Here is a 72,089-nt window from a genome sequence, read left to right on the forward strand (position 1 = left end):
GAGAAAGATGAAGGAAAGCATTGCTCCTCTACTTAGTGGGGAAGGTGAACTAAAAACAGACAACATATGTGGCCTTACATCAACACAGGGCACTGTACTAGATGAGCTCTTGGGGTCTCTTCCAGCCTTACATTTCTGTGATTTAAAGACAGTGAGAGATGGATAATCCACCACTTCCCTTGGCAGTTTGTTCCAGTGGTTAATCACCATCACAGTTACTGAGCTGTATACATTTCCTTGTCAACAGCTGTCCACATCAAGAAAAGTATCACCACAGTTGGATTTTTTTTTATTAGCCATCTCCATAGAAAGGCCAAAGATTAGTTGGGCGTCAGTATTTAATTACCCTCTCACCTCTTTATGGTCATAAACTTTGGCAGGCTAAGGTGGAGAATCTTGAAAGCTTCACAAAGAGAATGTGTTCTACCTGTGGAGGAATCTGCCTATTCTGAGAAGACAGAATTTCACACTTACAGCTCTATCAATCTTGCACCTTGCAAAATATTAAATTCCCTAAAATATATAGATAGAAATTTTAATGGGACTACACATACACACACACTCTCTCTCTTACATTAAATTGCACGTTAATTAGCATTTCTTAAAGAAACAGGAATAGCCATACTAGATCCTATGGTGCATCTAGCCCAGTAGCCAGCACCAGACACTTTAGAGGACACCCCATACTAGGCAGATGTGTATAATCTGCCCTCAATCAAATTCTCCTTCCTAATATTTAGAGATTGATTTAAATCACTGAAGCATGAGTTTTTATAAACACTTCCAGAGCACTTTTTAGCATCTACTGTTATAACTGGATATTTCTGTTATCCATATAAATGACCAATCCTTTGCTGACTCAATGTCGATTTAGCAGCAACAAATAATTTTTGGAATAAATATAAACTTAACTTCCATACTTAACATGCATTAATATGCATTTTAAGTGTCAGGTTTTGATTCCTTTAACTGATCTCTTAGTATCTATCTAGGTATATTATAAAATATAGTTACATAGCACAGGTCAAATTGATCCTTCTTGCAAAAAAGAGAAGGCCAGTAAAGCCTGTGGCATTATCCTTGTTACTCTATCTTATCTAATCTAGCGAAAAGTTTTCCTGCAGAGCTCTCCTGTTTTTCTGCAGGGCCCTCCTCAGGTCGGAGGCGGTTGGGGGTCTGAAAAATTTGAATGGAATCTCCCAACCTCATGGTTCCTGAGGATCTGAGAAGGCATGCTGTAGGTCTGTGAAGTCTGAAGTCGTCCTGCCTGGCTCCATTGACCTAACTTCTGCATTTATTGACATTGTCACAACATGCTAATTTTAAGGTCTTTTTAGTATTCCTTTTCTTGGTTTTCATATGAAGAATCCTGTCATTAGGAGTCAACTTGGTCTAGAAGTGAACAGGCTGGCAGAGGAAAAGTCACTAATATGTTATTCCATGTGGTTTAACACTCAGGTTCACAGGAAACAGAAGTATTTAATTCCCTTATCCCACAAGGCACGTCTTACTGGTTAGGATTCTTTTAGTCTGGATGAAGCTGCTGACATCTAGGGAAAAAGAAATAATTTGATTGTTCTTGGCATTTCTCAGCTGACTAGGTCACATATAGGATAAACGTACGGTTTAGTGACAAGATTTCTATGGAGTACAATAAGCAATGATTAATGTAATGTATGACTCATATTTGAATTCTCTGTGCCAAATTCATACCTGGCATAACTGCACTGAAGCCAGTACGTAGATGCTGTATTTATTGGACTATAAATACCACAGATAGGAATGAGTCATTGCAGGGATGAATTTGGTCTCTTCTCTGTTCCGTATACGCACAGAACAGAAGACCCTTTCAGGAGCATAAGTGACTAAGGCCTTGTTTATATTTTACAGCCTTGTTCAAGGAAGACTAAGTGAAGGGGAACAGATATAATACCTGGAATGCTGCATAAGGTAGGTGTGGTCCTGACTTTATCTAGCTGAAGCCAAATATTGTATGCTATGATTGTTCTTACCTGTAAACTATGATTCACAGAAGCAAAGGATTTGCCATACAGGATTAGATCACTGAGCCATCAAGTCCATTATCTTATCTCCCCATCTCAAAAAAGATACAGAAAAGTGCAACTAAAATGATTAGGGGTATGGAAAAGCTTCCATATGAGGCGAGATTAATAAGACTGGGACTTTTCAGCTTGGAAAAGAGATGACTAAAGGGGGATATGATAGAGGTCTATAAAATCATGACTGGTGTGGAGAAAGTAAATAAGGAAGTGTTATTTACTCCATCTCATAACACAAAAACTAGGGTTCACCAAATTAAATGAATAGGCGGGTTTAATAGGTTTTAAATTAACAAAAGGAAGCATTTCTTCACACAACGCACAGTCAAGCTGTGGAACTCCTTGCCAGAGGATGTTGTGAAGGCAAAGACTATAATAGGGTCAAAAAAGAAATAGATAAGTTCATGAAGTTTAGGTCCATCAATGGCTATTAGCAATCCCTGCCTATACTGGCTGTTTGCCAAAGGCTGAGAATGGCCAACGGGATGGATTACTTGATAGATTACCTATTCTATTAATTCCTTCTGAAGCACCTGGCATTGGCCACTGTCAGAAGACAGGATACTGGGCTAGATGGATCATTGATCTGACCCAGTATGGCCGTTCTTATGTCTCTGGCAGTAGCCAAAACCCAATGCCTTACGGGATGGCAACCATTAGCCACTTGAGTAATGTTGAACATGATAGAAAAATATCTCCCTGTATTGATAAACATGTGCCCTGAAGCCTGAGCTTTGAATAGCCCTGCCCACCTTAATACGCAGAACTATAAATTGTTATTGTTTGTCACATAATTTACTGTAATCTTTTCTGTTGAAAAGTAACAGATTTCATGTAAACCAATTCTACTCTCTACCGACGTGCTGATAAAAAAAAGCATAGAATTAAGAGCTAAATTGGAGTTTAAGACATGTATTGTGTGATGGTGTACCCCAAACAGGCAACAAAAGGGATAAGGTGGCCTCAGAGGCCAATTATGCTACCTGGTTGCACCTGGAGGATCAGCCAGACTTAATTAAAGATATAGCCCAGCTGGGAAAGGAGCTGCGGAAGGACTATTGTGACACTTTCTGATTTAGGGGTGACCATTTACAATATTGTGGATATCAGTATTGCAAAATTACAATAATTTGTATGAGATATGCCACGTCAGGTACCATTGGAAAGATTATAATTTGCTAAATAGGATAATATTGTTTGTGTGTACATATCATCTTAGTACTGCAAGTTATAGATATGTGAGATATATGTCTATATCCTAACACTTGTGCTGTGCTACTGGGTTACGCCCCCCCCCCCCCCGGGGGCAGATTAGCATCAGCATTGACGATTTATCGAGGGCCATTACCTTTACAATAAGCCCAGGGAGAGAAGCCAGGGTAGCACCTATAAATCATCAGGACATGTAGGGACAGTCTTGTGGTCAGCAGGGGGACTGCAAGTGCCTTTCCCTGCCCATGTGCTGTGGGGCTTGTGTTTGAAACAGGCCACATGGCAAACTAGAGACTATAAAATGCAGCTTCACCATCTCCATCTTGTCTTCATTCCTGCTTCCTACCTCTGGATTAACTCATCCACAACTGAAGCTGTGAAATAAAGGACCAAGACCCATCCAGATACTGGATGTACACCAGAGAATTGGTACAAGCCCGCAAACTCCACAATTCTGCTGAGAACCTGATATATACGGACTTTGAAGTTGTTCGTATGTATCTGATTGAATTGCTCATTTAACATCTCACATCTTGTTTGTTTCTTTCCTATTATAATACACCTTTCATTTTAGTTACTAAAGGATTGACTGGCAGCGTGGTATTTTGGGTAAGATCCAAACTTATATAGATCTGGCAATGTGGTTGAACCTTTGGGGATCAGGAGAACATTTTGGTAAAAGGAAAAGAGTTTAAATAACTTACCTCTTTACTGGACCCAGTTGCTGATTGGGAGCCGGAGATTGAAATGCAATAAAGGGGGCTGTGTATTTCTTGTAGCTTCTTGATAACCATTATGGGAAATCAGGAGCACTCTTTGTGACTGATCAGGGAATCTAACTTCAGTGTTACCCACCAGTTTGGAAGAATCTGCTTTCCTTTTGCAGCCTGCCCTGAATTTGGTATTTTCAGGTGGGCTACCCTAGGCACGGACAGGTCACAACTATAAAGAAAGGAAGCACAAGTAAGGATGCTGCAGAAAGAGAGGGAAGGAACTCTGAAGTCCCTCTCTAAGTAGTAGGGTGGAACCTGGGGAGAAACAGAGAATCACTGGAGTGGAGCATGCTCTGGTAATGAGCCCTGACAGAAGGGCAGGACCTGAATGGATTAAAAATGTAAGCCCAAGGGAGGAGGAGGGAGAAGTTGTTTTCATCTTTGGTTTTGTTTCTTTTCTGAGTTTAGGGAAAAGATTCCAGGGAAAGGCCCTGGGGCTACTACTTCGACAGAGTGGAACGAAAGAGGAGCCCTCGAGGAGAGGAAGATGTCAGCTTGTCCACACAGCTCTATTTGTCACTCTCCATTTGGGACACATACCACAGAAGGGGAAAGACTTCAAAGTGACCTGACTGGAGATCTGACTCGGGAAAAGAGGCAGACCACCGCAGAGCCAGAGCAGCAGTTGGCATGTGGTGCTAGATGAGGAGAGCCTGCCCAGCCATGAGGGGGGAGTGCTAGCAGTGAGTCCACTCTTCTGTGCTGTGCTATATGCTGGTCCGAAGGCATGATGCCCCGGTGGAAGATTCTGGAGGCATTGTGCAGCAGAAGAGTGGCCACCTCTAGAACATTTAGAAAGGTGCAAGCTGCGCTGGTTGGTTCAGAGTGAGGACAGGGCCCTTGCCCCATCCCTTTCCCTCCCGCTACAGGTAGGCTAGTCTGTGGATAGTACCTCCATGAGCACCAGTTTCACACAGTCCTTATACTCCTGGTGTGCAGGAATAGCAATAGTGCCCAACCTCACAATTCTGCACCAACTTCTGCATGCAGGTTCTTTGTGCCCACTTACCTGTTTAGTGCCCAGCCCAACATGGGGATGCTATTTGGCCCTAGGATCAGAATTACAGATGCAAGAATGCTCATAATTTTAATGATATACATCCTTGTTGGATGATTTTTTTAAAAAATCCTACCCACCGACTAATTTGTAAAACACTGATTCTCTCCTGTTAGAAATAAGTCCATTTTCTCCCATTCCCCCATTTTCTTCTTGGGTACAAACCTAAACTCTAGATTAAAATGAAGCTATATTTAACTTTTCCTACTTTTCTACTAATTAATTAAAAAAAAACCCCAACACCTGAAAACCTATTATCTCAGTGCAACAGACGATGCTAAAGGAGGAGAGAAAAACATTGAATCAAAAGCAGGTATATCCTATGGTTGTTCATGAGCTTGGTCTGTAGAAAAATATCCCTAGCTTTGATATACCTCAGAATCACAGGCTCTGGGAGGGAATATCTAGCAAACTTGTGAGCCTTACTGCCATATAACAAACATTGTTTTAGAACTATTATTTATACAGGCTACAGTGTGCTTAGCACCATGCAGACATGGAGGAAGACACATAGCTAAATTCACTGCCACTGTAAAGTAGGATTCACTGTCTATGCCTGGACTCATGTCACAAGGAGAATTGTGTACAAGTACAGGGAAACCTGCCCACTGGTAGTGTGGCTTCTGCAAGACATTTTAACAGAGTGAGGAATATGTCCATGAAAAACAGGGTGACACTCAAAGTCTTGATGTGACATCATGGTAAGAACACTATCGTTTTATTTTTTTTTAACTACACCCACACACCATATACATACAGCGATAGATTGTGCCTAGCTTGGTGCAGATGTGTTGGTGAGGATGGAGTTGTACGGATGTGTGCTATCTGCACATATTAAGACCAGGCAGAATCTTGGTTTTTGCACTCCCATATATTGAGGATACTTGCCTGTAACTGGAGAGAAATACTAGAAACTCCATTCAGCATGGCAAGAATAAGGAAATGGTTTTGCTGTCCTTCAGCTTCAGCTAAAGGATCTGGGTTAGGGATGAGGAAGCACATACCTCACTTTATTGTAGGGTATGAAGTGTTCTCTATAACACTGTCTGGAGGACACAAATGCTGTAATTTCCCATTTATTATTCTCCATATTATCTCCCTTCAGTAAGAGGCAGTAGCTACTTAGTGTCATGAATATAGTTGGCTACATATCCCTAAAGAATTTATCATAGTAGCCAAAATGTACTTTCGAGGGCTTAATGAGAACTAAAATATAAGAGAAGTTAGGGATGTGATTCTAGTAATAGTTACTTTATTTCAGACAAACGAGATTAATAACTTAACAATAGAATTCTTCTTTCCTGAGGTCTCAGCAGTGAACATCAGAATACAGCTCTCCATGAGAGTTTTGAGGTTTAATGTCTCTCATATAGCTACCTGATGAATTAGTATCTTTGTTTAGACAAGGGTGAAATGAATTGGAATCTGGATTCCAAACAGCTGTTTCTCAAATCATGCCAAAGTTAAAATTAAATCATTCTCAATTCTGAGATGAATTCATTCAGGTTGCAAGGACTTAAGGAAAGCATGATTTCACTACAAATGATCACTCCTGACTTTGTGAACTTTTTACAAACCACACACAAGTTCCTACATATGAAAGAAATTAATGCTTCTTAAGGGAAGGCAATAAGATGAAATGTTAAATCTCAAATGAATCTGTACATCAGTGCTATCCCTTTTGACACTGAACTCTATTGCCATTTCATGAATACAATACTTTTTTGTTGGTGGCAGGGGTGGTGTTTTTTTGGTTTTGTTTTGTGGGGGGAGGTTACTGCACAGTAGTCAGATGCTAAGAGAGAGAACATGAGCAGTTACTCAGGAGAAGAAAGCTAGCAAACTCCATCTGGCCCTGTCAATGGGACAGGTGTTGAGGTCATAAAGTTGCCTCTAGATCCAATTGCTTGTTTCACTGATACTGGAACGAGAGCTGTTCAAAGAAGTTGATGAAAGAAAACACATTTTCCATGTAGATAAAGAATATTTATCTGTGAGCAAAATTAAAGTAGGACCAAAGTAGCTAAAGTATGACAATACTTGCAATACTGGCACTGTTTAACTATGCATATGAAAATTAATTTATGAATGAATCAGAGTCCTGACATCTGCCAATATTTCAACTATAGACCTCAAATAATGAGGGAGATATACTTTTGATACAACAAGCTGTTTAATGGATAATATGAGTGGGACACTGAAAATATACACTCTGAAAATTCCATCCTGCAACATAAAATGATGCATACACAACGTTACACAATCTTCATGTTTTCTCTCTATTATAACCAGCGTTCTCCCATTTTCCTCCCTTACACTTTGTTTACTAATGTCTTTTGCTGCATTAAGTCTAATTTAGATTCAATGTTTCTCAGGGCAGGGACCTTCCATTTTGTTTATCGCAAAGTGCCATGCAGATCTATGGCGCTGTATAAATAAATAATACTGACTTAGGGTCTCCCTGTAGATTTGGTGTATTTCCAATACATTTTGCAGCACTTAAGCTTTCATTTAAAAAGAAAAATCTAACCCTCTGGTTGCAAATGCATCTTTACCAATGTGAAGCACTACAGTACAGTCTTCCTAAGGCCACGTCTACAGTAATGAAATCAGGCAATTATAATCTCTCAGTTGACTAAAATACATTTTGCCTTCACGTGCAGAGGTGCTTACACTGACTGAAGTTACTCTAATAACCTCAAGTGACTGATAATCAAGATGTATGTCATTGTGGATGGAACAATCTGACACAAACAGTGCAGTCAAATGAGTAGTTTGCTAATGAAGAGTTCCTTCTGTACACTGTTACCATACATTCTTCAGTACTGCGCCTCTTAGCTTCCCCCTTCCATAAAAATGCCACTTCAGCGATGGAGGGCAACTGATTAATAGAAGGCAGCCTTAGTGTGGCTGCAAGAGCTTACACAAATTCAGGGGGACAAATAAAGATGTACTCTATTGATGATGTCATACTCAGTGTAAAGCAACCAGCTGCTACATCACTAATTTACCTTTCTAGGGTAGACCGGGCCCAAGGCCAGGTCTACAGTATAAACTTACATTGGTATAACTACATCACTCAGGAGTGTGAAAAATCCACACCCCTGAGCGACACAGTTGACCTAACCCCCTGTCTAGGCAGCGCTATGTCAATGGGGGGGGGCTTCTCCCCTCGACATAGCTACCGCCTCTTGCAGAGCTGGATTAACTATGCTGACAGGAGAAGCTATCCCATCCACATAGCAGTGTCTTCACTGAAGCGCTGCAGCGATTTAAGCATAGGCCTGCTGTGAATCTGCAAAGAGACAGGTTTTTTCCTCACTACAATTGCTAACTGTATTTTAACACATGTAGACAAAGAACAAACATTTTTTTAGTTGTGTTCAATATGAACAGACATTCCTTGCATGTTGCTGTTACATCTCAATTCCAATGTAGCTAGGCTTGGTTAAGCCTCACAACATGCCTATTGGGTAGGAGGTATTTAAGGATCCATATAAGACTCTGATCCTGAAAAGATTTATGCACAGATTAAGCAAGTGTTTGCAGGATCTGGGCCTGGATTACTTAATGTTTGTACATTGTATTGAATATGCAACATACTATATAAATGCTAAATGTGGTCCTATTTGCATGGTCAGTGCCTAAATTACACTTAACAGAATCTGGGATAAGAAATTCCATAGCATGTGGCAAAATGCTATGTGGGATTTAACCATACAATTCACTGGTTGGAAACAATATCTGCAATTCTTTTAGTAGAACTATTCAATGCAGATATCCAGCAGATAATCACTGTTACTTCATGGTTCACAAATAAGAATTTAAGAGAACAGCTGAAGCACGCATCTGAATTGGATTAATGACAAAAGAGACATTTCAGAAAACAGAGGAGACACTGTCCACTCAACTCATAACACAACAGAAAAGTCAAAGTGACCACTTCCAATGCAGCCTTAAAATGAAAAATATTTTTCCCTTTCAAAGAACATATAGTCATTTGCACATAGTGACAATACACAGAGATGTAATACACCAATGCTTAAAATATCCCACCGGACTCGTATTTTTAGAAGTGTATTATTCTGACATCCAATTATATTGGAGTGATGGTTGGAACTCTGTTTTTATTTCCTATTGCTGATTACTTCAAAGTTATTCAGGCCCAATCCTGCATTGTGCACGGAAACCAAAAGGAATGGAAAATCAGGCACTTAGTGTGTAAATCGAAGCAAGCTAGTCCACTTACAGTTAGTCTGCTCCATTCATCAAGGTCAGAATGCAGTATTGGCAACAGTCCATTCCAGTACCATAACACTATTGATGTCACACTGTCAGGTTCTGAGCCTGAAGTCGACTCACGCAGGAAAATGACCATTGACGTCAATGGGAAAGATTGGGTCCATCCTATGTGATGCAGCACTTTTTGATAGACACTGAGCACTCCACTTTCATTGGGCACAGCTGTGCACTATTGAAATGAATGGGAGTTTTGCTGTTAACTTCAAAGGGAGAAGGATTCAATCCAGGGAGTCCAGCAGGAGTTGAAGGTGCCCCACACCTTGCAGAATCAGATTTTTTAGTATTAGGCCTTATCTACACTAGCACTTATTCCCGCAAAACTTTTGTCACTCTGGGGTGTGGGGGGAAAAAAAATCCCCCCAAGCAACATAAATTTTGCCGGCATAAGCGCTTGTGTGGGCAGCGCTATGTCAGCGGGAGATGCTCTCCCATCGACATAGCTACCACCGCTTGTTTAGGTGGCTTTATTACGTCGGTGGGAAAGCTCTCTCCCGTCAACATAATGCGGCTACACAAGTGCTCTTACAGCTGTATCGGTACAGTTGTGCCGCTGTAAGTTTTAAGTGTAGATTAGCCCTTAGTCTCTGGATGAAGTTATGCTGCCCTGCACCTGTGCTCCAGGATAGGGAAGAGGTTTTCTCTGCTGTGAGGGCATGGAAGCTTTTTATCCTTAAGGAGTCCCACCAGCTAAAGCTGCTGAACCAGCACACCCTCTGACCAGCCACTTTCATTGTGCCTCTTTATGTGTCAGCACAACCAATCGTTTGGTCTACGCTGTCCCCCAGTAACTCTCACAATGGAATAAAGGTTACATTTGCTTTCTACAGTGGCAGCTTGTTCTTCTGGTATATGCTTTGCTACCATTTGAGCCCTGGGCCGCCCACATAAGCCTGGGCTGATCAGTGAGAAGCAGGATAATTAAATCACACACAACTTAAGGCTACACCCAAATATCTTGGTGATCAGAAAGAACAGAAAGGAAATGACAGAAGCCCATGTATAGCTTGGTAGCTGAAGCTCCAGCAAAAGTGTTCAGTAGTACATTGAAGAGACTAAAGAGAACAAAATTGCCATCCAAGGTCACTACAGAGTGTAATATTAGTACAGTGATTATTAACATTTTAAATGAAAAGGAAGTACATGTGATAAAATAATGGGAGTCTAATGTCTTCCAAAATTCAGTCATCCAAAAATTTAAATGGCTCTTTTTTCCCCCTCTGTTATTTTAGGTTACTTTTTTAAATGTTCTCTCAAGTAATAAAGTAGCTCTTTATACTGTCTCTATTTCCCATTTGTATTTTGTACTTCAGAAGTCTCATCCTGATGGGCTGGTATGTTTGTTTATAATGAGGACTAGGGAGAGTAATTAACTGCAATATCTAATACAAGAACAGTAGAATGGGCTCTCCTCATCCATTATTTTAGGCAAAAGCTCTGAGCCTCCACACAAAGAATTGCAAATTTAAACCATATAACAGAAGTAACTCCTTATTTTCTGATCAATATGTTTTCCCTGCTATCTCCTTATTTTTCCTTCAATGCTATGAATTCACCTTACACCTCAGAAAGCTACGAGATATGGTTAGATGCCATTACTGTTCCAGAGAATGTCGACAAAGATTGATCAAGAACGCATGTTAACTCTTCAGTTCTTCAGATGCCTGACACTGAGCGAGTTCAAATGTTGGTTACAAATTTAGGACCCAATCCAGTGGAGAATCAGTAGCTTAAACTACATATACTTCTCCCATGTGCTCATGTGTATAATGAACAGAGACTTCGGAGAGTTTTGAATGTAATAGTATCTGAGAGTTTTGAACCTTTCTTCCATCAAGATACCAGTATGGATGTGCAGATTCTATTAATGATGTACCTACCATCTGTTGTCTCTCTCTTTCTACAATCTCATTTTCTTAGTAGGTATAAAATACTCTAAAAGCTTATGTTTGGGAGCATGGATGATAATGTTTCCTTATGTTTGGGAGCATGGATCCCAATTGATAATGGAATTAGTTCACTGGTTCACAACCCATTTGGGGCCAAGATCCTGCAACCTAATCTGCAATCTGACTTCAGTGGGACTCTGTACAGGTGTCAGGGTTCTCCCACACAGATCATATTGCAGGACTGGAGCTCACTGACTGAATGACATTACCATCTCATCATTCGTTCAGTTGCTCATGTTACATGAATTTGATGGTTTCAGTCCAGTTTCCACTGAACTGTGTCTACATCACAGAAAATCACCCATACAGTTGGTCATCTCAGCAGAGAAGCCAAGGGCTGAATGAAGTTGGAAATCATCTCACGCCTACAGGTGGGTTAGGTTTGAGACACATTGGCAAGGCAATGAATGAGAAAGCTTGCAGTACCACTGGCTCTAGACAGTCACGGCATACTCCTTAAAAAAGGAGTATTACCTGGGGGCCATTTCCACTGGGTGGAGGGATGGGAATGTCAGACCCTGGAGGGAGCTCGGAGGGGAATTCTGCACCTCCTGTGCGCTATGCTCCAAGTCAGCCTTAGGGAAGGCTGGGAGTGGATAAGCCAAAGGGGGGAGAATTGAACTGAGTCTGCAATATGTGGATTTCTCTGGCCAAAATTTGTCAGGGTGGCAAAGCTCAGTAGTAGCTGCTGCAGCGTATTAGCTATAGGAGCAGCAGTGGAGAGAGCAAGCTAGTACTGCACACCTTGAAAGGGAAAGACTATCTCCCCTTTGCCACTAGATACCCCCATACAAAGCTTAGGCTTTGTGCAGGGCTCCAGGATTTGGGGAGAAAGGCAGGAAAGAGAAGAATCTCTTCACCTACAGCATCACTGAAGTGTAGCCGCTTCTGGGGTGGAACTGGTAGCTAACAGCACATAACAAAAATGACAAAATAGGAAGATAAAGAAAAACACCATAGTGAATTGAAGCTGCAGAGTCTGCTTTTTATTAAGAGGAATGTATTCACCCAACATGGGATTTGAACATTGTTTTTAATATTTACATAAGAAGTCACCAAAATATCCCTGACATGGAAATCTCACAACAAAGGGCACCAGGAGATGGTGAGCAGCTCAGCACAGCAAACAAACATAAAACATTTAACTTGCATTTCAAAACTAGCATATAATGAATTCCAAGTGTCTACCTTGAGAGTCTCAAGAGGCAGAGTTGAGCTGAGGCTAGCTACCATCCCAGCCACACATTTATTTGAATGAGCTGTAATTTGACACATCTTTTCTGCCCAGGAATAACTAACAAGCAACAGATAAAGATAAACTTGCCAATAGTTCTTTTGGAGAGCAGGGGGTACGGCTTTTGACAAGACAATTCTGTGATTAAAGCAACACTCTGACCAGTCCATTAGATAAATTACCTATTGCAGTAACTCTGTTGTGACTGAAAGCTTTACAAACATTGCCAAACTTAAAATGTCTAAAAATAGGTTTCATGTTGGTAGTGGGTTTTGTATAGCATGTCCATCTTGTATTATTCTCAGTTTCCAATTCACTGGTAACTGCCACACATTAGGAGGTGGAATCTTTCCATTCTCTGAAAGGAGGTACACTCATTCTTCCTTTCTTTCTAATGGGATTTTTCTACTTCTGATAGCTTGGGGAAGTATCTTTTTTCCCCTCCATTTCTAGCTAGAAAGCCCTATTATGGCTGGAGCTTATCGATTTCATGAGCTAAAACTTCACAGCTGCACTCATCAGAATAAAAATATACTAACAGTAGTTGACACAAGTACTGGTGCAGTCACCACACCCTTACCTCTAAGAGCACCAGAGGGATAGCGTAAAGGATTTTCTCACAACCTGTCACCACTTTCCTGCCGTCTTTTGAAACCACCTTTTAATTGATTTTTACAAACCTTTAACAGGGTGTCAAGTTCTAGTACAATGTATAGAGAGAGAATGCTCTACTGTTGCATAACCCTAATGTCATGAGCTAGTACCCTGTGCAGAGATGTCATTATTTGTTGCTGACTCACTCTGGAAAGCCAGATCAGGTGAGTCCTACTAACTCTAACACAGGAGTACAAAGAGCTAAGGTTTTGTCTATACTAGCACTTATGCTGGCAAAACTATGGTTGTTCAGGAGGGTGAAAAACACCATCCCCCTCCGAGCGACATAAATTTTGCCAGCGTAAGCACTCGTATGGACAGCACTATGTCAACAGGAGATGCTCTCTCACTGTCATAGCTAGTGCTACTGCCTCTCATTTAGGTAGTTCTATTATGTCAGCTGGAGAGCTCTTTCCCGTCGACATAATGTGGCTACATAAGCCCTTATGCCGGCAAAATTTCTGTCACTTGTGGGAGGGGGGCGGGGGAAGGGAGTTCCACACCCCTGAGCAACAAAAGTTTTGCCAGCATATGTGCTAGTGTAGAAAGGCCTTAGTGTTTCCTGGAGGCAGAGAGAACTAGAGGCAGGGACACCTGGTTCCTGCAAGGGGGAAAAACCCTAGGAACAGCCAAGTTGAAGAAACATTTAATCTAGTCTCTCTTAGATTATAAAGTCTTTGGAGCAGGGACTGTCATTGACTGTGCATTTTGGGTAATGGGACGCTGTCTTGCTTAGTTTGTAAACCCAATCTCAGTATATGTTTATTATTATTAAAAACAATAGGCTTTATGCTTTGTTTTATTTAAGTTAACAATAATGGCAAACTAGAGGAAAAGATTAAATTTAGACAAATGTTTATATGGGCGTGTGTGTGATGTGTACATTCTGTGCTAGGAAAATTGGGAGCTCTACCCATTTACACCATGCTACTTGAGTTTGTGAATTTGTCTGTTTTGTGCTACATTATCTGATATTTTCAGGGAGCTGTAAAAAATTGGCTGACTTTCTCACCCTTGTTTATCAATTTAGAAAAACACTCAAGGAATTCAGACTAATTTAGCAGACACAAACTTTATGAACCTACCACAATTGCCCTATACTAACAATAGATCACAAAAGGTTCTCTCATCTTCTCCGGTATTTTTAATGGTTCTGATTGCCCCTACAATTGAAGTCTATTATTTCTTCAACCCTTCCTTGTAGATCTTTGATTATGGGAACTGCATTAGAAATCCCTCCCCCATCCCATTCATCAGGCACTGCTCCATGACCCTTATGATGATATTTCTGCCTGGAGCTAGTTCACTATGTCTCACTGTACTGTGTTGCACATTTTCAAACTGATCCTTTTGAGCTATCAGGTAACCATTCCAATTAATGTACCATTCCCCCACCCCATAAGTCCTTCTTTCCCCCTTCTTAGGTTTTATGTTTTTGATAAAATGTTATTCTAGTTTTCAGCTCTTGTAAAATGACTTGCAGAAGGCAATGACAGGTTGCAATTTTAAATCCACTTAGCTTCCCCCCCTTTTTTTTTTCTTTTGAATAATCCTGTTTGACAGGCTTTTTTTCCCCCTCCCCTACTTGTCATTAAGTATGGCTGCAGTTCAGACTGAGCAAAAAGTAGATTAATTGTAATGGCTTAGGGATACAAATGCTATGGTAGAGAGAAAGAGATTTGGTCCAGTCCTTCCTGAAAAGAAACAAAACAAAGCTAGAGTACATATGCTAGCTGGAAAGTTTGATTAATTACCTTTTATCAGCATTTATCAGTTCGTTCTGGATTCATGTTCAGATATTGTTTTAATGTCTTGGTAAAACAGAACGTAGGGTCATTATACTGTGTCTGTTATAGGCCCTGCAATTACAGTGAATGTGGATAAAAGCATTTGCTCTGTAATTTTCTTCCTATAGTCCTTAATAATGAACCATTAAAGAATTTGAACTTTTTTCAGCTAATGCTTTATGCTAAGCCTTTCCAGTAGCCGGGATTATGCAATCTAATCAGCTACTAAATGGTAGGATTTTTCTTCTTTATCTTTTTTTCTTTTTTTTTAAATAACAAAGTTCTATTCCATCCTAAATGGAATAAAATGCTGAAAGAAATTGAAAGGGTAGAAAATGAACACAACTATCTATCTAATCTATCCATCATTCTGTGGTGAAGGTAGGGCACTGGGAGTCAGGACTCCACAGTTCTAGTCTCATCTCTGCCACTAACTTGCTCCATGCCTCAATTTCCCCACATCACTTGTAATACACGTGTAACAGTATTTACCTTCTAGGAGCATATGAGAATTAATAGGCTGCATATAGTAAAGACAGAAACCAAGGAGACAGCTACAGAAGAGGAAGCTGTACATGCCAGTGGGTGGCATCTGTGCTCCCCAACTCAACCGCTGGTGGATGCCTGTGGTTACTTACTGCAGTGGGTCAGGATTAATTGATGTTGTGCAAAGCGGCCCTTGGGCACTAGAATTAGAGGGCCAGGATCAGACACAGGGAGGTCTATCCACAGCCACCCTATTCTGGCACCCAACTGGGTGAAACAGGCATGGGCGCACTCTGGAAATCAGTGCAGGATCCAGACCTGCTGTGCATCTCCTGTTGTGCTCCAGCCACCCCCTCAAACGCACAAGAAAAATAGGCTTAAATTAGAAATGTGTCTGTAAGTATGGAACGTTATTCTAGACGTACTTAGCGGGGCATCAGACAAGGCATTGCAGTACTTAGCAACCTACCACCGTGTCAGGAATGGCCAGTAATGATAAATGGGCAGAGGGGATCAAACCCTAAACACTGTGTGTCACCCTGGCTAGGTTGTACATGCCCCTACAAATACCTGAGGGCTTTGACTCTTACTCGTTTTTAACACTGGTGTAACCTACCATGTCAGCAAAATCTCATTGCCTTGAAGGGAATTTATACTGCATCTATACTCTCTTTCAATCTAAATTCAGGCACACTCATTTCTTGGGGAGAAGTGGTGTTCCGTATGTGGTGACATTCCTGCATTCCATCTGGGCAGAATTTATTGCAGATTTCTTTATTACATGAGGAGAATGGGGGACAGGGAGGCTCGCCTGCCTACGAATCCTGCTGCTCCCTCTCCCGCTGTGGGCATGTCAGGCCTGGAAGGCAATGGTACCCGTGTACAAGGGGAGGTATACCATGGACAGCCTACTCAAAGGGAGCTCTGCATCCATGCACAGCACAAAGAACGGCTGCCCCAGGGAGCTCAGTCCACCAAAGCATGCATGGAACCTTTGGGGGTGCGTTGGAGGAGAGGTTGCGTGTGTAGTTACTCTGCAAAATTTGGATGCCTCTGTCTGTGGGAGGGGGAGGTAGTGGTAGCAGGTGTTACTACAGCCCAAGGGCTGCAATAGCAGCACTGCAGGGGCTGCACTGTCCCTAGGTTGTTATTATTCATTAGTATAGCAGAGTGACAGCTCTTGCTATAGTTAAGGTTAAGACCAGCTCTGTTTTAAGCTTGTCTTTATCTGCTGTAAAATCTATATGTTTACTTGGATTGCTCTGAAATTTGGCGTGCCTCATAGGGGCACAGTTCTCACATTTTGGGGCATTTGACCAAGCAGTTCCCAAGATACAGCCCCCTTAAAAAAAGTTTTTCTTAAAATTGAGAGATTTTGGCAACCCTTTTTTTTTTTGGCTCATAGACAGAGCTCAAATCAGGGCTCAAATCATTGCACCAGGGTCTCTAACAGAACACAGATGCCACACACCAGCCCTTTGGGGGAAGTCAAATTAAAACATTAAATTTCTTTTTAAAATAATTGCTTCTTCAGTTAGGCTCCTCACAAGCCTCATGAACTTATTCTCACTACCAATAGATTATACTGAGTCAGGTCTACACGAAAAAATTTGGTCAACCCAGCTATGTCACTTGGGATGTGAAAAAGGCATAGTTAAGGCAACCTAACCCCAGCTGTAGACAGCGCTAGGTAGACAGAAGAATTCTTTAGGTAGCTACTGCCTCTCAGGGTGGTGGATTACCTACACTGATGGGAGAACCCCTCCTGTTGGCGTAGGTAGCGTCTACACTAAAGCACGATAGTGTTTCCAGCATAGACAAGCCCTGAGTACATGCACAGACAGAGGCCAACCAGCTATGAGTCATAGGACCTGTGTTGCGGTAGGGAATGTAGTGGCCATTGAATCCCCAGGCGCTGTGAGCTCACATTCAACCCAGGGCAGACATCTGCTTTCTATGAAAGGGGATTCTCATTTGGGGGGAAAATAATCAGAGTACAGCAGAATATTCAGAAGCTACTGAAACTTTTTTTTAAAAAAAAGAAAAACTACACAGACAAATATTCGCTGGGAGAGGACAAGGGTGATTGGGGTGGAAGAGTAAGTGGAAGTAGGGTGAGAATGTTGGCGGGGGGTCAGTTGATGAGGACACTGGGAAAGGGGATATGTGGTTAGGAACAGGAGGATAGGGGGAAATAAGGGCAGGGTTATCCCTCAGCCCCCTATTCTCCTCCCCAGGGTGTACACCACAACATGGGGCCCTAGCCCATCTACAGGGGTGTCACACCCCCTTTTCTGTCCTCTCCCCCATGAGCTAAGTTCTGGAGAGGGCTTACCTAGATGGCAGGGGGTTGCATGGGTCTGAGCTGGGATCTAAGGGTCCCTGCTCTTGAGGGGGTCTGTGCCCCATTCCCTGTCCTCCAGTATGTGCACACCAGGCTCCCCCATTCCACTATAGAAAAATGTACAGGAAGGGAAGGAGCACTTAGGAATCACATAACAACCATATGGCCTAGTAGAGAGACCACTATCTCTGCAACTGGTCTTCTGGGTGACCTTGGACAAGTCACTTTACCTCTTTGTGCCTCAGTTTCCCATCTGTAAAATGGGGATAACGATTTAAATTCTTTGAGAAATACAGCTGAAAATCACTATATAAAAGCTAGGTCTTTTGATTATTACTTAGTCCCAGTAGCATATCAACTGTAAATCTAGCTGTAAACTACAGCTGTCTAAAGGATTATTAATGCTGACCAAACAGTTCACTTTCTGCTTAAAAACAGCTAGAAAGTTTAATGACAAAAAACTTTAACAAAGTTAAGGGGGCCGGTGATTACTCATGCCTTTCTAGAACATCAAGTTCAGCAAAATTTACAATCCTGAAAAGCAAGAAATACAGAGTTAAATGCCTGCTCAAATCAACTCTGCCCTCTTGATGCCCCATAACACCCCTAACACACATACTAACACTCTGCCTTTTCATTGTAGTTGACAGGCCCTACCTGCACTTCCCGTACGTTCAAATATTGAGCCTATTCCTCCGACAAATTGTACAGGTGTGCTATTCTAACAACCACTTCATACCCTTTTACAACCCCTTCACACTTGCACACAGGATACCACCCAAACCTATACTTTCCTACACCCATCATTAAATCCACAGGCTGTTCTCAGATCCCACCTCACTACTGACAATATCCAGGGCAAAAAGAGCCTAGTGCCCTGCTACTGACATGCTGTTGGAGTGCATGCAGATAATTCCGACCTAGTGGATATTGCCAGCTCCAGGAGATCAGCGTTAAAGTTGCATGGACCTTAACACAGTATCTCCTGGTTTTCAGAAGTTTGACTTTTGCTGAACTTGATGTTCTGGAAGGTCCTGGCCTACCACCGGGCAACCTTAACTCTGCACTAAAGAATTTTTTTTGCCATTTAATTACAGCAGCATCCAGAGGCCCCCAGTCAGAGTAGGCTTCTGTTGTGCTGGGTATTATGCAAACATTATGCAAGCACAAGATAGTCCCTCCAGATTGACATCTATGGTGTTTACACTTGAAATTAATATAGCCCAATGTCTCTGTGGCACATTTATCCTGTGTTCTGGCCAAACAACCACCGAGTTACTTAATTGCATTCAACCTATTTTCAACTGGACAAGGTACTTTTCATTGCTCCCTACTTTACACATTGTGTTGTTACAGAGTGCTGCTAAATGCTTGTTACCTTCCACACTCAAAGATATCTGCATTGATTCCCATATATGTTCTGAGCACAGCAAGATGAATGTGTGCATCTCAAGGGAGAATTAAGAGTTTTGCCTTACTAAGGAATGCAGGATGGGGCCCACAGTTTGTACACTGTGGACCCTGAACGAAATAAAATGCAGTAGATTATTCTAATGAAGCAGAGAACTGTTGTGTGGGCTGTGATTATTTATTTCTCATTATTTACAACACACAGTGACTCCATAAGTGAGCACATATCCTTAAAAAAGCCACTGCTGAGTAGTTATTTTTAATATGCTGGCAACCTCCTCTGTGCTAATGTGCTTTAAAAGCCTACTGATTTTATTCTTTTCTAATTAGCAAGTGTTTTTGTCCAGGTATTTTGAATGGAGCTGAAATTAACATAATGAGGATTGTCTAATTAATAACTGCATGTAACTTCAAGCTAGCTAACCAGCAAGTCATTTTATACTGTGCTAATCCATTCTTTCATATAGTAGCATAATTGGAAGTCCTGGAAAATACATTAATTTTATATTTTTATTGATTAATTTTAAAGGCTTTGGCTTCTTTTATGTTGCCTTGAGAAGCAAAACGCATGGATATTTTATGAAGTCAATGGAAATGCTATTTTAAAAACAATTACTATGATAACACATAACCAACCATTTTTCAGGACTACTTACTTCATGGATTACTGTCCAAACAATCAGCACATTCAATACATACAAAGTGATGTGTTTGTTTTACAAAAGAAAAAAAATGAAAAACAACATCCTATTGCACTTCAATTGCTCATTTCCTGTTTATGTCTGCATATGACACATTGCTTTTACAGGACAGATAAATGGGTGAGACATTGTGTATTCCATTAAGGAGACAGCACTTAAATTAATTATAACAGGAACAAAATAAAAAACATTATTAGAACAAATAATCCAAAGGAAATATTTTCTTCAGCAAAAAATAAATGCAGAGGACTTACTAAACATATGAAGACTCCCAAGTCACACTTCTGCTGAGTACATATGGCACTAATTGATTCTGTCCTTCCATGTCTTCTGCTGAACAGATGGTTTTTGCTCTTGTGCTTTAAACTAGGGGTTAATAGCTAAGTGGATTAAAAGCACTGGCCTTTCACCTCAGGTGCAACTTTGGTTTTAATAACTGCCCTGGTCTTATCTTTGTCAACAGTTCTCATGACTCACTGTCTATTGAGGTGCACTTCTGGTCTGTTATTTATATTTCAAGTGTATTTGGTCATTTGCTCTTTTTATTTCGCGTCTTAATGGGCTCTTTAAATGCCTCAGAGTTGATCAAGGAGCAAAATATTATGAAATCTGGCCTTCAGTTCCTGGATGGTGCAAGCATCACCAGCAGTACTGATATCACATCATTGGGGTTTCACAAATGCCTGCCTGAGACTCTGAAAAAGATCATGAATAACGTAACTGCAAATGCACAGAGTTTCAGCTTTCCCTGTATCCTGCACACAGAGCCCTACCTAACAATAGCTACTGGAGTCAGCAGATGCCAACCTCTGTCATGTGATAGGGGTATTGACCTTTTTTAAAAAAAAAAAAAAATACTGGGACCAGTGTGTTACTGGGTTTGGCAAGATGTACCTATCCCTTTGAGGGACAGTCTGGATCTTAGTCAAGACACCCTGGGAGCAATCCAGAAGCACTGGACCCTGCCCTTACCTTGTGGCTAGATTATATAACAGGAAAAGAAAGATAAAGAGACACAAGACATATGCATACCTGTACCTATGGTTGCAGGCCCCTGGATCTTTGAGACTTTTGTTTTTCTGACTGCAAGTTAGAATCAGAGTTGGAAGGGACCTCAGGAGGTCATCTAGTCCAACCCCCTGCTCAAAGCAGGACTAACTTCAGCTAAATAATCCCAGCGAGGGTTTTGTCAAGCCACAACTTAAAAACCTCTAAAGATGGAGATTCCACCACCTCTCTAGGTAACCCATTCCAGTGCTTCCCCACCCTCCTAGTGAAAAACTTTTTCCTAATGTCCAACCTAGACCTCCCCCCGTGCAACTTGAGACCGTTGCTCCTTGTTCTGTCATCTGCCACCACTGAGAACAGCCTAGCTCCATCCTCCCTGGAACCCCCTTTCAGGTAGTTAAAGGCTGCTATCAAATCCTCCCTCATTCTTCTCTTTTGCAGACTAAACAAGCCCAGTTCCTTCAGCCTCTCCTCATAAGTCTTGTGCTCCAGCCCCCTAATAATTTTTGTCGCCCTCCGCTGTACTCTCTCCAACTTCTCCACACCCTTTTTGTAGTGGGGGGGCCAAAAAATGGACACAATACTCCAAATGCGGCCTTACCAATGCCGAATAGAGGGGAATAATCACTTCCCGCAATCTGCTGGCAATGCTCCTCCTAATGCAGCCCAATATGCTATTAGCTTTCTTGACAACCAGGGCACACTGCTGACTCATATCCAGCTCCTTATCCACTGTTACCCCCAGGTCCTTTTCTGCAGAACTGCTGCCTAGCTCATTGGTCTCCAGTCTGTAGCTGTGCATGAGATTCTCCCTTCCTAAGTGCAGGACTCTGCACTTGTCCTTGTTGAACCTCAGATTTCTTTTGGCCCAATCCTCCAGTTTGTTTAGGTCCTTCTGTATCCTATCTCTACCTTCCAGGGTATCTACCACTCCCCCTAGCTTACTGTCATCTGCAAACTTGCTTAGGGTGCAATCTACCCCGTCCTCCAGATCATTAATGAAGATGTTGAACAAAACCGGTCCCAGGACCGACCCCGGGGCATTCCGCTTGTGACCGGCTGCCAGCTAGACATGGAGCCATTGATCACTACTTGTTGAGCCCTATGCTCTAGCCAGTTCTCGATCCATTTTATAGTCCATTCATCCAACCCATACTTCTTTAACTTGCTGATAAGAATACTGTGGGAGACTGAATCAAAAGCTTTACTAAAGTCAAGGTATATCACGTCCACCACTTTCCCCACATCCACAGAGCCCATCACCTCTTTATAGAAAGCAATTAGGTTGGTCAGGCATGACTTTCCCTTGGTGAATCCATGTTGACTGTTCCTGATTACCTTCCTCTCTTCCAAGTGCCTTAAAATGGATTCCTTGAGGACCTGCTCCATGATTTTTCCAGGGATTGAGGTGAGGCTGACCAGTCTTAGTTCCCTGGATCCTCTTTCCTCCCTTTCTTGAAGATGGGCACTATATTTGCTTTTTTCCAGTCATCAGGGTCCTCCCGCAATTGCCACGAGCTTTCAAAGATAATAGCCAATGGCTCTGAAATCACATCAGCCAGCTCCCTCAGCACCCTCGGGTGCATTGCATCTGGCCTTTAGTTGCCCTGACTCAAGCCTTGGAGGTAAGGGCCTTATGAGCTTTGTTAAGTTGCTCCTCCCCTGACCGGATGCCTAAGGGAAAGGAAGAAAATCCACCAGTCTCCCAGAAAAATATGTAAACTAGGAATTGTGGGGGTTGGACTAGAGGCCTTCTTAAAGGAGACTTGTTTTTTGTTTGGTTTTGGCCTGCCCCTTCTTAGATTCTGACCTGTACACTGAGGTTCCTGCATGTCCCACCTTTATTATATGGTGTGAGATGCCCACTCAATATTTGTCCAAAATGGAGCAAGCAAAGATACTTGTGTCCCTCTGTTTGAAAGGGAACCTGGCAGAGATTTGGAGAAGGTGAATTCAGCATTTCCAAATTTTTATGGAAGCAAGTAGTACTGAACAAGGAGGAGGAATCTTCCATGTTGTTGTAGGCACTAGAGATTTACAGTATAGTTCCAATGAAAGCATCAAGAGGCCTACAAACAGCTAGACAACATAAAAAGCATCAATGATGTTTTGATGCATTCAAGAATATCTTTTGAGAAATCCATATTTGTGTTATAGTGAGCGAACTGCTAGGTGAGACCACAGACCAGTATGTTACCATCTCACACAATAAAGCTCAAGCATATTGAAGGGGAATGAATTTGAACAGATGAATGAATTAGAGATCAAGCTATTTTTGATGCAACAGGTCAAAGTATGATTATGGAAGGAAGTACATTGCAAAGAACAATGAATAACTGCAAGACTAGTGAAAATGGTGCTTCCCAAATGAAAGTATTAAGAACTGAAATGTATCTCACTAAAAAAATATTACTAAGGTATTGTGATGGAGTGTATTCGCTTCTCGTGAGCACCTCCTGTGTGTGTGTGTGTGTGTGTGTGTGTGTGTGTGTGTGTGAGAGTGAGAGTGAGAGTGAGAGTGAGAGTGAGAGTGAGAGTGAAATCCTGAACTTTTTTTCCCCTCTTCTCCCAGTGCCCTCTGTTGGCTGTTGCCCTCATCAGGAGGGTCTTCAGTAGCTCAGCCCTCTGGCTAAGTCACACACAGTCAAAATGCATGAAGGAACCCCTTCTGGGGTAACAAAGGTCCAACAAATGGTTGGCCCTCTCCAAGGTCTTCAGCCCCCATCTCTGGGCCTGTTTAAATTCTAACCCCGGTCTTGGGTTTTCAGTACTGAGTCTTACCCCCTTCTTGGGGCTTAACCCACTTCCCCAGAATCCAGTGGGAGGGGGGAGGGAGAGATCGGGGCCTGCCCACTACTTGGGTCCTAACCCAGGGACCCTACAAGTAGCAGGCACATGCTGTTCCTTTAATAGCATTCCCTGGGCTCCTTCCCATTCTGTCCCATCACCTTTACCTCTTATCTTAGGGGTTCAAGTCTATGGGTTCGCTGTCTGTTCCCTATTTGCACAGGATTTCTCCCAGGCCGCCTTGCCTGGAGAGCTCCTCTGTATTATCCCTTCTGGTCCCAGCCACAAACTGAGTAACTGACTGACCTGCTCAGGTGACCATCCAGCCCTGCAGCACCTTTTAACTGAGCCTGCTGTGCTCTGATTGGCTGCTTCCCTGCAGCCTTTCTAGGCAGGCCTGGAGGACCCACCTCCTCTGCTCCTTTTCTGGGGCAGAGCATGGTAGGACCACAAGGCCTCCATCAGGGAGCTTCAAAAGGCCTAGTACACCCCTTCACAGGTATAAAGACAAAATATAGTTGAGTAAATGTGGAGGCAATTACCACGTTACAAAAGTGTCCAGCCCAAAGGATATAGTGGCTTGCACTTACTCCCTGTCTTCCACCACATGGAATTAAAGTTTATCATCACCTTAAGACCCTGCACAACTCTCCTCCCCCTCAGCCCTCACTTAACTGCAATCTGAAGCATGAGTGTAGCACAAATAGACATACCTGAGCCAGCATGGCTAAAAATAGCAGTGTAAATGCAGCTGCTCAGTGCAGGTTAGCAATGCAGCCCACACTGCCATGTCTATATTGCTATTTTTAGCTATGCTAGCGTGTGTATGTCTACCTGTGCTGCAGCTATGCTTGACTGCAGTGTGGACAAACCCTTAATGTGTCAGCCCCTCTGCTCTGCCAGGGAGGCCAGCCCTTGACCGCCCCTATTTGTCTGTTTCTACCAGACCATCTTGGTACTTTCTGCCATGCTGCACATGGAACACTCTCTCTGTACTAGTCCACAAAGTGACTACCTTCTCGTCATTCAAACCCTTCCTTAAGATCCATTCCTACAAGGAAATTAACCAATAATAAGGGCTCACTAGAGGGTGGACTTGGTGATAGTTGCTACAATCATTTGTGAAGAATTTGTATGTTTGTCCCTCTCCCCCACCCTTCCTTTGTCCCTTGTCTTCTCCATTGTGAGCTCTTAAAAGGGTGGGTCTGTCTCTCACTATACGTTTCAAGGCACATGGAGGGTGTTACCATGATATAAATAATTATAATGGGCAGGAAGGGGTCATACATCTAGGGTGGAGTGGCTCCTGTGAGAGAAGATTGGGCACATGGCAGTCGCCAGTAAAGATGAGTGGGGAACTGAGGGGAGTGGAGCCAGAAATTCAAGCTGGAGAACAGGTGTAAGGGACAGAAGAGGTAGAAAGGCATTTGGGCTGGTGGCAAGAGGCATAGTTCCATTTCCTTACCTGGAGAGAAGGGGATGTTGGTGTGAGGTGCCCCATCAGAGAAGTCTGCCTGGGAAACTTTTAATTTTTATAAAGCTAGAGCATGCCCACTGAAAATGAGAATTCCGGTTTCTGGGAGAGGAACAAGCACGCAGAAGAACACTGTTTTCAGTAAGTCTGCTCCAGATAAGTGCTAAGGCAGAAGATAAAGTGGTAACTCCATTTCCAGAAATGCTGGATTTGGGTGGCTGCAGAAGCTTGTCTAAGAATAAAACTCTGCAACCATAGAACTGAGGAATCAACAGGGCCTGGGCTAAAATGGACCGCTTGTTACCAAAGAGCCTAAAGCACCAACAGGGTAGCTTGAACAAGCTTTTATTACCGTTCCGTGTTTTATACAATATTTTGCCTGGACATAAACAGATTTTAGCTCCCCAAGTGCTGTTTGTGAATTAAGTCACACACTCAAAAACCCAAAAGATCTTAAAACAAAGATTAAATAGCTATTAGTGATAATAAAAACGCTCCCTGGATATTGGTACAAAATGCTACTCCACTCAACCTAGAGTAATGTATTTTCTCATTATTAGGTTAGAAAATGGAGGAGTCATCAGATTGGGCTGGCTTTGTCTGTACTGTCACTACTAGCTGAATGCAGTTATGAACACACACTGTATATCATGCTTAATACATAATTGTGACAGATGTTGACAAATCTGCGTTTTGTTAGTACTAAATTCACTTTAAGTTCCAGACTTGTCTATAAATGAAAACATGAAAGGGCACTGGATGTGCCAGTCCAAATTGACTGAAAAATGTATTGTTAATGGTTGTTTTAATATCTCTGAGTTAATGCTTTAGGAACAAAGATCTGTTTGTTTGATAGTTATTTGGAAATTGTAATACAAATACAGTTCCTAGGGGGGAAAAGGGAATCCCAATGCGGTACAGCAGGTAGGTTGTAGGTGCGAACAGGGCCGGATTTTCAATTAGGCACAGTAGTCATGTGCCTGGGGAGACCAGCGTTTTAGGGGCACCTAAACTCTGGTGAATTATTACAGGAACTAACAGGCCCTCTGCATATGGACCCTGGCCAATTTAGGGGCCCCACATGATTGCCAAAACTCTGCCCTGGCTCCCTGCTTCTCCTCTTCCCCGAGGCCGCACCCCCTGGCCAGGCTGTGATCTGGATGCCGGAGCCCAAGGGTGAACATATTCCACCCATCTGGAGCTGTGTCTAGAGGCGCATAAGGTGTCATTCCGGACCTGGGTGCGAAGACATTCTCCCAAAAATCTGGAAAATAACCAGTGTCCTAAAACCTGACTTACTATTTTGTAGTTTCTCTGCCTATATTGTATCTATGTTCTAAGCTTCATTCTCAAGGGCAAGGCCTCAGCCTCACTGAATAGGATATGTGAAAAAAGCAAGACCTCTTCCATCAGGAGTGTTTACATGATCTGTCAAAAAAAGAAAGCCGATTACTCATCATTTATCCTAGTGGAAAGCTCTGATTCAGAGGTCCCATCTACACTACCAATATCAACATTATTTCTCCTGCTCTCTTGGAGATGTCCTCCTTCAACCCCCCAAAGTCTATGATAGATGAATTGGCACTATGGTTCTACCTCGTAGTCATCATCTCCAGTGAAGATAATAATTAGGGGAACAGTCACCTGATGCTCCTAGAAGAGGCCCAGCCCAATTGCCCTTCTTGCCTGAAGATAGCAAAGGTAAGGGGAGGGAAAAGGGTGCTTTTATAGCCCACCCTATATACATGGACCCTCCAAGAGAACCAGCAGGGGTTGACTCAGTTCCAGCCCCTTCATCTCTCCTTTCAGGTTTGATTCATATAACCCACATGAACCCACAGATCCAGCAGGGTTATTTGAACCTTATGAATGTGCATCTACAGTAGCCTGTAAAAGGACACGTCACAATAAGTTTCAATCTTTGATTTGGATGGGGGAGGAACCAGAGATACTGATAAGGTTAAAGACAATGCTTACTTTTCTGTTTCTAACTTTAACATAACAATCAGCATTTTAGCTATCATCTGCCCTTGACAAGTGTTTGTTTTCCTGCTGCCTTGGATTTGTAACATGCCTTTCTTGGGTTGCGCAGTCATGTGGAGCCAAATTTTATTTTAATGGAAAGACTCACTAACTTCAGTAAATGCAGCAGTTCTCAACCAGGTGGCTGCAGCCCCGGAGCTGATTTCAGGAGCCTGCGGGGCCCCAAGGCTGAAGCCCAGCTCCCTGACCCCTGGCATTCCCATGGGGGCTGAACCAGGAGAGAAACCATAGGGAGCCCCTAACGCTCCCCCTGGGGGCTGAAACCCCAAAGGTCCCCCTCCCACTACCTGGTGGTTGTAGTCCAGAACCCTGACCCCCCTCTGCTGCTGAAGCCCTGAGGTCCCCCCACATACGCATACAGTGGCTGAAGCCAGGAGCCTGAGGCCCCCCCGCCCTGAAGTTTTTATAGCATGTTAGGGGGGCCTCAGAGTGAACAAGGTTGAGAACCCCTGAGTAAATGGACTTTGTATCAAGCTCATACTTTGATCTGCCCTGGACGGTCCCATCTACTTCAGAATAGAAGTCACCAGAGAATGTGGCCCAATTATTTTTAGCAGAAATTCAAATGTACTGTTTAGCGTGGGCCCCACAGATCATTTAAAATTCTCTGCACTGAACTTTTAATTAAAAAAAAAAAAGATGGCAAAACTCTTTGAAATGTTGCCCAGTTTGCCTGCATCCTTTTTCTTCCCCATGCTGAGCTACAAGTGTTTTACAGGGATGATTTGCAAAGCAATCACCCAATCTCCCACTTTATCCAGGCTTGCGACTGGCAGTAGGAACAAGGAGTTCAGTGGCATGAGTTAGATGATCCTGGGACAAATTGCTTTCTTGCCCCAGTTGAGAACAACACGACTGTAATGGTGAAGTCATGTCTAATGTGCAAAAGAAGGTATATTTTTACAGAAGGTTTATAGAGCGGAGGTTGAAAGAAGTAGAGCAGGAGGTGGCCAACCACTAATGAGGTTGGAAGATGCAAATTTTGAGGGATTTAAGAAGCCTAAACCCTCCCATACTGATTCTTGCTCAAAGAAGATAATTTGCAAAAGGAGACAGTTCAAAATGCACCAGTATGGCTACATCATAGTCATGTGACTCTTCAGCAGCTGAGAAATCCTGCAGGCTTATCTGGGAGATATCAGAACTGATGGTGGTTCCCAATTTATGGCTGATATCTCTTTCCTCTGTTCCAAACATTACAGGTACTTGAAGTGAGAAGAATGTGTGTGTGAGCTTTAATCATACTTATTCAGTTTCATGCTAGCTGCTGAGTCATACACCCTTTTTGCTTGTTTGTCGCTCATATCTCTATAATGAGTTGGAATGAGATCCACTCACGCACAACATTAATGGTTTGTTAATGCTTAAAATCTCATAAACATGTCTTTCAAAGGTATGGATCGCCATTCTGTTTTAATGTACATTACAAAGACTGTATATTAACACTAATCCACCAAGTAGCCCTTCCCCAGTGTACACAACTAAGGACATCTTCAGAACAAAGCTAAGCAAATTACCCTAATCACAGTTATCTAGTTACAGGAACAGCATGGCCAAATGTAGTCTGAGGTTTTACATCTTTAAACAAAAGTAGCACTATTAGCCTTGAGGGTTTCAAGCTAAAACACTTGGAACACATGCAAATATAATTCAACACTATCCACTTCCCTATGCGGATAGAATAATGGGGATATTGAGGGTCAAGACAACACACCAGAAAGGTTTCAAGCACCATTTGCTAGTGTTATTTACAATCTTGTCTACTTTAAATAAAGTTCACTTAACGAAACAAAGTGACAGAGAAAATCAGAGTAACTAAAAGGATTAGTCATTTGGTATGGGTGTTTAAACAGTTTATCAAAAAAAAATAATGTTAAACATTCCCACTGAGCACTTCGCAAGAGGTGAGTACAGGTATCTATTGATCTAAACAAGAAGTATAATTTTGGCCCTTAAAAGAAGCCTCCCATTCATTTTAATGGAAGCATGATTGGGCCAGTAATGTAACAGGGCTTCTACAATAATTGAATTTAAATAGCTAATCACTGAGTCAAAGATGGTAGTTGAAATTAAGAGGGGCCTGGATAATTTGATGACCAATTATCTCTCTAGTTGCACATGGCAGAAGGGGTGTAATTAAATTACATGCTTCAGTGTGTTACCACCAGAGGGTCAGGAAGGAATGTGTCCCTCCTAGTACAGCATTGCATCATTGTACAGGTGCACTAGAGTGTTTTTTTTCACTAATGCTATATTTTACACTATAAAAACAAATGAGTTTAACAATAGTTGATACGACTTTGCTGTGATCTAATGGAATTATAACATGGCATAGTCCAGCTCTGGAAACAACCTATGTTCAAGCCAAGTAAAAACCTTGGGCCAGCTAGTGTAAACTCTTGTAACTGCATTGATTTCAGCTGAGCTACAACAATTTACACAGTTGAGGAACTGGCCCCCGAAACTTTTTCCAAAGTCTTTACCTAGATTAAAGCACCTAGACAAACCTGGTTGTGTAACAGTTATTGGTTCTCATCTGTGTGGATGGGACCAAACTTTGTTAGAACATTTAACAGCTCTTTTTACAGCACGCTTTTTGGGACATGGGCTATGTCTTCCTTAGTGTTTGGAATAAGGGTAGCACATTTTGGCTGCTACAGCAATCTAAGTAAACAAATAATAGGGCCACATACTTCTCACTTTACTCACACATACTTTGTTTTTAATGGGAGTATGTGAGTAAAGGAAGCAAGATTTTTTGCAGAGTGTGGGTGGGACCAAAAGAATCAGGCAGAGACTATTGGTGGGAGCAGGATTCAGGACATGGCAGCTCATTAATCTAATTCAGTATACCAAATCCTGTGTTGCTCTATTCCTTTACTTTTTTTTTTTTTTTTAATTTGAGTGTTAATATCCATATGCCATTATATATACAAATATAAAGACTCTAAAAAACAGAAATTCCTGCCTATTTTTCAGTCATAATGTTCTAAGTTAATTTCTTTTTAGGACTGAATCTGACAATCTATTTTCTCTACTGATAGATTATTCAAAGACATTGTATTCAGACTTGTTATGACCTTGCAGATGTTCCAGTCACATTACACCAGCTCCAAAGCAGCCTTGTACTTCAGAACGATGTATATCACAGAAGTATAGGAGTTCCTACTGGAGTCTGAGTGACAAATGTTCACAGAATTACTCTCAATATAGCATCTAAAGCCTAGTCTACACTAGAATTTAGATCGTAACTATGTAGCAAAAAATCCACACCCCTGAGTGATGCGGTTAAACCATCATAACCCCCAGTGTAGACAGTGCCAGGTTGACAGGAAAATTCTCCCATTGTTCTAGCTACTGCCTCTCAGGGATGTAGGGTATCTACGCCAACAGGAGAATCCCTCCTGTCAGTGTAGATAGCGTCTTCACTAAGCACTAGAGTGGCACCACTGTAGCGTTTTAAGTGTAGAAAGCCCTAAGTCTGATAGTGAGTCCTGTAATAAAGTAGGTAAGTAATACTGCCTCATTTGTGGGTTACTATTCCTCTCCAAAGGAAGGGGCTCATTGAAGGATGAAAGGATGCTTACAAGTACTCATAATGCAACAGTTACATTGATTATAAGCAACAGGTCCACTCTTCCCCATTTCTTTGGGCACTTTCCCCATAATAATAGAACCATGGAAGATTAGGATTGGGAGGGACCTCAGGAGGTCATCTAGTCCAACCCCCTGCTCAAAGCAGGATCAACCCCAACTAAACCATCCCACAACCATAAGGCCTGAATTAGCAGAAGAAGAGCTGAGGGATTGCTGGGGTCATGCTTTCTTGAAAAGCTTGGATACAGCACTTAACAATGACAATGGGCGACAGGTCTAAGAGGCTGGGGGAGGGGGTAAGCCTCCCCAAACTGCCGCTACCACTGGAAGCTCCTGCTCAGCCTCTGCCCTCAAGACCACGTCCCTGCTCCATCTCTTCCCATCCTTGCTCTGCCGCCTCCACCTGCCCCCACTCTCCACAGGTGCAAGCAGGGACGGGGCCCAGGGAAGAGCAGGGGTGGAGCATGGGCAGGGCCTCTGCAGAAAGGAGGCAGAGCAGGGGAGGACCTCGGGGGGGGGGGCGGCAAACCAGCTTCCCCAAATTCAAAAGGCATACACAGCCTTTGATGATGAGTGCTGTCTAGAGAGTTCCCAACTTACATACTAAAGGCATATTCACCCCCCAGGTATGTCTCTGTGCAGACAATCTACTTGAAATGTAGCTACTAGTAAATAACCTCTTTTAAATTCCAAAATGCTGACAATATAAATGATTTTCCCCTGGACTTGTTAGGATTTTTTTTTCTTAAGTATGAAAATGGACTAGTCACTCTACATCTTGAATCTTCTCAAATTCATACCCAAACATGCTGCAAACCTGATAAGGAGAGACATCAGGATAAAAAATACCTAGGACATGAATTATCACAGTGTGTGTTGTAAAAGGCCTGATGAATTTTTAGCTTTGTTTTAATGAAATCCTTTATATATCCCGTCTGTCTGCTGAAACACTCACCCCATTTCCATATATGATCTACTTGCTGCACATTTGACAGTAAATGCAAAGACAACCCAACACATTTTCAACTTTGGAGAAATGCAACTTGAATCTATTAGAATTTGTGACTGTATTATTGTATTCTTGGACACGTAACCTGAAGTGGCTGAAATGTTTTGAATAACATGAGAATATGCTGATTTTGGGCAATTATCCAAGAACAAATGAAACCTTGTGTATACTACTTTACTTAAGATATCTCCAAGGACAGAGTGAATAGCACTAGAAGCACTTTAATATTCAGTAATATTGATTGACTAGACGAATATTATTTTAATATCCAATATAATGTTCACTGCTGTATCTAACCATTATCAGTGTTCATCTAACCTACCTAAAATTTTCAGCCCTGCAATATTATACTTCTATTTACATTCTTTTATTTTGCATAACGCGCCTATCCTAATTTGGGGCACTTTTTACATAGATTTAAAACACAGTCACATAAAAAATAAAATCCATCAGCTTCTCTTCAGCCCCAAATCCAGAAAATGGTCAAAGATAAAATCCAGCCCCATCTGTAGTACTTGCTTGACAAGCAAATCAATGTCAAGATAAACTTTGTATTATGAACAGAACTACATACAGAAATGAAGTAACAAAACTTCCTATATACAGTTAGGTGCAGCCTGCAACTGACCTGTACCGGGCTTCTTTGTTGTTGCCGCAGCAGGAAGTATCACAGGCAACCAAAGTCTGCATAAAGAGTGTACAGGAAGTGTGACATGACTGTACTTTCTGTTGAATTTATTCCCCAGCACAGTGGTTCTTAATGAGGGGTACATGTACCCCTCGGGTAGGCAGAGGTCTTCCAGGGGGTACATCAATTCATCTAGATATTTGCCTAGTTTTACAACAGGCTACATGAAAAGCACTAGCACAAACTATATATGCTCTGTATACTATACACTGAAATGCAAGTACAATATTTATATTGCAATTGAAGTCTTTTATAATTATATGATAAAAATGTATTTTTATGTCTGATTTTGTAAACAAGTAGTTTTTAAGTGAGGTGTAACTTGGGGGGGTATGCAAGACAAATCAGACTCCTGAAAAGGGTACAGAAGTCTGGAAAGGTTGAAAGCCACTGCTCTAGCACACCAAAAATATACCAAATCTCCCACAATACCAGTCTTTGTTGTCCCTCACTCCTCCCATAATCCTGATAAAACAGACATGTGTTCCCACATGCCCTGAAGACTCTGGTGTGCACAGTAGGGAAAAGCAGGGGAATGTGCTCCTCCTCCCCCAAAATTTCCATGGGTCCCTGCAGTCCGGGGAGGGAGGAAGCATCAGGGTGGCTGGCTGAGATCCTCCTGTCCCTACTCCTATAGCTGCAGCCTGCTGCTGGAGCCTCCACCTCCTGACTCACCTCAGCAGGTGGTCTGCACAGCTGGGAGTCCAGCAGCAGGGAAGGAGAAGCAGCAGGCTGCAACTGTAGGGGTGGGGGGAGGAGATCAGCCAGCACCAGCAGCCAGCTACTCTGCTTCTTCCTCCCTCCCTGGGCTGCAGCAGGGACACAGAGTGCTGCTGCCAGGAAGAGCTGCTGCCTCCTCCCTGCTGGGCATCCCCTCACCAGAAGCGTCCGGAGAAACATGGAGGGCAGATAAGGGGTGTCACGCGAACCTTTCATTTGTGTGTGTTTAAGGTGCCACTCCAAAACTATTCAAATTTGAATTCCTGCCCACAACTCTGCCTGAAGATCAGTAAATAATACCTCCACTGACCAGAGCTGTGGCAATATTACACAGTGAGAGGCATGGTCACTCCAACAGACTCCAGGAGCTCAATCTATTTAGTTTAGCAAAGAGAAAGTTAAGGGGTGATTTGATCATAGTCTATATAGGCCTACATGAGGAACAGAAACTTGATACGAGAGGGCTCTTCAATCAAGCAGACAAAGGTATAACAATATCCAATGGCTGGACTTTGAAGCTTGACAAATTCAGACTAGGAATAAGGTACAAATTTTAAACAGTGAGGATAATTAATCATTGGAACAACTTACCAAGGGTTGTGTAGGATTCATCATCACTGGCAACTTTTAAATCAAGATCTGATATTTTGTTTTTTTCCTGAAAAGCTATGCTCTAGTTCAAACAGGAATTAATTCAGGGAAGTCCTATGGCCTGTGAAATGCAGGAGGTCAAATCAGATGATCACAAATGATTCCTTCTGACTTTATAATTTATGAAGTAGGCAGATCCCAAGCAGTATAGGACAAAATCCAATACCTTGAACGTCTCCTGGAATCTGATAGGCAACCAATGCAAACAACAGCACTAGTGCCAGTCCTACTGTTGAGATAACCCACTGAACAGGTGTGAATCTGCATCCAAGGAAGCAGGTGGCTTGGTCTGACTCCAACCTCACTCAGTTTTGTTCACAAATTAACAAGAAGTGTCCTCAAAAAGAGAAGGCACTTCCATCACTGTCACTGAGTGAAAACAGCTTGGATTAATGTGACCACAGTTAACGGGTCTGATGAAAAAAAGAACCAGGCTTATTGCTGGGCAGATTAGAGATGGGGAAGACTGCAGTTTTAAGGCATGGGATGGGGTGTTGAGCCTCGTGATTGGGTGAACCTGGGGGGATAGAAAGCTGAGTAAGCCCATCAGAGGGAATGCGTGCAAAGGATCTCCCAACTATTTCTTCATGCCTGGATTTAGAAATGCCAAGGAGGCTCCCTAGGCCATGGGGACTTTTTCCACAGAGAGTAATACCTAATGCTGATGCAGAGAGGTTAGTACCGTGGGTGAATCAGTGCCCCCAGAACCTCGCTGCATTCAAGCACCTTCAGGCCTGCAGCTCCTCATCAAGGTATGCAAGTTCCTCCATATTACAGAACCAACTAGTGTGGAATAAAATGTACTTGCAAATCCAGGGAAATCCACCCTGGGGTGGTGTTACTTGGAGATTGCCCGGTATTACTGATGTACCTACTCCAAATCCATCTTCCCCTTCCCTTTAGATGCTCCCTCTATATTTCACCTCTTAAATAAAATGTACTTTGATTATTGATTCATCCATTATGGAGGTGTCAGAAGACTATATGGACAAAGTATTGAGCTATTCACAGGGATAAGTACTGGGTTGAGGATAATTGGAATCATACAGGGAGGTAAGGTAGGGTTCCTGACTACCTTAAACAGTCAGGTGGAGGCACGACCAATTAGTAGCTAAGAACTCAGGCTGTTGAAAACCACTGCAGCCAAAGCAGAGGAACACCAGGTTAGAGTTACTGTTGATGATTGCCCTTAGGGGTACGACGACCCATAAAACCCCCATACATTAATGAAAAACTAGTTCTGAGCTCTGGACAATTTACTGATCAACACTTTGCAATGCTATGGTGAAAGCAAAAAGCCTCCTGCACAAACAACTAGGGAATTTAAAAAATAAATCTTTATGATGCAATCCACCTGACTTGGCATGACACATCAGTCAGCAGTGCTCTAACCATCTTCCTCAATTCACCTGCCTCAGATCATTTATAAAACCAGATGAACTGTACACTCTCTGAAGCACACTTTCCAGTATCATTGCAAGGGTCTTCCACCAAAAAATCCTTCAACTTTCTATTCCCTTCCACCCTGCCCATAATGTAAATTTCTGTTTAAATAAATGTTTGCTAACATGTCCAGGATTATTTTAGGTTTCATTAACAACACAGTAGATTCCAAGGCATTTTGAGCCCTAGAAGGAAGAAAAGTAGCAGTGAAGTAGTAAGAGGAGGAGGAGATTTGTTGGAGCTGCTGAAGAATAGAAGAGTCAGGGCAAAACACTAGCTGATGGTTGCCTCTGAGGAACTCAGGTGGAGCATTCATTTTACTGCTTGAAGACATCAGAGATGAGGGTGGTAGAGGGTGTGGCAGGGCCTTCTACCCAGCAGATGACAAACAGAGAAATGGGAAAAGTGAAAACTGGGTTTGAAATCAGGGAAAATTTCATTAAGGCCTTGTATACACTAGTACTTATGCCAGCAAAACTTTTATTGCTCAGGGGTGTGAAGAAACACCCAAGTGGCATAAGTTTTGCCAGCATAAGAGCTTGTGTGGACAGCGCTATGTTGGTGGGAGTGTCTCCCTTGCGGACATAGCTACCGCCGCTCATTTAGGTGGTTTTATTGTATTCTCTCTGTTATACTCATGAAATAAACAGCAGGATCTTATTCCGGGGATAAGGCAGTATGCCGTGTTTATTATGAATACAAAAAAGAAAAACATTTAAAGAAAACGAATTGCCTAAAACACACTCACTCTCACACACACAGAATTCTGCAGGAGGGATATAATTACCAGTCCCTTGTTGCCCGAGCTGAATCACTGGCCAGGTAATTCAGGCACGAGGGTGGAGCCAGGCTCTGTCAGTCACGACACAATGCTCCTTGGGATTTGCAGAACGAGCCCAAAGTCCAGGTTTCTGTTTCCAATGTTTTATAAGGGACTCACAACGGCTGTAGTTAGCAGGGGCTTTCCCTTGTTCAAGAGTGAGTTTCTTCACTATTCCCTATAGTGCCTGATTTTCTTTTTCTACTTTAGCTAGGGATTGAATGACATCTTCCAATCTGCTTCTTTTATTTCTCTCCTCCTGTACGGTCTCTGGGAGCGAAAAAAATCTGTTTTTGGGCATTTATGGAGGAGACTTTCCCAAATTCAATATCTCGTTTGTATTGTTCCAAAATATTGGTTAAGGATTTCACCTCTTCCGTTAATGAGGTAATCAAATCCTGATCAAGTGCAGTTTGTAGGTAGCCTGAATTACAAGCTTCCCACAAAAGCCAAATTGCTGCTGCATCTTTCTGTTTTGATCCAGAGGGATTGTACACTGCCAGATATTGGGTCAGTTTTCCCTCTAAGTCTGCTATGGTATGGACGTCTGCTAAAGCCTGCTCTGTCCAGGGGCTTGGTCCGAATTTCTGTAATATATCACTAAAAGGGGAAATATCTTTAACAAAGAACAGGGATTGGGGTTTGGAATTGGGATTGTCCCCTGAGGGTAAGGAGTTCTTAGGTTGTTTTTTCTAAACATCCTGACTCCCTGGCACAGTCTCAAATCTATCCTTGCTTAATTACCAAGGTTTTTAAGCTTTTAAATGCTTGCACACTGCGGTACAGTGTCTCTGGAGTCCAGCTACAATGCCCCACACATGGCAATATAATGGTGTACAGCTACAACGCCTTGTACTTGGCAAGTATTTTCTTAATCAATAATCACAAGGTGTGCACACCGAATTCAATAAAACTCGCAGCATATACCAATTCTCCCCCTTTCGCAATTCTCCACCAAAATGTTATACTCATGAAATAAACAGCAGGATCTTATTCCGGGGAAAAGGCAGTATGCCGCGTTTATTATGAATACAAAAAACATTAAAAAAACCAAACAATTGCCACACACACACACACACACACACACACACACTTCTGCAGGAGCGATATAATTACCAGTCCTTTGTTGCCCGAGCTGAATCACTGGCCAGGTGATTCAGACATGAGGATGGAGCCAGGCTCTGTCAGTCGCGACACGATGCTCCTTGGGGTTTGCAGAACGAGCCCAAAGTCCAGGTTTCTTCTCTCCATTTTTCATACTTATCCATCCCCATTCAGGTCTATGGATTTTGTTGTGTCAGATAGTGTTCTTGTTTGATGTAATCGTCAATTACGTTTGGTATCGCAAGTGTGACAGCTTTCCCATTATTCTTTCATTCCTGTTTCACATTTTGTTTTGTTTCTGTCCTTGGGTGTTAACTCCCCTGTTTTCCAGGGTTATCTTGATCTCCAGCCATCTGGGTTGTAAAAGTTCTTCAAACAAAAGCATCTTCTTTCCCTCCTGTCCTTGGAGGCTGAGAGCATTACTTCAGCAATTACTTTCTTGCCATCTTATCTCAACACTCAAACTGCATTCACTCCTCATTCATACCTGCTAAAAATCATTGCATTCTTATTCCATTACATTGATAACAATTATCTTATACTTACTAACTTACTAAAATCCTTACACCTACACCAATTTTATTAATACCATTCTACTAAAAGGAAATAGAAGAAATCTTCTTTGTCCTCTCATTCCCCCATGATTTCCACATCAACCACATTCCTGATACACATTGGGCACTTTCCTTCACTTGTAAATTATCACAATTAGATTTCAGGATGTTCCCAAACATTCATTCATAGACGGTTACAAGCAGGGCCCCAATGTGTCATAAATGTTAAATCAAAGAATGTTTAGGCAGGATGTTCCCACTTCAGTTAATTATCATAGTGGAGCCTGGGGTGGCTTGAACAAGCAATCAGTGTGTCCAGAACATCCTTATCTATAATGCCTAGTTTTGTTCTCTTCTGGTGTGAGGATTAACCCTTAAGCTTCAAATAGTAGCCATGGTTCAGGCCTGCTCTGGTTCAGGCCTACATCACAGTGCTGGGGCCTACATTTCCCGTCAACATAACGCAACTATACAAGTGCTCTTATAGTGACGCCGCCGTACCAATACAGCTGTGCCATTAAGTTCTCAGTTAAGTGTAGACTAGTCCTGAGTTTGGCTACGCCTCAAACCCCAAGTACCGTAGGACTTGTCAACATGCCAGGTGTAAATTTACCTTCATTCCAGACAAATCTGACGCTGTCTCATTTGTTCCTCCATTAACTATTTACATACTCATGAAACTGAGGTGCTACGTAGGCCTGACAAATCAATTCTGTATCATTTTAAGTTCTCTGTGGCAGGTTGAGAGGGACAGGCCGATATATCTTGAGCCTACTTATACGATCATCTCTTTAGTTTGCAAAAACAAACCACATTTAAAGATTGGTACCTTGAGACAGCATATAAATATAGCTATTAATAATCACCTTATTTGTCTAGCTCCCCTTCCTAACTCCTTAAGTCAAGGGAACCTTCTGTAAGCCAGAACAGGCAACACTAAAGTTAGTCCTAAAGTTAGGACTAAAGTTTAGTCCATCATTAAGCTCAATATTTTCCCAGCCCCTACCCCGATCAGACCTCCCCACTTGCCTGCTCCACAGCTGTCCTTTGAGGAGGTTTTCATTTACTCATTTGGGGTTGCATCCATATACTGCAGGCTTTAAGTGGCTTGGGAAGAAGCCATGACCCCTTCTCCAGCTGGTCAGACAGGAAGGCGAAATGTCAAGCTCTCAGGGGGGTTAAAGTCTGATGAGTGACATAACCTGTGAGACTGGAGGATCTCAGAAACACAGAAAATGGAAACTCCTGGTGTTTCAAAGTCATATCTGAATATATTAAAAGGCTTGAAGCACAATGTCGTCTCAGGAATAGGACCATGTCAGTTAGCAAAACAACAGCCACGAGTGAGGGCACGTATGGTGGGAATTTGGGGCCACTAGGCAATAGCTGGAATGATTGAGGCAACTTAGCAACTTCTCTGTAGAAAATGATATTGGGGAAAGACAGGAACTTCTTCTCAGAGAAGAGGAAGTTAATTGAGAGACGAGGAAGCAGATATACACCGCATCAAAGTATTTTCCCCCTTTCTATATACAATGTATAAACAAACAAATCTTTGACAAGCTGCATTTTTAGGAAGACATAAAATGTGAATTAAGCCCTCTAGAGAATCAAAACTGGGTCCTTTCCTCACTTGATGCATTTTACTATAAACCGGCCAGGACTGAACCAAAATTGCCAGCTCTGAACACCCACATGCATTGGTGAACTGGATTCAGACCTAAACTCTGTGGCCTGAGCATATCTTATAAGAGAAACCTCTGCAAGAAGACTGAACGCTGCAGAACATCACGATCCCACTTATTTGTATTTCTTCATTAGCATGTCTCAAAGATGACAAGGAAGGCTTTTTCTCCCAAAAAGCTATTGAGGGAGGTTTTGTGCACTCTCTGGCTACACCATGAAAGGAAGATGTTAGGAATCATGTATGGAATTTGTCTTTTCTCCTCCTCTCTGTCCCCATTTACCCATCTTCCTTCCTATCGCCCCCCCCCCCCTTTGCTCTTTTTTCCCCCTCTTCCCCATGTTTTTCTCTATTTCTGTTTTCATGTGTGTGAAAGATAACCAGATACCTTTGGCGCCATCTAGTGATGCTTTTGAAGACTTTTTGATTCTTGAGAAATGCAGTGAGACCTGCAGCAAGGGCTTTGCTCTCACTAGCACTAACCGCCCTATTCCTGTATTGCACTCCTTTATCTTCCTGTAATTGGTATTGAAATAAATGCTTCTCTTATCTTTTCTTGGCTCATTATGATTATGGAAGCTGTATCTGTACATAAGAATTTTTCCTCTCAATGAAGAGAATTTAAAAAAAAACTCAGCTGCTGAAATATATTTTGAACATCTAGGGATGCAGACACAACACATTCAGATTGATTCTGAAACAGCAAATGAAGGCTATGTGGAGAACGCACACACACCTTTAATCAAAGATAAAGCAGATTTCTATACATTGTCTGGTACCAACATCAGTATTTTGGGGATCATACGGAGAAACAGGGGGAGAAATGTAGATTTTAAAGTTACAGAGCAGGAGGCTTACAATGCACAAAGGCCTGGTCCAATTACTACCAAAATCAATTGCAAAACTCCCATTTACTTAAATGGGAGCAGGACCAGGTCTGCAGAATGAAACTGGAAGGCTGGCCTCAAAGGAACAGTGGAGGCAATATGGTGACTACAGAAGCAGAAGCACTTCTCTCAAAACACTGGAGCCAGCATGATTTTCTCTCTTTCCCATATAAAACAGAGGTAACTTAAGTAGTAGGCATTTTAATTAGGAATGCGAGATAAGTCAGAAGAGACGAACACTCCCCTTGCAAAAAACCTGCAGGAATATTATGCTAATGAGTCGCTGGGGTAAAAGACAAAGCTGAACTAAGTTCACAGGTAGTTAATACACCAGGCATACTACACTAAGGTGTAATTTTGAAACCTATTATTTGCAATTAACATTGGCTAATTAGGGAGGGCAAATTCTGGCTCTGATGCCCCTCTAGCATGCCTCCTATTACTTGTGTTAGGAAACAGAAGATACAATTATTCCTTCCACTATACACTATTGCTCATTCTCTGTTTTTGCTGCTCTTCCTCACATGGGACACAACCACCATCCACACCCCCACTAGCCATGGAAGAATAATTTGGAGGGGGAGGTCATACAGCAAGTCTCAGGCCATGTATTTGGGATGTCTTTGAATATGGCTGAGCTATTCCTAGTTATAGGAATAGGTAGAATCCACCATGAAATAAAGGGTCGCAATCAACATGGATTTTGAAGATAAAAAGTCCTAAATACCAACTTTGAACCCTTTGGTTAAATAATTAGCTTTCCATTTTTATCAGGTTTAATCTGGATGGGGGAAAAGGATTGACCTTTTCAGCCTGAAAATAAAAAACTCAGACACAGATATTTTCAGCATCAACTTTTATAATAAATTTGGTAATAACAGCAAGGAAAGGTTATAGCTAAGCTTGTTATAAGAGATTAGGAGAAAGAATGGGAAAATGTGAATGAACTCCGTTCTCGCAGCTTCAGAACTAAACCCTGACAAAAATGAACTGGTGCTCTGTAGTAATTATCAGCAGCCTATGTTCATTCTTGTCAATTTGTCTGACTTTGACCTTCAAATATATTTAATTAATATTGATTTTGCAGTTAACATTAAATGTGGATTATTACACAAATTCTCTAAATGTATCATTCTCTCCAAAAGTTTTTTATTTCCATTTATCCAAAGAGTCATGTAGGGACTGATTGGAACTACTCACATGATCAGACTGTAAGGCCTCCAGGTTCATACTTTAAGTGACTTGCTCAAGATCACAGACTAGATTTGGCATAGCTGGGAATAGCCCAAATTGTCCTAACCCTCAGACTGTGTTCTAACTATTAGAACATACATCTCTCAGAGTCAGAGGGTGAAATTCTCACTTTACTGAAGCCTTCACTAGGGCTAGGATTTCACCCATCCTGCCTCAAAGTCAGAGGTAAAACTTCTGACAAAATCTCTGACTGATGCCACTGGGGAAGTTTGTCTGTGGACCAAAGGGTGTTTTATTTTTGTTTATTTGGAAGATGTCTTTCCATCATAGACAGAAGAAGAGCTAGGCAGGCTTTCAAACTAACTAATTAAATAATAATAGTAACCTGTAGTTATATAGCACTTTGTGTACATCTGAAAGCACTTTACAGTGGAGCTGATTATCATATATGACTATGAACAGCTGGATACATTGAAAGATATCCCCAAAAATATGTAGCTGTTGAAGAATGTTTTTAGTAACTTTATTTAAGATCATTTAACTATTTTATATTAGAAAATTACTTACAGAATCATAGAATCAGAGTTGGAAGGGACCTCAGGAGGTCATCTAGTCCAACCCCCTGCTCAAAGCAGGACTAACCTCAGCTAAATAATCCCAGCCAGGGCTTTTGTCAAGCCACAGCTTAAAAACCTCCAAAGATGGAGATTCGACCACCTCCCTAGGTAACCCATTCCACTGCTGCACCACTTCATGCATTAACAAGTAAAGGGAAATGTATTGCCTGATTTCAGTATTTTTCTTTACTAACAGAGAAATTGATCCAAAGCCCAATTAAGTCAATCAATGACTCCAACAGAGTTCAGATCAGACACTAAGTGAATTTTTGCACTCATGATAGGTGCAAGACTAACAGCACTGCAGCATCAAGTCCTTTATCCACAGAACAGCAGCTATATAACATTTTTCCACACTGCATTCCCACTATATCTTAGGTGGAAAAAAATCTCTAAGTTTTAAAAATCACAAGGTCCATTTAATCCTTTGCCTTTCTGCTGAAACTACAACTATGGTTCCAGGTAATGCTTACTGTCATGGCAATTTGTATGTTATAAGAACGTAACAGCCATACTGGCTGGTCCATCTAGCCTAGTATCCTGTCTTCCGAGAGAATGCTTCTGAGGGAATGAACAGGGCAGGTAATAACCAAGTGATCCATCCCCTGGTGCCCATTCCCAGCTTCTGGCAAACAGAGGCTAGGGACATTTCAGAGCATGATTTTGCATCCCTGCCCATCTTGGCTAATAGCCACTGATGGACCTATCCTCCATGAACTTAGCTAGTTCTTTTTTGAGCCCTGCTATATAAAATGTTGGCCTTCACAACATCCCCTTTCTGAAGTTAAGTTTCCTGGAGTGTCTGGGTCTTTTTAGTTGTAATGTTTTTAAGGGATGCTGAAATAGTTAAGGAGAGTACCAAACTTGCTTTACTTTTTTTTTTTAAAAGGCTGGAAGCTATATAATATTGCAGAGGTCATAGTATAAATGTTAAATAAAAATAATCACCACATGCAGCAATAGAAGAATCAAACATTCTCAGGACAAAAACTACTGTACCGTAGGTGGGTGATGGCCCATAGGTTAGTCTTCCATAGCTCTCACACACTCCCCATCAGCAATGCTGATCTAAATTAGTTCCAGTGTGCCCTCCCAGTTTATGGATCTCTCCTGATCCCTCCCCTTATTGGTAGTATTTTTTTTTTTTAATTTGTATTATATTAATGCCTACAGGCCCCACTGTGCCCTTGCCCAAAGAGTTTACAATGCAAGTAAGATTATAAAAGCTTGGTGGTAGCAGCATTTCTCTTTTCATCCCACTTCCCCTCCTTTTGCCAGTTCAGTAGTGTAGGGGTTGACTGCTGGCCCAACCTTATGCTAGCCAGTAATCCCCTACAACTGTGACGTATGTCCCTCCTTGCTGACACTCACATTGGGCATATCTCTCCTAGGCTAGCTCTGCCCATCTGTCCCACTTCTCTCCTCAGCCCCTCAACATAAGGTCAGTGGCAGTCACAGTCATCTGCTTCTCCAGCTCCCCACGCTTGGTAGATATGGCTAGGTCTGTGTCTCAGGATCTCCTTCCGTCCTCTTCAAGTGAAATTTCATTTTGGCTGAGGAGATGTAAGGCAGCTCTGTATCTCCTCCCCCCTGCAGTCAGACCCTAGCCCAGGCAAGCAATAAATCCTCTTCCTCATCTCTGTTAAATATGTTGATTACAGTGCTTGTGAAATAATCATGTCTAGCTCAGAGACTAGAGCACAGTGAAGTGACTTGCCTAAGGTCACACAACAGGTCAAGGGTAGAGCTGGGAACAGAACCCAGGTGTCCCATGCACTGAGTCATGCTGTCAGTGTGAGAGTGTAAGGGCTCAGCTGGACAGCTCTTCAGACTGAGATTATGTAGTTATCCAAAGAACAAATGTGGCAGAGATGGTGGTATAAAAAGCTTCATAGCCAATCCTAACCTTTTTCAACCCTAACCTTAAGGAACCTTTTTCTCTTACTGAGAAGGTACAGTGTCTGTCCTCATTCAATCATTATTTCCTGCTGAAACTGCCACTAGAGGTAGCAATATGTATCAGTGGTTGCTCACACCTGTCCCCTATAACCTGGATTTAGACTTCCTATGCATTTCGTATAGATTACCAAAACAGCTACTGGCTGGAAGAGTTTTTTTTTTTAAAAAGTATTTTCTTTCAAGGTGGTGGAAAAACTGGTTCATCAAGAACCGATCTAGAGATATGAAGGCAGTTCAGCCATTTTTGGCAGCCAAGGTGGCAGTGAGTCTGTTTCCATGGAAATGGGGTTTAATACTAATTAGATCTGTCAGGTCTGAAAAGTACTTTGTGATTAGTTTTAAATCAGTAGTAGAATTTATTCCAGTCAAGAGGTACACTAATTAGGTGGTTTCTCTCAGGGATTTTACCCTGCCATCCATTACTGTGGGAGTTACAGGTATTTAGGTGCCTAGCTCCCACTGTAACAGGTGGCTGTGTAAAATCCCAAATAAAAAAAAAAGTGCAATTTGCTAGTACACTTTACAATCTTTAAAAATACATATCAAAAGGAAAGAGTAAATCAGAACCCATTACATGTATATAAGGCAATACACCAAATCAGTGTCAAATAGTAGCGGGGGGAAATGTAACTAAACCATTTCAATATCTAAATATGAGGTTTAAGTGTGCATTACTTTAACTGAAGGGAATATAAAACCCATTTTGCTAACTGGTTTGTTATACGATACTTGTAGATTCATCCATGATTCATTATTTATCGGGTCACACTGCCATTTTTCCTCTAGAACACTATTGAGGTTGAGAAGATATACAGGTTACCAAAAATAAAATACTGTGGTTTCATGGACCTACACTATATTGATGTTACCAACACACTCAAATCCAACATTCTCGTTTGACCCACTCACCATTTAACTTTGTTTAAGTTACTGAATGATACTTTTCCATTGGCCTTGTTGATTTCATTATCATTTACTTATCATTTCAAGTTACAGTTTATTCAGTGTGCTGCTAGAAAGCTCATTTAGATTCGAGCAAAACATCACGACTCCTTTGTTTATTTCTTTACACCTACCTGGCTTTGTTTCACAGCAAAAATTGCTCTATTTACTGTGCCTTCTGTGACGACAGTATTGTGGCCTTGCTCTTTGCTAAATGACATGCCTTTGAGTGATTTTAATCCTGGCTGTCTCCTCTGTTACTTGGACAATCTCTTCTGCATCTTTCCTCTCCAGTCAGATCACATTATCTCCAACACACTCAAAACTTTTTCCTCTTTCTGGTCCACTGATCCAGAAATAATTTCTCTGCAACATTACCTTTTTCTGCTTTTTTTTTGAATTCCCACTTAAAACCTCATTTACTTTGATTAGCCTATGCTAAATTGTATAACTTTATTTTGCATTAAGATCAGCATTCAGATTTGTTACAGCACTTCGTAAAGCTTGAATGACTTGCAGAATAATACATTTGATTACTATGATTAAAATTGGTATGTTTTTGTAATACTTTCCTGAATGAGAGTAAATCTCTCCTTAACCTTAATATCAGCTAGGTAACTGTAATAGCTAGTTAAGTATAATAATAGCTAGTATTACTGAGGGGAATGCAAATCTGACAAACATAAATACAGGTATGGTCCTTAAGTATTAACATTGTAGCTAGCCACTGAGGAATAGGCCTTCTGCCCTGCAGAGTTAATAGTACTGAGTAATACTGATTTCCTGTTAGAAAAGGAAGGTTTTAAGAAAAAAATCCAGGAAATCACAATTTTAAGGCTCAAAGACCATCTTAACAAAAATAAAGCTATTTATCCCCTTCCCCAAAGTTATTTTTGAACTTTCATTTTTGCCTTGCTTGTAGTACTGCAATGACTGAAGAGCTAACAGTCTTAGTCCTTAAATTGACAAGTTATTGGTTATTAGCTTCCCCTTAAAATCTTTAGGTTAGAAGCTCAGTTAATCATGTTTGACTTTTCCCATTTGCAATTTTACTTCAGCCGCAGGAGGTAAAATTACTTGGAAAATAATTATTCTTGAAATGTTCTATTCAGAGAAGTAGCCTCCAGAAGAACAATGGCAGAAGGTAGAACATGCAGATTACAGCAACAGCAATAATAATGCTGTAATGGTTCTCTTTGTTGACGACTATTTTTAGTGCTTGGCACAGAGATACTCAAAAGGATTTGCACATTTATACCTTTTTAAAAAACTATAAGTGACCTTAGGTATATAATATAGACTAGAGCTTTCCCATCTAGGTAACCAATTCAAAGCTGAACTGGGTTGGTAGTGATTTGAATTAATTTCTATTTGATACTTGGTTAGTAGTTTTAGTGAAATGTGTAGGTAGTTTCAGTCCATTGGCTGGTGGATAGAGGCCCAAATCCATGATAAGTTAAGACCACCACCACAATTGGCCCCCCTGTTTAAAGTAGAGAAGCCAAGGATTAATTGAGTCATGGTTATTGACCTTACTCAGAGATGTCCCCTTCAGGTAAAGGATGAGACATACCTTGGGGAAGCTTGCTCTGTCACTGCCTACACTGTGTAAACAGAAGATGTCAGACTTCTATCTTTCATTGGCTGGGTCTGCCATAGATATATTTTTCCTCTCCTCCCCACCCCCCCCTTCAAATTCCCCAGAGTGGCTACTACCAGTCAGCTCCTCCCATGGTAGCAATTATAGTAGCACTAGTGTAGACCAGCTGCTGATGTTCTAAGTACAGCATTGCCTAACCCTGCTCTGAACAATTCTAGATGATACATGGTTAAAATGCCGATGGCTGCCAACCGCATGTCTTGTCTTTGAGCTCCCACAGCTGCTGCCACAGACTGAACTGTAACAATGGTGGGAAGCTGAGGGGCAAGTGTCTGGTGTAGACATGGTCATTAGCATCAAACTCATTAAGTTGTGTTTTAAAACAAATGATAAAGATGACATTTGTCTGATCATTCTCCTTAATAACCACATTTACAGCCCGAGACACATCCTCATCCACACAGAAGGAAAATCAGTTTTCCTCCTTTATGGTGTGAAAGAGAACAAAACCCAAAACAAGCTGCAGGGACAGGGTGGAAGGAACAGAGGGGGAAAGCAGATACATGGAACACCTCCCTATGCCTCCTATGTAGTTGAGCATGCTCAGTGCCTCACTGTGTCCTGTGTGACTTGACAGAAAGTGTCAGTATTAGAGCTGGAATTTGTCCATTGCTTAGGCCATTTGCACATACAGCCTCCCACACTACTGAGCTGCCCTCCTTGTGCCCCAGAGGTCATTCTGGTTGCTCAGTGGAGGAGCAGTCGCAGAAAGATAGTTGTTCATGCTCTACTGCCACCAGTGATAGCCTGGATGGTTCTGCCCCCTCGAGCTGACTTCAGGAAGCAGTTACTAGTGAGCAACCTCCTTTTCCTCTTTCCAGGAGTAGTAAACTGCTTAAAATAAATTCACAGCAGTTACCCCCCCCACCACCCTCTCACACACACACACACCCAGACCAAACAGTCAGACTTGTTTTTGCAGCCAAAATCCTCAATAATACATACACTTATAAACTATGGAAGAGAGAAACTGTAAACCTTTTAATATAAACAATGGCAATATTTTGCCAGAACAGCTAAGCCTCTACTTCTTTTACAGAATGATGCGGTCAAAATTATAAGTGAAGGTAGTATATGGGGAAATTTCTGTACCTGATGATAAACTAGTTTATAGTGACAAAACTCCAGTGGACAAGAAATTTTGCAGAAATCAAGAAATCCAATGAAAAATTTGAGGCTTACTTAATTTGGAAATGCAAAGGAGTAGCACAAAAGCTGACAACATCTATAAGAGATGCTGATGGGGTGGTTTTGAAAATCTCAGTTTCAGATGTTAAGAAATCACAAGGGTTTTAGTTGTTATCCCAGACCTAGTAAAAACTACAAGGCAGAGTGAGTAAGAGTAAGCAGCAATGGGATAGAAATCACTTATGTCAGCAACTTGAGAGTAAGTTGGGGAAATGGAGGTAGAAATCTTACACATTGAAATTACTTAGACTCACAATAGTACAAAGTACTAAAAACAAAGAATAGATCTATTCTAAAAGCACAAATACTCTTACGGATGAGAATGCTCCACTACTCCCAGAAGCAGACTTGGTAATAGAGGACACCTAGTGGTGGTTAGGGGTAACTGTATGACTAACAATTGTGATACTGTACTTGTGAATTCATAACGGAACCTGCTCGTAACGAACAATGCTGAAGATGTTTTGCTGTGGTCAAGTAAATAATTTGTACTTCAAATAACTTTAAACAAACATAAAGTGACCAGAAAAAACAAATCCACACATTTACTCAGACCATTGCAGCTCTGAAAGCTGAGCCCAGAGCCATTTTAAAAAATTCATAAACAATAGTGATAAACTGTTGCTGAAGACATTTATTCCCTGACTGTACAAATTATCCTGAATTTGAGGGTTTGAGGATACAGAAAAAGAGATTTGCCAACACTCAAATATTTTGTACAGTTGGATTTCACCAAAATTTACTTAAATATTTGCATATTATTTAAGCGCTGACTGTGCCCAGCCCTGTAGAAAATACCATCTTTCTGCTCTGGAGATAAACTTGTAATCTAAATAGGTGAGCACCACAAATCACTAGGAGACCAACAGGTCCTAACTTGGAATCTCTTCCTGTCTTCCTATTTTTAATATTGTGGGAGAAGGAAGGTCTGAGGAAGAATTTGAATGAAGACAGCATATTCTGAAACACTTGCTGCCTTGACTAGAGGCACTCATGCTATATCCCCTTGTTATGCTGCTTCTTTACTCCTTTTAAATTCCTAGTTTCAATGATATTTGGGTATAAATATTTACTTCCCTAGGTAGCTCATAGCAACAATAAAATTATGAGATGTATGCATCAGATAACAGAACACTGTCATACCACTGACCTGCTTTTTCACTTATTTGTATTTATACATTTATTGACAGTTTACAGGAAATATAAGGAAAAAATAAGGCAAATAGCAATTGAAGAACACAGAGCCCTCTAAATATCATAAGCAAGTACTGACTTCTCCTGAAGCTGGTAATCAAGATTTATTTAGCCTGAGACAGAAATAGTAACAAGGCAAAACAGTGAAATTAAGAAAAAGTTATGACAGCTATTGGGGGGGGGGAAAAACCTCTGGCTAGAGAGATGTTAGACTATGCAATAGTCTCAAGGAAAGAAAGGGAAGCTCCATAGCTTATCCTATAAAGCTAGACTAGACAATACTGATACTCATTCTCAGTACAACCTTACTCCATGTACAATCCTACTAAATTCAATGGGATTGTGTGAGTGTGTGTGTGAGAGAGAGAGAGAGAGAGAGTCAAGTTTAAAGTTGCAGAATTGCTACAGGCTTTCTGCTCAAGGGAAAGAGGTTTGCAGCTGGCAGAGGAGGGCAGGGCTTTGCTTGCATGAGGTTGCAAGTAGCCTGAGGATTCATAACAAAATCAGTCCTAAACTGGCAGATTCTGGTGCATCCACCTGACATGCTAGTACCTCTGTACTATTGCCCAGTCCCTACCCTCTGACAGCATGACACTGTATCACGCACGACATAGGACATCATACGAACACTGGCTTCTAGCCTTGCTTGTGCACTACCCCCCAAGGCAAGTAGAATTTGCGGTGGAGAGGCTGCATGTTTTGCTTAGAAATCTGCCCTTGGTTCTGAGAAGCACACTGTGCATTGCCAACCTCAAGCCTTCAAGCTTCAAAATCATGAGACTGGATTAATAATCATGAGATTTTTTTAAAATTAAAAAAAGTTGTGTCCTGTTTTATTTGCCTTCTGGGATCATTTTTTTCAAGCTTTTCTCTGCCACTATGGCAGCTAGAAACTTTTTTTTTTTTTTTTTTTTTTAAAAAAAAAAAAAAAAAAAAAAAAAGAAAGTTGAACTTCTCAGTCAACTCCAGCACCAGGAGCTAGGGCTAGGAGAAAAACCCCAGAGTAGTCACAAAACCAAAAGCTGGCATCACTGATTGTTCTGTGGTGTACAGCCATGTCTGGACATTACATAGAATCCTCAATCCGAGAATTCTCATTGATTATAGAGCAAGAGGGATGTAATGGTTCATGACACACAATCTTAGCCATTACATTTCTAAGGAGTTTCCAGACTGGTGTGCCTCACGGCAGACAGACTTGGAAAGCAGATTCAATTCCAGATGCTGCTGTTGCAGAGTGAGTCTCCTATGCTGACCTTGTGCCCCCTCTATCATGGAGACTTTGCATTTATTCATGCACAGGATCTTCCCGCCATCTAAAATAAAAGTAATTCCACATGAAAGCATGTTTTTTCTGGTCTCTGTTAGTGTTGCCACTCCCAAGCATTCAAGAATCATGAGCCAGCCCTCCAAAAATGGGCAACACTGATACTGAAACTATAGCAATGTCTGACAGCTAGAGCTGGTGGGAATCTGTTTTCTTGTCCCATGAAAATATTCATTGATTTCAAAACTTCTTCCTGTTCTGCATCAGCATTAAAATGGAAACCTTGACCTTTTTTCCCCATGAAAAACCAGAGACAGACATCCACACAAGAAAAAACAGTGGTTAGGACGCTCACCTGCGATGAGGGAAACTCACGCTTGAATCTGGGTCTCCCACCTACATGCCCCAACCATTGGGCTATAGTCAGTCCCGCTAGCCCTATGTATAATTATTTATAAAAAGAGTGAAACTGTTCCAACAGGGAAGATTGGAAGGTACTCAAACAGAACGCCACTAGCCTGGTGATTAGGCCACTCAGTTGGGATGTGAGATATCCAGTTTCAAGTCCCTACTCCAAATCAGTGCTCTAACCACTGGCAGATTTTGATTGGATCTCTCTCCAATCACAAATTACATCCTGGACCAGAAAACCCCTTTCTTAACAAGAGTTTAATCAAAACTGATACGTTCTCACTAAAAATGTTTGTTTCAACAAATTGGTATTTTCCAACAAAAGTGTTTCTTTAAAACTCCTGCCCAGGTCTACATAGGACACAAATAAAGATGCTTGTAGGATTAGTTTATTTTTGTAGTAGAGCCTAAAGATCCCATTTGGGGCCTCACTGTGCTCTGCGCTTCAACCAGAGTAAGAGAGCCCCTGCCCAAAGAGCTACTGCTAAGCTGTTTTCAGTCTAACTGTATCAGAGCAAGTGCCAGAATTTTTCCTTTGCTAGTACCAATAAGAAGTTGCATTCTCTTTGGCTTTACAAATCTCTCTCTTCCCCATGTGCTGTCCCCTATATTTTACTTTCTTCAGTTCTTTGAGACATTCAAATTAGGCAGCTTTTTGTATTTCTAATTAAGAGCCACCACAAAAGCCAAGCTGATGCAACCTCCATTCTATTGTTTTGCATTTGTAATATCCAGAATACAGGTCACTGGATCTAGGTTGATACACTTTTTAATTAATTTTGATACTATAATATTCACTTCATTCCAGAAATGTTGTCCAAAAATTCTAAACAACATGCCAGGAGATGCCTTATTGTATTTTAAATTTGAGATCAATGAGGTTATAATACTTGAAGTGTAAAGTTTACCTTAGCCACAAAATTAAATTAGATTAAATGACATCTACTGGTAATATACATTTTCATTGCATTCAACACCTGAGCCCAGTTATTTTATGGCATAGATTTGAAATCTAATTAACTCTGTCCATAGAATTCACTGCCACACACAGTCACCAAGACAAACAGTATCATTGTTTTGTTTTTTAAAAAGAGGACTGGATACCTAACCAACAACATGTGCAGCTACACAAACCAAAGAATGTTTTTACAATAATCAAAAAACTCATGCCTCAGGGAAAAAGGCTGGGGGTGGGGGGAGGGAGGAAGAGCAATAGGGAACCAAAATAATGAGACCTTTCAATAATTTAACAAGTGAAATTGGCCTTTTTCAACTATATTTTGGGGGATGTGAAGGAACAGCCTTGTCCCTCATGTTTAATATGCTGCTATTGTCTTGTTTCCCTATCTCATAACTAGCTGGGTGCATCAGTGTTTTCTACCTTTATCATAGATAATATATCCAATATTAGTCACTGTCAAAGACAAAATACCAGACTAAATGGACCGTGAGAAAAGAGATTGTGTTCTTTACTGACATAATTCAGATTCTTACTGTATTTACTTTTAGCCTTAGTGCCAATCCAAGTTACTTTTTTAATATTTTAGAATAAAATTTGCAATAGCTCTATAACAGTGTGGGCACCCGCCTCTCGCGAACATTTCCTCTCTGGCAATTACTCAGTTTTGAACAGGACAGCATCCACCTCTTGCAGGTGTCCCCTTTATGGTCAGGCGTAAGTCTGCTTTTATTTCAGTTCTTATAGCAGGGGGGCACCTGCTTCTTGCATGCACACCCCCCACCCTCCTCCAGCCAACGGTTGTTCAGCGACTCAGCCCTCTGGCCAAGTCACACACACTGTTCCCCCCTCCCAGGTATACAGTCTCTAGGTCTTTCTGATGGAGCTGGCATAGGACTGTAGCATCAAAGCTTCTTCGCAGAGGCACTACCTTTTTTAACAGTCCACCAGGGGCCCATCTCGGTACCCTCAGTCAGTATCCTTTTGGCAGCCCTCGCTGGGCTCGAGCTCAGTCTTCAGCCAGACCAGCAGGGCCCACCACAGTACCCTCACCTGGTCCGGCTAGGTTCTAGGCTCAGTCCCCTGGGCTTAGCCTGCCCACACTAACCTGACCATGCACCTGTTGCTCTTCTAGCTGGCCTGGCCAGGCCAGGCCAGGCACCTAGTCCTCCCTCTTTGAGCTCTAGGCAACAACTAACAGCTCTGCTACTACTGCTTCCTTTTATATGGCCCTTCTGGCCCCTGATTGGTTACTTCAGCAGCCCCTCTGATTGGCTGCAAGGGAGCAGCCCCTCCAGACCTAGTCCACCCTATCACAAGTTCTTATTCAGTGAAGCCAATGAGATGGCACAATTTGACCCATAAAGGACTGTTCAGTAACTTAACTGAAAATGTACCCGAGGCTGACCAAATCCCCGTGGGGGGACATGTTAAATTACTTAATGGTGCCCAATGATTAAAACATGCATTACTGATGAGATATGCTCCTAAGACACTAAGTATAGAATCGGAGTACACTTTACAAACACAATTACTGTGTTTCTGTATCTTGTACAAGGGAAACCTGTGAAGTTAGCCATTATCCTCACCCCACGAGCCTTCCTTCTTTGACAGCCCCTAATGAAATTTCTGTCAGATATCTCTGGCTTATCCCATAGTAGAGTAATGGGAGTCAAATACTGCTAGCTTCCCATTAATTTATGTGGCAGATCCAACTGACTTTTTGTATGTACACAGATTTAATGACTAAATATTTGATGAGGATGGGGGCAAGGGAGAATGACATTAGCAGGGAAGAATGACATTTGGCCCTAACTGCAAAGAAGACTCTTTCTTAATCACAATGAGCACAGCCAGACTTAGCCATAGATTAGATCCATGTGTCTCTTCTCTTTCTTTTCATGAGTGAGGTGAAAAGAGATTCACCAGCCTTCCTCACAACAGGATAACATTGTTTTGGCTTCAATTAGCTGAAGTATATACAGGTGGTAACACCTCGCTCAAATTCTCTTCAGCTTGACAGCTGGTTTCCCACACAATCACCCACTTTTAGCTGCTGAGGAGGAAAGTGAAGGAAAGCTTCGCTACTGCTATTCCTTCCACAGCAAGCCTTTTCCAGGTCTGATTGATAACAATAGTACAAGGTTGTCTTTCAGTGGTTGTCATTCTTAATGAATGCTGCTCTGGTAACACAGGAGAAAGCAACAGCAGAACTAAGACTTTGGTGGGAACCTGCCTTCCAATGCACATTTAATTAAGATGGAAAGAGTTCATGGGAATAGTGTCTGAGGTGAATGGTTTTGTGAATCCTTCCCCCATAAGATATGTGGTATTTGAGGTTTGCTTTTGTTACAGAATATCAGACAGCTAATGAGATGAAACTACACTAGGGGAGCTCCTAATGTAGCAAGTCTTCACCCAGGCAAAATTCCCAGTGTAGTCAGTGAAGACCACAGGGTCAGGCCTTACAAGTATGATGTAGATTATTCAATCCCTGCAAAAAGTGTATGAAAAATGAAAAGTATAAGCTTATACTTGGAATATAAACAAGCTAGTTCTCAAATGTGCTTTCATGCTACAGTGTGCTAAAAATAAATAAGTCATTCACCTGTAATTATGAGAATAGGGGAAGGGAGGCTATTTGAAGAGGTTGTTTTTAAGAAGATGATAGAAGGGGGAACCAAGTAAATGTTAGCAGAAAGAATTAAATGATAGTGTTCAATAATATGTAGTCTATTATTAAAATTGTAAACTCACCTACGGCAAAGAGATAACTAATAGCTTGAACTTGAAACTCCTATTTATTTGAGTAAGACTTTCTCCAGCTGGTCTGACTGACTTCCAATGGGTTTCTTGCATGAGTGAGGATTATTCACTCAGTGAATATTGTAGGATCCAACTCTGTGTGTGTTTGTTTTTTAATTAAAGAAGGCAGAACAATTATAGGAATAAAGAGGCCTGTTCCTGTCATTGAAGCCAATGGTAAAATTACAATAAGTTTCACTGGGCACATCCCAAAATAGTTTTAAACCATCAAGAAATAGTAGCTGACTAGTCATTTCTAATCCAAGCCCATCAAAAAATTACTTTGTGGAACAGCTGTTAAATGTATGTAGAAAATCAAATTGCATAAAGTTTAACAGCCAATGACTCTTTCTTCAGGGTTCCTGCTACCTTATTAATCCTAGATTATAATATTTACCTGACAAAAGCATGCAATACTCACATGTGGAGCTGGGAGAAATTGTTTGGACTAAACATTTTTGCCCCACAAAATGCAGATTGATGTTAACTGAAACATTTCACTCAATTTGTATCAAATTCACCAAATTGTTTCTGTTGAGAAAAAAAATCCAAAAAAAAAAGATATTTTGTAGTGTCATTTGTGAAGCACTTCAATTTTCTAATTCAAAAACAACTTAGCTTCAAATTTCGCTTCAGTTTTATAAAAAAATAACCAAAGTAGTGAACTTGAAAACAATCATTCCATTTCAGGTTGAACAGAACATTTTGTTCAAGCCAAAACAACTTTTTTGTTCTCACATTTTTTGTTTTGACTTTTTTTTCTCCAATTTGGCCACTAAATGTACACACATACATATATATATATTTGCATATCTTTACCACATATCCAACTTATTCATCACATCAAAGTCAACGGAACTGCTTGTATAAGCAGTGGCTGCCGAACTTGAGCCACAATATGAGCAATTTCCTTGATCTTTTAGGACCCAATCCTATTTCCGGAGTCAATGGGACTACTCACCAACCTGAGGACGGTTACACTTTTCTAAGTTACTTTCAGTCTGGGGACTCTAGACTGGTAATGGGATGAGGAAGCAGACTTTCAGGGCTCAGGTGGCTTATGGCCAGATGTTCCAAAAAAAGTTCATTTTAAATGCTTTTTGGAAAATCTAGCCATTTATTTTCATTGCTTTAAATGGATGATAAATATACATACAAGAAATAAAGGAAAGATTAATCAGTTCTCAGAGGTGCCAACCACAGAGTACTATGTGAAACACACACTAGACTGAAATAGTTCCCTGGTGCTTCTTTGCATTCCAAATTGCCACATATAGTACAAACCACAGCTCCAGCTATCTAGGAAAGGAGCTGCTAGAGTGCCACCTGCCACACCTTTATATAGGTGCAGCATTAAGCTGATGTGCTAACTACCCAATTGGACAGTTTGATTATTTAGCAAAACAGAATAAGGGAAGTGAGCGATGTGTTACAATAGTAATATATTGATGATTTTATCTTTGTCTAATTTTTTTAGCTTGAAACCATTAGCTGACACCATGGCTTGTGCAAATGGGGAGATAGCATGAATGCTGTCCACATAATTACTCCGTAATAGGGTTTTATTTCCAGTTATAATTATGAGAGTCAGAAATAGTTGCTGTTCACTAAATAGTAGAAACATTGCCCATAGTTATGAACTTTCTCATTAAGTGGCATATAATTTGTTCATTGTGGTATCTCTGATTCTAGCCACCGTGAATTTGGTGATAATTAAAAATAGTTCGCATTATAATCAGACAATTACCTCTGGGAGAAGATGTAAACCTATAATAATCCACTTGATTATGCCTTAGAAGTGCTCTGAAGTAAAAGACTTTCAAGTGCTTTGAAACCAAGATACTTGCCCTCATTACAGATCAGAATTATGAGACTTCAGACAGCATATGAGAACACCATCTCAGAGCACCATTTTACCCCATCCAGTGTCCCATCTCTGATGCTTCAGAGGAAAGAGGCAAAAATAAATACATAAAGACAAAAACTCTGCAAACTTGGGCCCTGATCCTGCAAAGGCTTGCATACATGCTGCATGCATTGAGTCGTCCCATTGCCTTCAATAGGACTACTCACTCACACTACATAAAGTTAAGAACATGTGTAATCCTTTGTAGGATTGGGGTCTTGAGTTGTACCAAGTGCTTGGATAGGAAGCTAAAGTGAGGATACAGCACTGACCCTTTCCTAGACACTACAGAAATGTGCTGCTAAATAGAGCTGGGAGAATAATTCATAATATTTACTCAATTCATTTACTCTTTCCCTTCTCCCCCAGGAATTGCCCTCGAAGGATTGGTTTTCTTGAATTTATTTGCTATTTGAAATTTGCCAAACTCTGAACAATTCTTGATTTAAAAAATAGTTCAAGAGTGGTTTGTTGCAAGTACTCAAAACTGAACTAGAATGATTAGGGGAGTATGAACACATGGAAATATACCATCACCTGTTCCCAGACTGGAAGTGCATAATTCCTACAGTAATAATTCCAGCACAAATATTTACATTAATGAATTCATAATGCTGTGAATATTTAACAATATTTAATATAAATCACTATTTCCACAACCATGGCTGCCAGAAATTTAATTCACTAGAGTATCTGTAGAACAAAATTAAAAAGAGCATGAATCAAAGAATATTTGTTTAAAAATTCAAACAAATATTTGTAGGGTGGTTTGGTTTTTTGGCCAGGTTCACCCACCTCTAGTGGTGGATATCTGCTTGTTTGGGTTTTTTTCCCTGAAATGTCACTTCCAGTGCATAATGCAATTTTAAAAACCCCGTTGCGATGTGGTGTGATCATAACACCATAAGTAAAACAAATGGACATAATTATTATAAATATCCAAGGCTTGGGATTTGGAAATCCATGATATTTTATACCTGTATGACTAGCCCACAGAGTCAGAAATTTCAGGTAAAATTTTCAGAAAAGTGTCTGAGTGGGGAGCATAAGACTTGTTCTCTTAAGTCATCTCAGTATTCCCTGGGCCTAAGAAGTACTTTCTCTGACTACCTATTCCCTATTGGAAGTTCACCCTCTAACAGGAATCTTTCTTTTTCCCCAGCATTTTTCTCTGTTAACTGACCATTTAAGTTTCGGAGAGAAGTAGCTACTGCCTTCAGGTAGCAAGTTTGCATGAGTGTTGCAAGGTGCACCTTCCTCCCTTCTGGCTGGTATAGAGGAAGTTTATCTGAAGTATTGAAAATCTCTCTAAAACTGGTTTCGAGTTTTTTTCTCTGCCCGCTGCATACCATCTTCACTTCCATTTTTTGTGCCTCCTTTCACTCTCCATTTCCATGCTCCCTCCATTCTTCTCCATCTCTTTTCGCACTCCTATCTTCCATTTGTTCCGCTGCCCTCTGAAATGAGCTTGAAAGAGCTAGAGTGGGTAGTTGGGGTGGCCTCCTTCTTTACTGCTTTTGGGAGACATGGGGTTCTCCTTGGAGGCCAGAGGAAGAGACAGGAAAAAGTAGCAACTGGGTCTGCACAGAAGAGCTTAGGGAAGAAAAAAAACACACTAAGCAGACAACTGATGTCTGAATAGGAGTCTCTCCTTCCCCTCCTACTGCCACCTCTATGTACTGAAGGCAGTTTAAAAAGCTGCTGCACACGCTGGTAACTTGTCCCCACCTCTCCCATTTTACATGCTGTGCTAAGATCCAGGACAATGTGCCTGACTCTCTTCCCTTCTAACTCCAGCCCTGCACATGCCCATCTCACACATTAACTCAGACAGTCCAATACATAGATCTTTCCTCTTCTAATTTAATTTGAAGTCTTTTACTGAAAGACTTTAATCTGGTTATGATTCCCGCATTGACAGCTTTACTGGAGAAATCGGATGCAAGGGCATGTTGGTTAACAAGGGACTGATGGCAAGGAGAGAATCAAGATCCAGAGTCTGAACTGAAAGGTATTTTTACTGGTACCATACCCCCCGCCCTCTCAGTAACGGCACAGGAGTTAAGCCTATAACAAAACAAGAAAACATTTCCCAATCTTCCATAAAAGTCACTAATAGCTCACTTTGGTGGGCAGATTATAAAACAACCAACCTCCCCGCCCCCGCCCCACTGTGGGCCAGCCTTTGAATAGTAGTGCATCCGTAACTAGGATTCCCTGTAATCCACCACCCGGAGTCAGTTTATAGCCTGCTAGACAGGCTCCAAGGAAATATATTAGCTATACTATTTGTGTCTTGCCTCATACACAATCATTTATTATTTGATTTCAGTGAGAACAGTATGGGACTTAAATGGGACTCTTTTCAAAGGAGCCTTATATGTGTTCTCCGGTAGACTGTAGGGTCAAATATTAGTAGAGACTATAGAACAAATCCCAAATGAGCCAGAGAGATAAGAGCAAGAATGCAGATAACTTTAAGCAATGTAGATGTTGTTTGCTTTTTAACTTAAAACCCCGTGTCTATTATCTGTTTAACCATTCAGCATTTTAAGTGGGATGACCCCTAAAGCTTTTTGAACAGAGGTATATCTGACTGAAATAGACATTCCTGGAACTAAAAACACAGATCAGAAGTATGATTACCCAGACTTACAGTATTTGGAATCAGAGGCTTAATTCTTTATGTGGCTTTTCTTAACATGCCTGACACTTTTAGGCACATTCCATTTCTTAAAAGAACATAAAGCTTATCTACTTGATAAATGGACTCGCTATGCTAAAACCTGTACTTTGGAGATACTTGGAACAACATGATCAGGCTATCACTGAGAACATTTGTGGATTTTTATCTATTACTTATGGTTGGCAAGCCACAGGATAGTGGTTTCTGCAATATTTCATTTGAAAATGGAGTATAATGTTAAGTTAGAAAAGTCATACTGAAGAGTCAGACTATATTATGGTGGATTGTGTATGTGTTGCATGTTTCTTTACCTACATTTCTTGAATGTATGAATGATACAAACCATATCTTTTTAGCTACATAAGCTACAAAGACAAAACAACATAGACTATACCCATTTTCCAAAATAAATTCTGTAGTTGAAATAACATCTTGCTTCCCTAAATCACCTTAAGAGGCACATAGTTAGCCATGTGCTGTGACATACAAGATAAGAATCCATTGATTTATATCATATTATTTGAAAATTACTCAGTACAAACTGAGACTATATTTCAATAAGAAAAAAACCTTGAGGCCATGCGGGCACAAATGTTAATATTAAACTTGCTCATAGAAAGGCTATGAAAATTATTCTTAAGTACCTACTGTGGGAATAGTATGGCTCTCACACCACAGAATAGGACACACAAACTTATCAATCTCCCATCTGATATTTTATGTGCTATAAACTGTTTACGGTATTAGTTGGTAAAATGTATATTTTTCAATTCAGCTACAGTTCTATCCCGTGTTCTCACTATGGCTTGTTTCCCCACTCAGCAATTTTCCAGCCTGGTCTAACTATAAAGTTAGGTCCACGTAAGTGGATTTACATCAACCTAGTTATGAATGTGTCTACACAGAAGTTTGTGTCCTGCTGACATAAGTGCCCAGGTACAACCATGTAGTAACACCGTCTTCCTGAGAGATGCAAACTATGGTCAACCCTAACTGTCGCCAAAAGCTGTCCCACACGACCTCTGTCCCTGCAACAATGACCACTCTGATTGACCTTCACTGCCAAGGGGTCACAGATTGGAAGCTCATCCCACCTACCCTTTTAAAACCCCCCTTTGTTTTTTAAATGCTTTTTCCTGTTTACCCACCTTGGCAAGCACATCTAGCAGCTCACCTTTTTTGCCTGCACATGACAGCTCAACCGAACACTCTGGCTCAACACACAGATAGCTACTACACTACTGGAGCAGGCAAGAAGTATTGTTCTCTGCAGCCTGGCGTGGCCTGGAGGGGTGCTGCCTCCACGGCCACTGAAATTCTGACCCTGATCTGGAGGAGAAGTAGAGAGAATATGTTCTGTTAAAGTCTTCAAGTCACTATGGCCTCACACCATGACCATAGGTTCTTGGAGGGCCCCATCATAACATGATCATGGAAAAAGATCAAGCGTGGAGAGAGCAGTTACTTCAGGAGAGGCAAAAAGGACTGAGGTGTGCATTGGCAAATGCAGCAGTAAATAATGGGGTTGCCTTGCAACAAACACAAATGCCCCAGAGCATGGTTGACCTACAGGCCCAAAGATCCTGGACTCAACCACCTTTGTGCTCCTTGGAGAGCTTCATAGTCACTGTTCCCCAACATACCACATAGCACTGTGTTGTACATCTTTACCCGCACCAATCTGCATCAGGGCACAATGAGGAGAAACATAGCTACACATATTCGACCTGTGAAAACCACAGGTCAATGTATATGTTTCCACAATGGACTACACTGAACCATCACTTACATCCATGAAATAAGTGTTTACTCTTCAATTCCATTTTCACTTGGGATTTTAAACAAATTTCACCGTTAACAGTGTTGTAAGATTTTTGTACCCTATGTTTATGTTTGCACTTTAATTTTGTTAACTGCTGTTTTGTACACAATGCTGTTCTATTTTTGGAAAGTCAAAGTTTCTTTTAGTTCACTCCAATCACTGAGGACTATATAAGAGACAGCAAAAACCCAAACATACACCAAGCATTACAGAATTCAGCGGTAGGCCAAAAGATCCAACCAATATATAATCTGAGGTATACAAGATAGACACTCTTTTATGAAAGCAACAGAGCAAAAGATTCAGCTACCAGCTCAGCAAATGCAGAATCACTTAATGTGCTTTTCATAGATTGAAGGGATGCTGGCATTGTTTACTCACAAGATTCGGAAGTTTTTCCTCACTGAGATCCATTGGTTATACTACATGTCGTGTACTGCACAATATCTGTGAGGCAAAGGAGGAAAAGCTGCCACTGGGGTAAGGAGGACTAGCTGTCTTCTGAATTTGAACAGCCAGACACAAGGGATATTAGAAGAGGATCCATGGAACTATGCAGCTGAAGGAAGCTTTAAAATAAAGTTCTATCAGTCAGCTACAGTAAGGACTGGCATTTCAACATCACTAATGGTAATCAACTGGTCAGGAAAGAATGTCCGTGCTTGCAGCTGCTCAAGAAATCCTATGTTCTTAAAGATGCAAGTGTCATTGCCTTCCCGGACCAACCCACAATGATATCAGCCAATGATATCTCCAGTGATCCACTTGTGCTTGCATAACCATAAAAAAGTAGCCTTTTCTGTTGATATACTGTAGGGTATAGTGGGCTGGTGCCAAAACAGGGATGTATGTGCAGTCTATTACACCACCACAATCCGGGAACCACATTGCTGCAAATCCATCCACTATTTCCTGTACCTTGCCAAGAGGAGCAGTTCTGAGTAGCAGGACACATTTAATGGCATTTCACACTTGGACCACAACAGGTCCTCACTATGGATTTTCCAATTCCAAAATGATTGCCCATTAACAAGTAGCAATCTGATGTCACAAATTTCCATTATCTTCCCCACAGTCCATGCAGTTGTTGTCTTTGTGCCAGAGGGCGGGAGTGGGCTTGGCACACAGATTCAGAAACATGCTTTTTGCCTCTAAAAGTGTAGTGCAGCCATTGCTCATCATCCCAAACCTGCATTACAATGCGATCCCATCAGTCAGTGCTTGTTTCTCAGGCCCAGAAGCAGCATTCCACTATATACATAGCTGCTCCATGAACCCCAGCAACCTGAAATTATTTTTTTTCCTTTTGCTGTGTCCATCAGCATCCAGTTACTGTGCTCAAAGATTTTCTTCATCACAATCCTGTTTGCAGAGATTGAGGGAGTACGGCTACAAATACTGGATAATCATGCATCCTGTGTCAGCAATGTGCATGAGACTTGTTATGAACTCTGCAGGGTCAATGCCTCTGTCAGAGTGATGGTGGAGACCGAAATGTACCACATGGGACTGTGAAAGCGAAAAATTATGAGAAAATTATGAAAGCAGCATGGTGGGAACTTGATTGAGAATTCCCAAAAATCCTGGTGTGAATCGCACTGCAAACGTGCCCCAAGTGGCATTGCTCCAGACAACAACACACGGCACACTAGGATACCTACCTGCAATGCACCACACTTACACTGATGCAAGCACTTCTGGTGGGTACAGCACAATGCCAGCGCAAACCACCCAGTGCACACACACCCAACTGATACAAAAACTTTGGCAGATGTATCTCAACAGAACTTGTGTCAACTGAACTTTGTAGTGTAGACATGTCGTCTGTGCTTGTGGAACTTTGCAGAACTTCTCCCTCTCTAAAGTGCCCCTCATAATTATTTTTTTGCTATACAAATTTAGCCAAAGTATTTAACAGAGAAAAATGAGCAATTCAGTGGCGTATTATGGAAGCATCACTCACTGCTCTATAGTGAAGGTTGAGTTGAACTTTACACATAAAGCAGAAATTCAATTTCTTTGTTGTGTATTAAGAATACAGTATATTTGCCCCAAAATTATAATATTTTATGAATACAGAATGAATTTTCTGAGACTTTACAATTAAACTTGTTCAAGAGTGAGTTGAAACTAATTTAAAATTGTGGCCTATACAAAGTTTAGACCATTTTTGTTCTAAATGATGCTTCAGAAATCTCTTATAAAACTCACTGACATCTTATCTATCAGATACATTTAAAGATTTTTTTTCCTTTTTAAGGAGTAATGGCAATTTTTCTTTTATTCTTCAGAACTGAAAGTTTCTGCAGCAACGCTGCTGAATAAGGTTCTAGAAGAGAGAATGGCACAAAGATCTGCCCTTTTTAAAAATGGTTGCCATTTCCCATTCATCCCAATGAGACTGAGCAACCAGGCTGCTCTTAATAAAGGTGGCTGCTCACTTCATTCTCACTGGAAACAGTAGGAGGTGGCTGCCATTTTCCGAGGGCACTCTAAATGAGGATAGCTGTGACCTCAGTCCTGTTGAGATCAATGGGAGTTGGCAGCCACTTTGAAAGAATCTTCCTTGAAGGAGATTTTCTGCACAAGTCTATGCTGACAAGCTTTTAGTTATGAAAAATAATAGTAAAAAGAGACTCTTAATCCTAAATATTTCTTTTAAAAAAGCTATTCACTGGATCAGATCTACTTAACAAGGAGGATAGGAGGGGGGAAACTAGGAGTGTGCATTTGAAGGAGGGTGGAAGAAACTGGTGTGTGTGTGTGTGTGCTGAGCAATGTGCAGCATGTGCAGCTAGAGATAAATATGGAGGACAGGTGGGAGGAGTGATTTGGGGCATATGCAGGATGTGCAAGAGACAGGAAGTAGGAAGAATCTGGGGTATATGTTTTATACTGGCCTCAAATGAACAGCAACACTGAGGAAGCTGCTAAGGCTGGTTATTTATGCCAAACTATAAGCTAAATCAACTAAAAGAGCCCTCATTGGAGGCAGAGGAAAAATGTGTCCCCTGAAGCAAAGTAAGCCTAGTTTTGTTCACGATGGCTGGAAAAATCAGGTACTTGTCCTAGACCAATGGTTCTCAACCTTTTTGGGCTCAGGATCCATTTGTAAATGTTTATGGCCTGTCGCGACCCAGTAAATAGTCTGGGTGTGGAGGCCGTGGGGCAGAACGGTAACTACATATTTCAACGCCCGGGGCAAGCAAGCATATTTGCGATTTGCGCCTCCTACCAGAAGTGACGAGTGGGGGAGGGGGCATGCAGGGTCAGAACCATTTTTTGGTTGCACCCCACCAACCCAGACAGGCTGGGTGGCCCACTGAGGTGAGTCAGGGTGGACGTGGTACTCCCTCCCCGAACCCACTGCAAGGGGCTGACCCTACTGATCCTTGCTGCAAGGGACTGGCCTGAGCCACCTGGCATCACAGCCTGAGCAGCCCCTGCAGCTTTATGCTCTAGGCAGCTGCCCCATTCACCCCACCCTGGTTATGGCCCTGCCCTGGGGTGGTTTTGGTGGGATCTCGCCCTGGGAGGGGTTGGGTCCAACCCAGCACTCACCCATGATGGCGGGTCCTGCAGCTCCTGGGCTGTGGGGCTGGCTGGGCTTGGCCCTCCGCTCTGGGTGTTGCGACCTCTGGGGTTGCGGCATTGCTCAGGTTTGGCCCTGCCCCCCTGACTGGACCAACTTTCTGTGCGTGGAGTTCGGAGTTGTGACCTGGTTTGTGGGGTTACAGTGCCACTCACTCAAATTTGGCCTACCCAGACTCCTGTCGTTATGACGGCTGGGCCAAACCCGAGTGGCACGGAGACCCCAGAGGTTTGCAGTGCCTGGAGCAGGGAGGCGAGCCCAGTCAGCCCCAGGGGACAGGAGCCACAGGAGCTTCCACATGACCCTTTGAAACAAACATTCTGGTGACCCAAATTTGGGTCCCGACCCACAGGAAAACATGGGAAACATTGTCCTAGACTATTATTTTTACTATAGTCTTCCTAGAATAGACTACAGCTAACCAGGTGATCATACATATGAAATCTGTTTTTGCTAGACATGCTATATCCTGACACAGTAACGTCAGACAGTTGGCTACAGTTTAGTGGGCATGAATTAAAGTTTGCCATGAAATATGAATTCAGACATGTAACCACTGGTCCACATTATTACCAATCCAACAACCCATTATCATCAATCAATCTGGCCCATTTTTAGCACTGTTAAATTATAGAACAGCATCAGTGAAGCATGAGTTGTCACCTGCTGACATTTTGTTCAACAGAAAACTGAAAAGAATGCCTGCACTGTTAGAAACTGATATCAGAATCATTGGGGAGACTGCAAATGTACCAAGAGCCAAATAATGCAAAACATAAAACCTCAGTATGATTCAGGTCACAGGAGTTGCCACCAGTTCATGAAAATGACACTGTGTGTTTCTAGGATGGGAAACAATAGTCACAACCTGCAGTGGTGTCACAAGAAGTTACCTCCAGTCATACGAGGTTATTACCCCAAATGAATCATAGAATATTAGAGTTGGAAGGGACCTCAGGAGGTCATCTAGTCCAACCCCCCTGCTCAAAGCAGGACTAACCTCAGCTATATCATCTCAGCCAGGGCTTTGTCAAGCCACAGCTTAAAAACCTCTAAAGATGAAGATTCCACCACCTCCCTAGGTAACCCATTCCAGTGCTTCACCACCCCCCTAGTGAAAAACCTTTTCCTAATGTCCAACCTAGATCTACCCCACTGCAACTTGAGACCGTTGCTCCTTGTTCTGTCATCTGCCACCACCGAGAACAGCCTAGCTCCATCCTCCCTGGAACCCCCTTTCAGGTAGTTAAAGGCTGCTATCAAATCCCCCCTCATTCTTCTTCTCTTTTGCAGACTAAACAGGCCCAATTCCCTTAGCCTCTCCTCATAAGTCCTGTGCTCCAGCCCCCTAATCATTTTTGTTGCCCTCTGCTGTACTCTCTCCAACTTGTCTACATCCTTTTTGTAGTGGGGGGCCCAAAACTGTACACAATACTCTAAATGCGGCCTTAGCAATGCCGAATAGAGGGGAATAATCACTTCCCGTGTTCTGCTGGCAATGCCCCTCCTAATGCAGCCCAATATGCTGTTAGCCTTCTTGACAACCAGGGCACACTGCTGACTCATACCCAGCTTTTTATCCACTGTTACCCCCAGGTTCTTTTCTGCAGAACTGCTGCCTAGCTCGTTGGTCCCCAGTCTATAGCTGTGCATGGGATTCTTCCTTCCTAAGTGGAGGACTCTGCACTTTTCTTTGTTGAACCTCATTAGATTTCTTTTGGCCCAATCCTCCAGTTTGTTTAGGTCCTTCTGTATCCTATCCCTACCTTCGAGGGTATCTACCATTCCCCCCAGCTTAGTGTCATCCGCAAACTTGCTGAGGGTGCAATCTACCCCATCTTCCAGATCATTAATGAAGATGTTGAACAAAACCGGCCCCAGGACTGATCCCTGGGGAACTCCACTTGTGACCAGTTGCCAGCTAGACATGGAGCCACTGATCACTACTCGTTGAGCCCTATGCTCTAGCCAGTTCTCTATCCAATGCCTACTCTGAAGAAATAGGTGACAACTTCTCTAAATCCCAGAAGAGCTGGAGGTAAGAAACTGGTAAGGGTAACTGACTCTGCTGTTTGCCCAAGAGGGTCACAGACAGGCAACTATCACAACAGGTTGAGACAGAGAGCCAGGACATGGAACAACAACAAAAAGTGGGTATACTCTCTCCTGTCTGCAAACGTGCCAGTGTCTCCTGGGAGACCCACAGGCATACGTGACAGCATAGGGCACCTCAAGGACCAATTGAACACTTAGGACATGTCTACGCTTACAAGCTTATAGTGGCGTAGCTGTAAGAGCACTCGTGTAGCCGAGTTATGCTGAGGGGAGAGAACTCTCCTGTCAACATAATAAAACCAGCTCAACGAGCGATGGTAGCTATGTCAGCGGGAGAGCATCTCCTGCTGATGTAGCACTGTGCATATGAGCGGTTATGCTGGCAAAACATGTCACTTGGAGGTGTGTTTTTTCACACCCCTGAGTGACAAGTTTTGCCGATATGCATGCTAGGGTAGATATGGCATTAGTTTAGTAAGTAGGCTGGTTATAAGTATTTGAAACTCTATTATGTTAATGTTTATTTATTGTTATGTTTGGCAGGGAGTGTATCTTTAAGAGGATCTATCAAGAGCTGGTTGGAACTTGTTTTATTCAGAGGCTCACATTAAACACCACCAAACAGTTAGAACTCAGACACTGAATAAAACAGATCTTTGGCAATCGGGAGTAATCACCGAACACCACAAAAATTAACTTCAGTTTCTAAGTGAATTTCAAACATAGATTCATATAGAGCCCAGAATCTAATTCTAATCTAATTCCTAGGTAGCAAAATTGTTATTGACAGCAGATTGTTTTTAATCTATGTCCTGCAACATGTAGAAACTTGCTACATTGCCTTTAATTTAGTTCAGAGGTTCAGAAATGCTGGTAAGAGATTTAGACCCAGACTGAATATAGTCCTCAGTAGTGCTATACCCTGAGCAACCCAGGGATTTTTGGATTATAAAATTTCATCTGGACTTGAAATGCATTGTAGAAATGGTCCTGAGAGTGTTTCTCATATGGTCAAGCATAGTTTAAATATTGCTGCGTGGTTTCAGCCCTGGCAAGTCATAAGATCCTTTCTGACTATGTGAAAGATGAGAGTTTCATGGGGTTTGGTCCTTATTTCTACAGCTATGAGTACAATTATTTGTATTGTGGGGGGCCCAATCCTAGGACAGAAACCCATTGAGCTGGGTCCTGTAAAAACACAACCCAAAGCCAGTCCCTGCCCTGAAAACCTTACAACCTAAATATAATCTAAGATTATAGTAACATATTAAATGCTGCAGTTTCTCTTCCAGCTAAATAAGAACATAAAATATACATTCCAAATAGCACAATAAATCATATTTGTATGGTCACCTCCTACAATAAGCTAACAAAATGGGAACATGTTTGAATAAGGTTATTGGAGGAGAGGGATCTGTAGCATTCAGTTTTTGTCAAATGTCTTATCTGTACCTTGGACACAGTGAATATAAATAGATTTGCTGTTGTGTCTAATTTTGTTCTTTGCTGGTGCTACTTTTGCACACTGAGCTGTCCTTTGGGAATAAGCTGATACAGTGAAAAATACACTGCCATTTTTGGATCTCTAAATCTCACTTCCTTGTTTTTACTTCTACTAACCTGGGAACAGTTAAATAATTAGTAATGATTTTCAAGCACATTAGGGTCCAGATTGTGCCATCAAACCACAGGCCTTTGACAGGGCTGCATGAAACCACACTATCTCTGGGGACTGTGGGGGTGAAGAGGGGAATTCCAGAGGCCCTTCAGCACAGGAGAGCTCAGCATTAGAGCTGGGCAAGATTTCACATTAACCCTTTTGAGGGATAAATAAATAAATAAATAAATAAATAAATAAATAAATAAATGCAGATTTGGGAACACCAAAACATTGCAGGAATCTGTATCAATTTCACCAAATTGTTAGTTTAGGAGGGAAAAAACAAACAAACAATTCTGAAGAGTCTAAATGTTTCATTTTAACCTTTCTTTTTTTAAAATTAAATACTTCAATTTTTCAGTTTGAAACTATTTTGTTTCAAAAATTTCCTTTAATTAAAACAAACAAACAAACAAAAAAACTAGAAATGCTCAAAACAAAACATTTAGATTTTGTTGAAAACGCATTATTTTACCCGCAATTGCCCCAAAAGTCTGTTATTCACTCAGCTCTGTTCAGCATGCTGTGCCCTCTGCAAACAGCCAGCTCCAGTTCCACTGTCTAGTCTATAAAAGAGGCCCTGTCTCCTCCTTGCCCCTTTCAATCCAGCCAAGTTCAGGCCCTGCATTCAAAGCACAGGGATGATGTTGTGCCAGGTCACGATGTAGAAGATGCAAATGGGAAAAGCTCTTTGCAACCTCTGAAGGGCCGGGCACAATCTGGTCCAAGTATACACTTTTTTCTAACTAAACAAGTTGCTAACAACAGCTCAGAGTGGCAAACAGAAGGCAAACTATAAACAGGATGTGCTAATTGCAGAACTTGTTCATAGGGACCTTCCTCAGCCAGTGTTTCATTGACTTTTGACAGTTCAATAACTCTGATGTACAATCCAATTAGAGAGAAGTGTAAAATTGCTGTTTTGAAAGCAGTTTGGACAGTAATTGGCATACATTAGATATCTTTATCTTTTGTTTAAATGAGCAAAGCTGATCTGCTTATCATTGCCTTGCCTTAGGCCTATGTTTTTCCTTTCTGAAGGCCTGATCCTGTACTCCTCATGCATGCTTGACTCCAGTTAGGATCAGTGGGAGTTTTGCATGAGGAAGGACTGCAAAATCAGGTTTCTGAATAACAGGTTTCACTCTAGATTGTGATCCTGCTTTCTTGTGAAAAAGAGCTATAATTTCTCCAAATCCTGTACAAAGAAGAGTTTGATGCTGATCCCCCATTACCAGCTGTGTACTGCTGATGTTCTGAGATTGATTATGATGATGTACTTTGTATGTTTAATTCCAGAGAAGGGGATAATTTCTTACAGGATGCAGGGCTGTTTCTGAAAGTGTGCAGAATCTCTGGTCACAGGCGGGCCCATGATTAGACGTGGCAGAGGGCTTGCTAGAGCGTGAATTGTATGCATATTCTTTCCTCCTCCACACTCTTTACCTTGCTGCTCTTCTCGGCCTCCACTCCTTCCCTAGACTGTACACGGTTGTTTATTTATGTTTATTTTTTTATGTAGATCTACCCACAAGAGGCACTGTTAACTAGAGCTAGTAAAATATTAACTTTTTTTTTTTTTTTTTTTTTAATTTCCCACAAAAATAAGTTTCTGTGGAAATATTCAAGCTTTTCAGCAGAACTTTAGATCTTTAAGAATCGATTTTGGTAATTCCCCCCCCCCCCCCAGTTTTGGAACACCAAAAACAGAATTGGAACACCAATTTTAACCAAACATTTTAATTATGATTGTTGTTTGTTAATTTATAAAAAAAATTCATTTTGGTCTAAAAGTCACATTTTATTTTTAGAAAAAGTTTCTTTTCTTTTCTTTTTTTTAAACCAGATCTAGTTTTGATGATAAGCATAGGAGGAAGTGGGAGGTAGCTGAGAGATTGTGGACTAATGAATACCTTACAGATGTTCCATTGAGTAGCTCCACAGGAGAGCATGGATATGTTTGGAACAAACCTGACAGAATGTCTCTCTGTAGAGAGCTGGGTTGGGAGTGAGAGTAAGGGATGGTTAGTGGATTTATAGTTGTCTTACTTGAAGACTCCATAAAGTAGCCTCTTAATTAGCAGGTGCCTATTTGCATATGCAATTATGACAATTTACATATGCAAACAAGATATGCCTATCCAAATTTGCACGCACATATTCTATTTGATGTCCATCTGCCTTATTTGCATGCATGGATTTAGAAACCCCGATGAGGCCATTTTAAGAATGTACCTTTGAAAACCTAATTGAGGAAATACATGACCTCACGGAAAACATGGGGGACAGTTCTTATAGCCTTTGAAAGTCATAGATTTAGGATGAACTTTTCACACCCCTGAGAGATGTGGCTATACTGACGTAAGTTCCTAGTGTAGACCAGTCCTACAACTCTGAAGGCTTAAGGCATATAGAGAGTAAAGATATTAAGATATAAAACTGAAATTGCTGATATCCAAGAAGCAGAGAGTTCTCTGATATCATTTGGATCTAAACCATCTTCCTTGGATAACTGAAGCATGAATTTAAACAATTTTAATGACAGCTACAGATTGTTCAAAGACTTTTAGGTTTCGTATTATTTGAATTGAAAAGATAACCTTAGTTATTTAACAGACTAGTATCTCCCGGGAACTGCGGTACTCTTTATTGAAGTTCTTGATTTAAAAAGGAAAGAAATACATTTCACTATCCAGAACTGAACCAAAACTGTGGATCTGCACTTCCTAAAACTTGGGGATATTTAGCTACAGATCATAACTTTAAAACTGGCCCAAGTGAAAGTCTCTGTATTCTACACCCTAGTAGCTTTGGTAACGTTTGGATTTGTGGCTTTTACGCCTTTCTACCCTGAACTAAGCCATAGAAAAACAAAACAAAAATAGTACAGCACATTAAAATCATTCTCTTTTTCCCCTTTCTGATCCTATGTTGTTTAAAAGTCCAATTTATGAGCAATAAGCATGGGATACAACTAACAACCTGAGAGTACTTTAGTGTCTGAAAGAATAAGACTATTATGCAGAAGAGTTTTGAAAATGTGTTTGGGAAATTCTGGTGTTAAGTTAATATTTCCCTGTCTCCAAAGGCTCTTTAATAATTTGCTCTTCCATTGATCTAGAAAGTTCAGGAAAAATATATATCGTTTAATTTTTAATATCTTAAAATATATTATCTTATTTTCACCTTGCATAAAATGAGCATGCCACGATTCTCAAGCTATTTGAAGGCCTAGAATTGTTTTTGTACAGCCTTCAAAACTATTTACATAGGATTTTTACTCAAAATAGTTACCTCTTGGATAATATATATTTGAAACTTCACAAAATTCCAAAGTAAACTACAATATATGTTGCTGCAATCTCCTAACTTGTGATTTCAATCAGGTCTACCGTAAGTCTGAATACTGTATATCTACCACGCTGCTATTGAATGCCTATTGGCCTTAGTAGATTCAGTTTCCTCAAGATCTTTACTTTTTCTTTGGTACATCTGTCATATTCAGTGTAGGCTTACTGAACACAAGGAAAAAGAACAACATTTATATCCACTTTTGATTACAAGAGGAGTGATAGAAGTGGAAGCCATAGGTGAAAAGCAGTTTACCAAGGAAGAAAGTCAAAAACTAAAAGTTCAGTCACTTCAACAAAATATTCCTGCCATTAATGGATAGGTTTCCAGTTCAGTCATATCACATAAGTCGTAAATAGGACATGCTCCTAATAATTAATCCTTACT

This window comes from Emydura macquarii, unplaced genomic scaffold (genome assembly GCF_026122565.2).
Source record: "Emydura macquarii macquarii isolate MOO-44397 ecotype Brisbane River unplaced genomic scaffold, CSIRO-AGI_Emac_v2 contig_18, whole genome shotgun sequence".
Classification (NCBI taxonomy): Eukaryota; Metazoa; Chordata; order Testudines; family Chelidae; genus Emydura; species Emydura macquarii.